The sequence below is a fragment of the Coturnix japonica genome, chromosome 6, assembly GCF_054131305.1.
Source record: "Coturnix japonica strain WE chromosome 6, WE-NBRP24, whole genome shotgun sequence".
Taxonomy (NCBI): domain Eukaryota; kingdom Metazoa; phylum Chordata; class Aves; order Galliformes; family Phasianidae; genus Coturnix; species Coturnix japonica.
The window spans coordinates 34,076,146-34,148,234 of NC_140668.1; the positions used below are offsets into that span (position 1 = coordinate 34,076,146).

Below are 72,089 nucleotides of genomic sequence, written 5' to 3' on the forward strand. Positions count from 1 at the left end.
CTCAAGAGATCTTACACCTCTACTTGTTTACTCCTATTTCTAATTGGAAGAATCTTTCTGCATAACTTACATCGCTAGAAAATATGGTTAACTTACCTATTATATCATTAAAAATGCTTTTCCTCTGCGTAATGAAAGTAGTGTTATTTTTTTCTAAGTTCATTTTTGCAGTGCACAGTGGATTATTCATGTTGGCTCTACATGTGATTTTAAAGTATTTCTCATCTGTCGGGGTTTTCCAGGTGTTTTTTGTAGAGCAATGTGTTTTTCTTTTGAAGACAGGAAGTTAATTTTTAAAGAAGTTTGTCTCTTGCAGTACTTTGAGAAACTGCCATTGTCTCTGCACTTTTGTGGATATTACCAGGAATATAAATCATAAACATCCTGGCTATTCCTTACTGTATTTAATGGCTGCTGAAAGAAATGTTCTAGTGTCATTAAAGTAGCAAGAAAACTGAACTCAGTTTCTGGGTGTTCTCAAGAGAGGACAAATCCCATCCCAGAAGTACTGGTGAGAATGACTGACATCACCGAGCATAAGAACGGACAGGCTGTCAGGGCCTGGGAGAGTGCAGTAGCTGCTGTGAGTGGGAAGAGGTGTTGGAAGCAGTTTTTATTACCTAGTTCCACCTTATCACTATCCTCACAGCCCACATGATGCAGGTCTCTGGAGTTGCAGCATGAATGGGCAGTACCTTTCATCTTCTACGCAGACTGAAATTTTCAAAAGCTGGAATAGAAACCAGAGTAAAAAATCAGAGAAATAATTTGGTACCCAGTAGCTTAGCGTGTCACAATATACAATAATTAGTGGTTCAGAATTACTGTGGTAACCACAGTGTAGTCTTCTGCAGAATAAATTCTTGTTAAAGAATGCATAAGTGATGATGGTCATTGTGGCTTGGGAGTGAGTGAAGACTAGAGTAGGGAGAGTAGTTCATTAGTGGATGTTGGTGCAAATGAGCACAACTGCGCGTAGAAGAGATGAAGGATTAAAGAAAGTTTCATTGCTGAAAGTAGTTCAGAATAGCCCATGGCTTTCATCAGCATCCATCAGAGTAACATACTTGGAACAAATTTCCAAAGTACTTTGCACACTGGGGCTTCTGGTTTCAGAAATCATCCATTTCAAAAGTTCTGGAGAAATATAGAACTATAACTCTAGAAAGAAAATAGTGGTGGTGGTATGTTTTTAAATATTTCCCAACTGTTGTAATCGAGTTGTGTAATTCTTGTGTATTTGTAGCAGTTATGAGACCTGCACAATCAAATGTTTCTATGTCCACAGTGCAGACATCATTGTTCTTTTGAGAAATTGTAGCTCTAATAACAAATGTTACCTTTGCTTTATCTACAGTTAAATCAGGCTTTATTTCTGTTCCTTAGATTACACTGAGCACACAGGGCTGAGGTTTATGGTATCTTAAAACCACAGGTTTTCTTGAAAATGATTCATGATGACATTTTGCTTTGTAACTTACTATTTACATTTTCCTGTCTAGCTAATTCCAAGATTTGCTGTTGGTGTGTACGGTGCTATGTCAGAGATTTGCTGAGATTTGGCCTTAAAATCTGAGATTTCCAATTCTTTTTAAGGATTTGCCCCTTTCAGCTTGAATGATTTAAGTTAAATAAACAACTTTGTACTTCAATGTGTTTCTTCACTATTCTTAGACTTTTAGGCGTAACACTATAAGAAGTGGTCTCACCCGTTCATACCATTGCCACAATTGGTTTTCTTATGAGATTCTTTTCATAATTTGGTTTATGCCTTTTGTATATAACAGTTTATTTTGTCCTTATACTGTTTCTATATAGTTTAACTATGCAGCAATTTAGAGATCATTTCAAGGCACTCACATTAGCTGTGTTGTGCAATTAGTGCCTTGCTTGTGCCAGCGCCATAGTTGTCCACATGCTCCTGTTTCTTTTTGACTTTGTTTTGATCACAGTTTTATCCGAAGGATGAAATTTCCCTCTGAGATCTGTGACTTGAAGCTGAACTGTAATAAGCAGCTCTCACTTTGAGTGGTTCACCCAGTGAGATCAATAGAACTTCTGCATACAGCATAAGAAGAGTGCATTAGAGGTGTGCTCTGCTCTTTAGGTTTCAGAGAACAGTTCTGTCCTAAGTATAAAATAATAAGTGTTGAATTTTTTTAAATTATTTTATTTTATGAAAGTGGTCTGTATACTTACATGTATTTTCTACATTTGGTGCTAGAGTTTGGTGGAAGATTATTCCTAGTTTCTCTGCGATAACAAAAAATGAACAAACATATAGATTGAACAATAGGCCACATGTTTATTTGAACTGGTGAATTTTGCCAGGTATCATTCATTAAGTAGGCACATGGGAATGTAGCTAATGTGCTTAGAGAATGTGAAGGGGAGTAAAATGAGGAGACAAAAATCTGTCTAAGTCTTTGGGTCTCTGAATCTGTAGTAACCATACAGTAAAGATTTTTGGAGTTGACTATTCCCACTTTAAAATGCAATTGTAATCACAATGGAGTTACAAATTCTCTTTTAACCATCTATTGAACAATTTTAATATCCTCCAAAGTAAGCACAAAGGACAGTGTTTTTGTAATTCATTATTGTGATATAAACATCAATACAAAACAAGTTTTCTGCCGTAAGTTGATGTATGTTGGAATCTTAATGGAATCTGTATGGATTTCACTTTTTGGAGATTTCACGTGATGCTACCTGCCTGTAATGCTGTAAATTGCTTAATGAATTGTCAGATGAAAATTACCAGGTGGTCTCATACGCTTACTGTGCTAAAGCTGTACTATTATGACTTTGTGAGATTTAGTGGGGATTCATTCTTAGCTGTCATCTCTGCTATAACAACAGGAACGGAACTGAAGAAGAATCTCTTCCGGATGTTTCAGTTGTCATTGAACTTACTAATTAAGTCATTGCTGTAATGTATAACTTCTAAAAAGAAACAAAAATACAAGTTGTTGGTAACTGGAACAGAACTCAATACTGGATAAATTCTTCAGCTAATTTTAATGTTCAGCTCTTTTCTTTTTTGTGTTCTTTGGTTCTTTCAATCTAAATATTTTAACTTTTTTTTTTTTTTTTTCTCAAGGCAGTATGAGGTCCACAGGAGGAAGTCTATAGCTTTCATCTTGATTTATAGAGACGATGATAAAAGTTTAGTCTCACAGCTTGTTGCCCATTTCTCTGCTAGATTGCTGCCTACAGCATATGTTCAAAGACAGGTTGCCCATAGTTGAATGTAGCTTTATTTCGGTAAACATAGCCTACAGTAGAAACATATTGAATTTAGGCTAAACTTGCAGAGAGTTTGGAGTAAAAATGCTATGTATAGTGTTGGGTTGCAGTTAATTCTTTTCTAACATTTATAAGCCTGTTTGACTATGCTGGAGGGATAAATGTAGATGGGGTTTCATCCCTGTTTCAGATGTCTGCAGTAGTCATGGTTTGTGGTTCAGGGTATACAAAAACAAGATATTGTCCGTAATGTTCTATGAATGTGCCTTCTTGTGAATCACTTTAATGTGTCTTAGAAATGTGTAGCTCACACTTATCACAAAGAATCATTTCTGCGCAAGCTTACTGTGCTGTAGAGAAGAAACTATGTGGAAGCTGCAGAAGAGTAAGAGGAGAATTATTCATAACCAAGTGAAAAGGAAGAGTGCTTCTTTGTTTCCTTAGAAATCTAAGAAGTCATATGATAACAGTATCATCACTTTGAAATGCCCTTCACTCATATGCATGAATGTCATCTATATAGTGAGTTACACATATATTTATAATACTATTTGTAGTCTTATGTTTGTAATAGCAATGCAAGTCTTTTTTATTGATCAATACCACCAACGTGAATTAGATTAATGTTAATTCAGTAATAGTATTAATATAGTTTGGATGTTAATGATGCATTATTATAGGAAGATATGTAGTTTTATGGCTTTCCTGAAGTTAGCATTCATTGGCCGTTAAACAAAAGGTTTTCTCACTGGACAAATACATATTAAAGTAAGAGGATGCATACCCTCCTTTTTAGTATTCCCTGCCTATTTACAAACTAGAGCAGTGAATTGAGACATACATCTGCAGTTTCAAGGGCACTGCTGTCTGTGGTGTCATTTTGGCATGTTGCAGTACCTGATCGATAGTGTTCCTTTTGCTCAGGTGAGCCTTTGTATAACTTTAAACTGAATTACTAATATTATGCAGTCCACCTCTACATGTTTGGCAAGGGGGAGGGAGATTTCTGCTTCACAGCTCCCTTGATGTCTTTCCATTGTCACCTCAGTCCCACTTTTATCTGTGTTCTCCCCCATGGAATGACCTCCCACTCTTCATTCATCATGTACCCTTATTGCTGTTTGAGTAACATATGTATTTTGTTTTTCTTAGCTGACTTCCACTCCTCAGTTATCAGTCCTCTTAGCTGACTACTCTTTGCTCCCAACATTGACCTTTGCAGCCTCGTTAAAGGGATTTGACCTTTAACATCACACCCCACTCCTTTCCTATCTCTTTGTTGTCTGGAGTTACTGCAGTACAGCTCTTACACAACTGAAGGATGATTCTTGGCACAACTCTGTTCATAAGAGGAAACCTACTCCTGTCAAAATCTTTGCAATGCAGTAATTAAAAACTACAGTTCTCTTTTAGCATTATGTCTTTGTTAATGAAGGAACAGTGTTCTTATTTTTTCCTTCTGTTGATGATGTAGGGCAATATAAATTGTTATAAAAAGTTTCATTTGTGTTGCTAAAAATTGTAATAGCTATCATTGACTTTCAGGAGATGAAATAAATTTGCACTAAAAGATGAGAAACATTCAATTTAAATGCATCAGACAGATTAGAAATTTTTAGTTAAGTTGGTTTAAACAGAATAGAAATGAAGGATGTTACTAGGACTACATAGTGAAATAGCAGTTCATTAAGATCATCATCCATAACCTGCCTGTCGCACACCCCTTGTTGAGACCAGATTGTCTGGTGTAGGAAAGTTCAGATTAATCTATCCCTTATGTTGTCATACTTGCTGGAGTGGCAGATTAAGATTCTATTTTTGGTGCCTAATTTCTAAATTAGCAGTTTTCATCAAACCATGTTTACTGCTGTCACAGAAGAACAAGCTGGGTTGTGCACAGTCTCACTGAATGATGTATAATTATAAAAGGCTGAGGATGTGCCCTTGTGCTGGCTAAATGAGATGGTAGCAGTTTTCTTCCTCTCAGAATATACTGATGAGCTCCTTTTTTTTTGTATGTTTAATTGACATGTTCTTTAATAGTTAAAATATTCAGAGCTTTTTTTTCCCTCTTACTGGCTGGTAATTGGTCAAATTTAAAGTAGGGTTTTTTTGTGGTTTTTTTTTTTTTTGTTTTTTTTTTTTCTGTAGTCTTATCATTAGTTATTGAAAAGTAGACGCCTTTCTCAGCTCATTTAAAAAGAAAAGTTAATATTTTGTGAGGTTGAAATATATCAGTCTCTGATTTATCCCATCCAATCATGCAGAAGGCTGTAGGTTCAAGGATCCTAGTTACATTCATTCCAAGAGAAGTTCTAATAACTCCATCAGAGTGGAGTGAATTATATCATTTTGCTTCCAGAAGTTATGCTATTTGCAGATATGCACTCTCAATTCTCTAGTGACTGGATTTGGATCAACTCCCATACCTAAAATTAGCCTTTGTGAAAATTGGCATCCTTCATATAAATTGGAAACAATCCACCAAAGTTGTTGTTTGGTTGTTTTTTTTTTAAGATTTTAAAAGAAGTTAGATTTCTCAGGTAAAAGTCTCGTATCTGCTGGGAAGTAACAGTCATGGGGAATGAAAGATAAACATGGGGACACAGACACTTACATAGGATTAGCTTTTGGCTGTGAGGAGGGATTTCTGAAGAGGAAACGAATGCAGGAGGGAGGATATAATGAATGTGGGAGGAAGAAGTCAAGATGTTGGCAGGGTAGGTAAACTATAGAGTTTCTTTCATAATCTCGGCATTGTTTTAAACCCAAACTAAGACAGTAATTTCTATCACAGCTTTTCACTAACGGAAGAATGATGAAAATAAATATTCAGTGGGTTTTGTTTTTTATATTTTTAAGTTAAAAAAACCAAATTCCTATATGCCTAAGTAGTAAACTTCATCTGGTTTTGAAGTGCTTATTTGACTGTCACACAGTAATTGATTGGAGGAACAGAGTAATTGTCATTCAGTAAATAGCCAGGTTTCTGGTTCTTGGAGAGGCATATAATAGGATTAATTTCTCATCTTTTTGTTTATATAAGTGCAACTTATGAGTGTAAATAATACACATGAACAGTCACTGGTGAAAATGTAAGTGCTCCTGAAAACATAAATATTTTGAAAGAATCTACTAATTGCTGTGAAAGTTCTGTTTGTTAAATTAATTAGAAACATTTTCTTGCTTTCAATTTCTATGCTAGATTAGAGAAGTAGAAAGTGTTATGGATGATAGCACTCAATATATTAACTATGAAAATGTACTGGAGGATCTCTGATAAGTAAAGTAAAAAAGTAAATCCAGTTTAAGTACTACTTAACATAAAAATAACAATCTGTTTATTAACAGATAACCTATAGCTCTTAGAGATGTACACGTTGAGTATTATTTAAGTATTTAGTAATAACTATATATTTGAATTTGAAAACTTGCAGTAGAGAAGTATAAATATAAATATTTTTGTTTCACATTTCTCCATATATACCTGGAGAATGAAGGAATGTTTGTGTTTCTTAAAAATATGAGATAGCTAAATATCTTAGCAGACCTACTGTATTTTTAAATACTAATTACATGTGGAAATAGCACAGATTGTACAGAATTATTTTTAACTTTGTCTTTTATCCCTCATTCCCTTTCATTTCCTTATCAGGAAGGTCACTCAGGATAAGCAACTGACTCTCCATGTAGCCTTCAGTTGTGTTTTTTTTTTTTTTTGAAGAAGGGTCTAGCAGTCTTGAAAAGGACTCATAATCGCTCCTTTGGATTTCTTTAGATTTGCTTGCTGAACTCCTCAGGGAGTCTTTGATATCTTGACACTTCATGTTAGTGTAGTGTGTTTGCCAAAAGAATTCTCTGTCAAAGAGGTTGCAGAGCCTTTTTTTTCTGTTTGCCTCCTGAAGCTGCATAGCATACAGTTGCCTAGTGAGAAAATAAGACAAAGGAAATGCTGTAAATGTAATTATATAATCTACTTGGAGAACAGCTTGAAAAGATTTCTCATGGAAAAAGTGGAGGAGCAGTGTTTAATTCTGAGTAAGATGGTAAACATCAAGTTAATTGTCAGGCTTCCTAAAAACACCAAGAATCCATGATATGGACTTCCATCAAGGAACTCCAATCAGAGATGTTTCAGGTACTTCTGTGAAGTTTAAGTTACATCAGGTGGGGTTACTCACTGAGTTTTCAGTCAGCAGTATCTGTGAGACTTGCTTTCAGTCACCGTGGTACACTATCTCTGGATAACAGGAGGTCTCAGAACAGTTTTTCAGTCCTGAAAATGCTAATAGATTCATGTTGTTATTTCTTTTTCTTTTCTTTATTTTTTATTTTTTTAATAAAGAATACCTACATGTAACTCCTGAAAATATGGACACAACAGAGAACAGTACTAGAATAAATCAGAAAGTTTTAATTCAAGTCTACCGTAGTAACTCTCAAGAAACAGGTTTTTAGTCATTCTTAGAACTAGATAAACTAGCTTTTATCCTAGCTCAGTAATTTATCCTAATTTTTGTTGTTTTTAAAAGTAAACATACAATATTATGCAAAATAGGAATAGAATTCCCTCAGCAAATGTTATTCCTGTTGTAGTGACTTGACCGTGCAAGAATAAAAACAGAAAACTTGATGAAATCTAAAGTATATAATGAGGTAAATGGATAAATTAAGGTTTCTGAACAACTTGTTTAGTAACTGAAGTGGCAGTGAAAAAAACTGAGCCTTCAGGTTGAATGTAGTGGTGGTACATCAGTACTGGTGAACTAGCTCCTCAAGTGTATTCATTGAAAGAAGGGGAAGGTAAGAATGTGGAAGTGATTTTGGCAGAAGTATTCAAAATCAATTTAAATTGCCTTTGGAGCTCTATAGGTGAAGGCTGTTGAGAAACCGTACTAAATCAAATGAAAAGGAAGGAGCAGTTATGTAGAGCCTCCAAGGTGATGGCAAGAAGACTGAATTTTAAATTAAATCCTTACTTTTCAGAGAAAATTTAATTTTAAAAAATCTGTACTAATAAATGGAAATAAATCTTCAGGTCTGCAAAGAAAGAAACATCAGAGGAACTGGAGCTGAATGTCTACCAAATCCAAATACAGCTTGAGCTTAAAATAGTCTCTGTTTCTAATTCTATGTTATAAGCCATAGGCTTCAAAGAATTTGCCTTTGGTTGTCTTTATAGCCTTTTATAACTGTCGTAATACCTTCTTTCTGAGAGGCTTCTTGTACATGCTATACTCAGAAGATCAGTATTGTGTTCTTAGTCAGATTTGGGTCTGGGAAATCATTCTTCCAGAACCAGGTTGATGGAGTTATGGATCACAAGTAAGGAACACTTAAATATAATTTCACTGTTTGATTTGTGCAAATTTTATTAGCAGAGTTTAGGTCAAATACACCTTTTATGTTAACCATTTAGTGAAGTCTCTGCCATCTGAGAGCTGTGGAAGTCTATGTACTGTAATTGTAAATATGGAGTTGTGAATAATTCTTTGTAAGCATTGTGGTTGGGTGTTAGACAAGAAAACTGTTCTTCCTGTTGTCATTTTCTTCAATGTCAGATAGACTCCACTGGGTGCTTTCAGCTGCTTTCAGATCTCTTTCTCTAGATTAAAGAAAAAAGAACAGATGGTCCAAGTTCTGTCTGGTTCTGTAGTAGTCCACAGGTAACAGGTTATCCCTTATTTGACTGCATTTTGCACTGAGTAAGTTGGCAGTGGGAGGGAGACAGAGGGAATAGGGATGCTTCACAGGGTCTCTATATAATGCAGTACTTGGGGGAACTCAGTGTTCCAGCTTCTCTTACCAACAGACACTTAAAAAGGTATTAAGTAAAGCATCGTAGGGTTGTAAAAGACCATGCACTACCATGCTGAACAATTTAGGCTTAGTTTATTTTCATTACAAGTATGTATTTGATTTGTTTGGGTTATCGTTTTATCCTGATTTTAATTCTTAAAATTAGGTAATTTTATGTTATATTACTGTCTTGAAACATCAACTTTAAAGCATCTACATTCAGAGTCATCATTCATATCATACTGAATTAGAATACAGCTTGAAAGTTGGAAAGACCCCTAATTTAAATCAATTAAAAAGGTAGCTATCAGTGGCATTTTCAGTGCTCATCTATATCTTTGCAGTGAGGGAGTGGAATAGAATTTGTCTTATTCAATCAAGCCACTCCTCAGATACTTCCTCAGAATTCAGGAAGTAAAGCTGGAAATTATGAACAGACAATTCTGCAAGGAGAGCTGCAGTGCAAGTGTGGGTCATTAGCTGAGATCATTACCCAATAAGCTCTTTCACAGCATCAAATTAGAAAATCTTAAGTATCTTTGTTAAATCAGATACCGGTTTGTTTGCTTTGATTTCTTCCTTGGGTTGTGTTTGTAACTGAATTTGGACTGTCAGTCAGGTAAATGTTTCAGTGTTGGCAGTTTCATCTTCTGGATGACTTTGTGTTGAAGTACACAGTTACATGTTGCAATTATGGGGAAAAGGAAATGCATTTTAAATGTGTGGTAAGCACCATTACAAGAACTTTGCTGTATATGTATAAAATTATGAATTGCCTTCTGTGCTCAGATAAGCTTTATCAACATCTTTTGAAAACCCCTTTCTGTCCCGAGTGCTTACTGTACTTTCATTAAGATGCAGTTATGTTCAATTCTGCACTAGCATTTTGAGACTACTTATAGGTTTCTGAAGTCAGTATTATCCAAAGAATCAGTTCATTCAAAATGTATTGTTTTTGCTTTTGCCCAATTCTACTAAACACACGAAAAATGTTTTCAACATGACATGACTGTGTTTTGCACCATTTAGGAGAGTCACTTAAAAGCATAAAAGAAAAATGCTTTGCTTCCTCACCTTCAGTCCTTCAGTGAGATCAGCTGAGCTGTACTGTAGCTGGTGGCAGTAAGCATGGCCCCTTTTCTTGTCTACTGTGGCTATGAGTGCAAACCAGGACTTTTTTGGACAAGTTCATGTGATTGCCATTTTTTCAATGTGCGGTTTGGAATGTAATTTTGAGAAAAACTGATTATAGAATAGCTGGTTCAAATTTTAATAATTATTACTTTTGCAGAATTTAACATTTGTTTTCTGTCCTGCATGAAGGAGATGTACTTCTTTCAGTGTTAGTCTGCTCTTATAGCAATCCTTACGAGTGATACAGATTAATAGAATATGGCATTTCAAGATCTAGAATAAAATATGAACTAAAAAATGACTATTTGAGGAAATATTAGTCATATGCAGAGGGACCTATTAAAATTGACTCACATACGAAGCCTTTGTTCTGAGCATGTGTGACTGGAAGTGCAAGGCTGTGCTGTCAGATTTTGTTTAGTTAATGATTCTACTTGTTAAAATTTTAACCATGGCTCCTTTTGTTGTGCTTCAAAGGTTTCATAACATGCTTTATATTAATTTGTCTTATACTCTTGGAAATATCATTTTAGTTATTATTTGTACAGTGATTTGATTGTTCTGGCAAATATTTATACGTAACTTTGATTTTTGAACATGGAGTTCTGAGTAAAAAAGAAACTCATAGCTCATATGCAAGGGTTGTGTTATCCACTAAGAAAGAGGTACAAATCAAGTGTAAGGAAAGCTTGAAGCTAGACTGAAAGAAGTGAATGCTAAAATCTGTCTCAGTTTGTGCTGTCAGAGAAATCTGCATTTAAATATTCTTGGTCATGTGTAATAATAGACTAAAAGACAAATAGCATGCTTGCACACAAAACTTTTAGAACACTTCTGTCTGAGAATACCTTGAAGGCAGTCCTGAAAGAACAATATGTGAAGAAATCCACACTGATTTTGTTTCAGTGTGACACTGCCAGGTCCGTTATCTTTATTCTCTCTACCTGGCGAACAGTAAGAGGAAAGGATTTAGCGTTCTGTATTAATCTTTAGGTTACCAAAATGTAATGGGGACCCTTTAGTGTAGGTTAAAAGTGATTTCTAATACTTCCTTGTTTCTGATTATATCTGGTACCATTTTGTTTGTGATTCAGTCCCTGACTAGTAACTATCAGTCCTTGTCTTCCAAACAGTACTAAGTACTTCCTAATATGTCAGGAATAACATATAGAATAGTATGCCACAGAACATGCCCCATCAAAAAACCTTGTGTTCTTGTAATTCCTACTTGATTTTTCCAGAGCCAAAGATTGGTTGTCATTGTCAAACAGCAACCTTCTGAGCCAGCTTCCGTTCTTTACGGGGTTACATCTTTGTTTCTCCTCAGGTGTGAAGTTTGATATTTTGCTCCCTTTCTGTCTCCTTATAGCTGAGATTTTTGTCATGGCAGTTGCAAGTGAGCATGTGGAAGCAACAGCCTTATGGACATCAGAAGCTGCACCAACAGAACAAACCACATTAGTAGACTAGATGAAGAATGCTTGTTGGTTAATAAATACCAAGTGCTCTATCCACATGAAAATGTGTGTAGTTTTCTATGCAAAACTGAGGAGAATCATAACTCTCTGCCCAGATAGGAAGTGTGCACTCAAGTATGTGGCTGGCCTAAGATGCTTCAGCATATTTTTGGATTTCTTTTTGATTAATATCATACTTCAGTGCATCCATCTGTTCATGTACTAACTTCAAGTTTCAAAGGAAGGTAAGTGATATACATCAATAGATAATGCAGGCAAAGTTTAGGATGTCAGCAAATTTTGGTAACTTTGATAGTAAAGTGTTGCCAGATTGAAATAGTAAGAAGTTTATATAATTTTCAAAATAAGTTAAATCCATTTCATAAAGGTGATTAATTGAAAAATATGACCAAAAATAAAGAAAAAACACTTCTATCTCTTCCTGCTTCATGCAATCGGGAAAACACAGGAGAGAGACAGAGGAGATTGTATTGCCATATCATCCTCAGAAGGACTTGGTTGGGTAACTGCAGTAATTTCCCAGACACTAAACAAATAATTTCAGAGAAATTTGGCAGGTCTGAAGTTCACAAAACAACAACTATGTATTTTACCACAGATGCTTTTTAACCTACCTGGGAAACTCTGCTTCAGAACAGAAGCTTTTTGCTTTCCTAAAGCTGCACTTTCAAATTCATTTTGAGTCATGGATGCATGGACTGTGTTGGACTTGGAAATACAAGCTATTAGCCTAGAAGTTACTGAGTGAAATGATAAAAAACATAAAGCCTGTAAGAAACGTAAACCGTGCAGTTTAGCAATCACTAAACCAGCTAACAAACAGAAGATTTAAATTGCTTCACAATGCCAGTTGCTTGCAGAATACCTGCTATTCTCTTGATAGGCTAAAAAATAATCTGCTTGCAGCTCTAAGGTTGAAGAATGCAATGAATTTAGTAAGCTCAAGCCTCACTGCACTTGTCTTTCATGCTACCAAATGTGTCCCTTTAAGATATTATACTGTTTCACACCTGATTGAATAAAGAATTTAAGTAGATCCTTTCTCACAGTATATCTTTTATTAAGTCTCTTATCATTTCTTAATGTTGAACCATATATGCCTCAATACCTATGAGGCAGCTGGAAAATATTTATGAAAATTGTACTGGTCAAAGCTTTTAAATCTTTATTTGGGTATCTGAGGAAGATTTGGGCTTTATACTTCACAGAAAAAAAAAAAAAGAATCTAGACTGTTTATCTGCCAACAAGTACTGTATACCATAGTGCACTCCTTTGAAAATAATGGTTAATGACATAAAAAAGATCAGTAAATTACAACCTTGGGGCAATAGACTTGCTCTGACTGAATTTGTCACTGGTGTGACTCCATTACAGTTAATCAAATTACAGTTTAAATAATTTGGCCCAATAAGTTTTCAGGTAATTTCTTCTGAAACCAAGGCTGAAGCACATATGGGCACTGTGTATTTAACAGTGATGCTCTGTGACAAGATTCTGAGTTCTAATCTACATAGTGTGAAATCAAATGGACCTTACAATGGCAGATGTACAACATGCTTATACATCTTGGTCTTTCTTAAAGACCATACATTGCTAAATACCTAAATTATATCAATATTATTTTCTTATGTAGTTCATTCTATCTTCAGTTTATAAATTCATTAAAGCAATCTAGCTGTGGTGCATTCAGCCAAATTTCAGTTCAAACATATGCTTACAAAAGCACCAAAATAAATGTATACCTGTATATACGGACATAGATATTGCAGATTTGGCAAGCATTTGTAACGTTTTTGCTTTCTAAATAATTCAGTGTGTTTAGAGGTATTTGAAACAAAAACTGCCTTGGGATATCAGTAGGTCATACATTCAGTGAGAATCGGCTTCTCCATTAACTAGCACTGGCACTGAATCAATATTGTGTGAGTTATGCTGGCAGTTTGTTCAGTTCAGCTTCATAAAAATGTGAAATAAATATCCAAATTTCACAATGGCTTATCTAAAGCAGAAAGGATGTCAGTGACTAATTTTGCATATGAAATTGATGAAGGGATGATGAAAAGAACAGAACTTAGCACCTTGGACAATACTTCAGGGATAGGATTTGGTGTTTAATAATAAAGTAGCAGGCATTACACTTTTCATTGTTGTTTTGTTGTGTTGTTTATATATATATATATATGTATATTTAATCAGAGTTGATTTCTTTCCTGCTTCCTTGTGTTTTGCTGTTCTTGTGGAATTAATATCTGTACATTAGGAGCCCAAGGTTGCAGAATTGACTGAAGTTCTGTAAACTACTGTGGTGTCAAAGGATATGCACAGTAGGGAGTGAAAATTTCTGCTTTACAAGCTGGTTTCTGCCCAAGTGTCACAAAGAGGAGGCTAAATTAAATTATATTAATGATGTGTGTCTGAGGTTGCAGAATCTCTCACACCAGATCAACTGTTCTGTACTTCAATGTTTCTGTTAGTTAATGCGTGTGCAAACGATTCCATACCCTGGTCAGATCAAAAGTGCTTAGCATCAGGATGTGTTATGTTCTTTTCCACTTATAAACTGTCTTCTACAACACACTGACCTTTCTCTGAATAGGTCAACAGCTTACAGAGCACAGGGACCACCATCTGACCTATGCTACACTGATGAATTTCTGGAGTATCTTCAGTTATGTCAGTACAGCAACTGCAGTATGTATTGGTGTGAGAGCAGAAATTTCCCTGGGAGTTGCCTTCAAGTATCTACGTAAATAGTTTAGAAAGTATAATACAATTTACTTTTTTTGCAGAGGTAATTAACTAAACAAAGGGTTTAAATGTAGCACTTAAACTAAAATAGAAAAAGTTAATGGCCAGGATAGTGGAGATTGACTTGTAGGTGAAGTCTTCTAACCTTTAACCTTAAATACTGCAATTTGAGTTTGTGTTGGAGACAGTTGTCTGCTGGGACTGCTATCAAAATCATTTTCTAAGGCTGTATGATTGTGTGGATAGAGAGAGTCACCTGTTTTGTATTTATTTTACTGTCTGTTTAGCAGAAAATATCGGTGGAAGTTCTATTTTTTTTAAGTCAAATAAAATGAGCATACGTTGAATTAAGAATAGATATTACTGACAAACTGCATTACAGATGATTGGTGCAAAATTGACGCTACATGTTACTTGACAATTTTTCTCTCATTGAAATTAAAGAAATTTAGGATGCTTTCAAACAAAGCTGTGTCTAATTTTCTAGAAGTGCACTCATCTGCCTTGAGGGACCTTCATAAAAGTCTATTTATGATAAACCCCTTCAAGCATAAAGTTTTCAGACACGTAGAATGTTTGCAACTATAAAGAAAAAGCATGTCTGTTTAATTCAGATCATTTCCCAATTTACATAAATGAAAGGTTTGCTTTTTTCTTTCCCTCTCAAGATTCCAATTTTCAGTGTTTTACTGCACAAAAGCAAGCAAAGAGAAATGAATGTATTTACTTAGATATGTATTTTATACCAAGCTCAGGGCAGTTGGCCTAATCTTGCAAAATGTGCTAAGCTTGTTTTTGCATAACATAGCCATTCCAAAGCAAGTCCCTCAGGTAGTTAAATTCAGTCCAGCTTTAGATCCCAGGTAACGTATGTTAGTTCACATGCATTTAGGACTGCTCCTTTGTGTTAATTTAGCCCTTCTGCTAGCCTGATGGTTGATTTGAGAGCAATGAGGAGCATTGGTTATGTGGGAGATATGCATATCTTTTGATATCTTTTGACCCGAACTTTATTGTCAATATTATCCTTTTGAAGAGTTTTTTATGCAAGTATGGTGATCTGCATGTGAATGTTGGGCTCGGTTGCTGTATTGTGGTACTTAAAAGTCACAATATTCAAAAAATGTGTGCAAAAGATTCTAGTTCCTTTCCTTTTTTTATTTAAACCCCAATATACAGTATGTAAGACAGCTGTAAAAAAGAAACCAAGTATCAGTATCTGTTTTATGTAGTGTTGCACAAAGTGATTGTGCCCTGCTGTTCAGCCACCTAGTGGATATTTGGGCTTGCTTATATGACACAGCGCTGCTCTGGGCTGTTTCATCATCTTGCAGTATAGGTCAAAGACTATGAACCTTGCAACTAGTGTCCTTGTAGATACCCTTCTAATAATTAATGTGATTATTATGCACTAATTAAAAGCTTAGCAATGCCATCAAAATTTTACTAACATGCTAAAATACTTGGGAAAGTTTCAGAGAGTCAGAAACAGTGGCTCTTTTTTTGGTACATGTGCACCTGAATCTCTTCACTGATCCTCAGCAACCCAACATGATCTAGATGGTAGTGCTTCTTGAAATCTCTTTAAGTATACAGCTATTCTTAATCTTTGTGGATATTGTACTTGTTATGTATACTGGTTTAGTTTATTTGCTTTATTCAGGCAAGAATGTATAGATAGTTATCATTAAATAGAAATATTTTCTACCTTCTGCAGTATTACAAAAATAATTTTTTAACTTTATCTCTAGAGAACAACCAAGCAGAGAAACATATTGTTATCATCTTTTTAATACCAGCAATCTGGAAAGGTAGATATTGTGCTCTGCTACTGCACTTTTTGTACACAAACATGATACCGGCCTTATTAATGTTTACATTATAAACTCTAATTTACCTACATGCAATTACTGTGGCAGTTTTTGAAGACAGTCAACTGAAATACAGGGTTTGTGTTCTTTCTTCAAATATTACTAACTTGTCTCTGGAGGAAAAAAAACAAAACAAGACAGGATTGCTTGTAAGCCTCTTTGTTAATATTTTAATTGTACATTATCAACTGTACACTGGTCAGTCTGCTTACTTATTAAATAAGCGTTATTAAGGAACGCTTGAGAGATTAAGGTAACTGGGGAGAAAATAAATTGGTAGGGTACACTGTATAGAGGTAAGGAGTTCTGGTAAAGGCTACCTTGTAACAATAGCCAGTGAACAGCAATGGAACATTGAGGAGTGTATGTATAAACAAATATGTATGTTTATAAATTTACATACATTTATAAATTTAGCATATACAAGTGCTGTAGGTAAACACAGTGCTTTATAAAGTAACTTCTAGTAAAGGGGAGAGTTTCCTTACTAGTGCAGGTCCAAAACTAGGCTGTAGTTACTATCAACACATGGACTTCAAGGGGTGAAGTTGAATCAAAATCTGAACTTTTAGCCTGTGCTTTGTCTGACAGTCACTGATATCTGTGAGCTTGTTCCTGTTTGTTTTCCTTGGATAACAGGACCATGCATCTTACCTGCTCCAGAAGGAAAACATTTGTCAGAGATAACTAAGTGGTGAAATACAGATATTACTCCCCACCATAAAATGACTTTTTAAGAAGTGAATACTTTGGTGCTATAGTTTCTATTGATTTCTACTAGTGTCTTTTTATCCTTTGTAGCATGAAAGCTCTGTGGAATTTAGTCCTATAAATCATGCAGTCTAATGATTCCCACTTAATAAAGGCAAAACTTCTGCTTTTGCTGTTTTTTGTATAGCTAAACAAAATGCACGGAGGAATTAGATTTTGTTAGCTGTGTTTATGTAATCTGTGTTTCAAACATAAATTTGAGAAGATTCTGTTTCATAATTAGTTTCCTACAGATACGATCTGATAAGCTGCAGCAGTGACTGAAATGAACAGTAGAGATTAAAAATGAGAAACAATAATTATAACAACGAAACGATGAAAAATAAACTCAGGAAAACAAACAGGCAAAAACAACTTAAAGCCTGAGCATTGTGAAATATGAGCTTGGCAAGCAAATGTGTTCATATGTATTTCAGTTACAATAGTGTTTTATCATTTGACTTATGAAAAGCGACTTCTTCTCTTAGGCCACCTTTATGTGATGAAAGAATTGTTGCAGTCTCCAGTGTGTAGCCTCCAGGCTGATAAATTCAGTGGCTCAATGAGTGGGTGACAGAAAGGTCATCCAGCTGACAAACTGTCCTGTATATATTTACAGATATGTAACACACTGATTGACTGCTGAGATACATATTAGTTGTGATATAAACCGTATGTCATCTTTCTTACTCCAGGCTATGGATTTGTCAGGTACAGGTGATGTATGTAGTTATCTGTGGTGTTGCAAGCCCAGACATGAAGTGACTGAGTGAAGAAAGGCTTCATTTGGAAAGCTGGGTATGTACCAAAAGTTTCAGCAATTCATTCAGTTATGCACGCAATTGTAAACTCACCGAAACTAGATAAAATTCCCGGACTTGAGAAATAGGGTTGTCATCTTGAAAAACATCTGTCTTTAACATTTCTGGTTTGTTATCTCCTGACCAGGCCAGTACTCAGAAGAGATTCCCTTGGAAGACTTAGGCAGTGTTGTTTGCAACAGTTGTCCTAACAGAATGGTTGGGAGCTCATTCTTCTTATTAACTGTCTGTGAAATCCCTAGCATTTGTTTCTACTTGGTACTTGAGACAATGGGAGCTTTCTTGCAAGTTCTTTATAAAACTAAAAATCAGTGGTTAATCTGTTCTTTGATTCAAGAAAAATCTTAAATATTTTTCTGACCAAAAAGCACCGAGAGAATAGTTTTCCATTTCAGTTATCAAAGTAGTCAGCCTATGTTCTTAACCCTTCAAAGTAAGCCTTTCGCTTTCGCATACTTTTTCAGTGGAAGAGAAAGATACCAAACTCTGAGATTCACCAAACAGCTATACTTTTTTCTTATACTTTTTTTTTTTTTTTTTCCCTTTCTTTCATAAAATCTTGGCTGCCATTTGAATTTTTCCTATTAACTTGAATGAATTTACTATGAAATGTCACATAAATCTCACCGGGCTTCCGGATAAACTTGTTAAGTTAGAAATCTTGTTGTCAAGGAAAGAAAATAAAAATAAAAATTAACGTGTATCCTATTACTGTAGGTAGTGCCATAAGGAAATAATTTTAGCCATCATGCACTCTAGTTTGTTTCTTATTTTGCCTGATCTGCTTGACATACAGGCGAAATATGTTACATTTGGATTTTCAAGTACTACATGCTGAGCTGGTATCATTTCAGTATAGTATCTTTTCAAAACAGTGCTATGGTAAACGGTTGTTCTGTCTTTTCCCTCGCTCTCCAAAATTATCTGGTGCTTTTAAAAAGGACTGAGAACAAGGACACAAAATTTGGCATGTCTTTTATTTTAAATGAATTTTATATATATATTAATATATATTATTAACAATGGTCTTACAAGCTGTTCATCGTTATTACTACTGTTTTGAGATAGAAATTCTCTGAAAACAAAGGCAGAAACTCAGTGGAAACAAAGGGTAGGATTTTTCTATCTTGTAGAAAATGCCAGATTGACAGCTTTGAAAACTGAAATCCCACTGTTTATCTTCAGGCAGCAATAGTATAGTCAATGACAGCACAAACATCCTCTCAGCCTCATCAATATGCCTGAAGTGTGAGTGAAGGTAGTTCAGTCTCCATGGCCATTAAATCCTGTTGATTCCATCAATAAGGATGCCAGTTACTGAAAGATGTCATAGTGACTTTGTGATCCGAATGACTGCTCAAAAGACACTGGATTGAGACACCACATTCATCTCACATACTTCAGCGCATATATGATGGTAATGGCTTTCATTCGCAGTGAATCTGGGATGGATTCAAAAAGGCCTCTCAGATTTAAAGCTTTCTGAAATTCAATAACCATTCCCCTGAGCCATACAATCCCTTCACTTACTTGAGAAACTTGTTCATGTTTTTTAACAGGTTCCTTTTCATGTATGAGGTCTTTATTGTTTTCAGTAGTTTTCTATCAGTTGGAGATAGGATCTGTGGGGCACATGATTAAGACTACAGAAGGATTTACCTGAATGTAATAAAACTGCATGCCATCTGCTACTGCTGCATATGTTTGGTTTATGCCTGTTCTCATTCTGAGTTCTGACACTGATTTTCCCCACCGATGTGGGGTTTTGAAATCATGAAGAAGTGTGGAATGGGCTTGGGATACAGTTAGCAAAGCTGTCTTTCATCCTATCTCAGTTTTCCTTACTAGAAACTAAGGATAGTAATGCTTGGTGAGATATGATTTTAAAAAATAGAAAAAAAGTATTGTTGTTACGTAAATAAGCTATCCATTAGTAGATTAAAAGTAACAGGGAGAGCAAGATTTTTTAGTTGTGATAAGCCTTACGGACCACTGGAACACAATGTAGATGGTTTGCTGTCTTCTTTGTTCTAGACTGCTTCTTTGTTGGATAAATATCCTTAGAAAATTCAAAAGAATGAGAAAAGCAAAGTTTGCTTCAAGAAAAACCTGTGGAAAACATATGTGCGTTGTTAGTTACTGGACAGTATTTAACCAAACTAGTATGTGGAACAGATGCTGCTCACCAAAGGGTGCTTTTGTCTAACAATCATTTTGAGCTTAAAGAAAATAGTTGATACCTTACCTCATCTAATGTTTGATATTTTTTCCCTGGTATCCCATGACTTCCATAGATGAAGTGAGAGTTAATGGTATATATGCACAGTCTTTGCTGGCAAGGCTTTGTGAATAGAGTGAGAAAATGCTCCATTGACACTCCAAACTCACATGAATACTCTGGCTGAAGGAGAAATGCTTTGGAGCTTCATTTACTTTAGAAGGTAGTTGCACACATGCTTCAGGATATCCGTAGTATCTTATGGCTTGTAAGGGATACAAAGATGATCGCATCTCTGTTTCTGCTATTGATAAGAATACTGCCCATTGCCATCATTTTGATGGTGGTTGCACCATCTTTTTCCAAATCACTGTAGCGAACAATTATTTTTAAAAATTACACGTTTCCAGAACTCAAACTTATTTTATGTCAGCATCCACGTACAGGCAGTCTGTTTCATAGACAGAAGGCAAGGTTTCAAGGTCCTGCATGCTGACTGCTGCAGTTCCTAGTGCAGGTAACAGACATGAGTTGTACTTGCACCCACACAGCCACAGTGTGGGTGGGTCTCTGACACTGTTGCTCTCAGGGCAAGAAAGCTTGGAAGGGACAGAGTGCCCCAATGCCCCAAATGAAATATTCAGATTATTTCTTACATACCAGGAGTACACAGAGACTGCGGAGCAATTCTTATCTACGTTTCTCCTTTGATTCTCTTGTTTGAGGAATCCATCTTTCCTCTTAAAGCATGCAGGTAAATCACTGTTGATCCTCTTGTTGTAATTTCAGTCTTTTGTCTGTCATTAACAGTGCTCCAAAACTATTTAGGATATCTCAGAAATCTCTGTATTCTGTTGATATTCCTAATGTTTATATCTTTTCTAGCATATTTTATTCCTGCTTGTGTCTTTAGCAAGAGAGAAAACATTGCCACACGGAATATATTTTCAGTTGTTTCAAATGGCCCAATAAGCTGTGGCTGAAAAAATTGGAAATCTTTCTCTATTGACATGAATGAGATTTGTAGTTTGGAGATGGGTGAATAATTGGAAGGAAATAAAACTTGGCTTTTAGTAGTTCTTTGACATTAACTTTTGAATTAACGGTGACTCATTTGCTCGTTCGGGGGGGTACATGCAGCTGTCAGAACAAGCTGTAAGACAGGTGTGAGGATGCACAAGTGTGAAATTTGAGACAGTGCTGATCATAAACTGCTGCTGGCCACACCATCAGCTTTGGGTGTATTAAAATTCATACTTCTTATGGTAAACTGAGTTTTACCAGCATGGAATTTATTCAGGAAGAATCAAAGCCAAACTTGGCTGCTAGAATGTACAATTTTCAAACAGTGCAGTTAGTCACTGTTATTGGGAGCCTTCCATTAAGGCATCGTTGCATGTTGAATCCAAGTCCAGCAGAAGTTCTGATTGAAAGCTGTTCTCTGCCAAGTTGTGGGCTGCTTGGAAGCAAGCAACACTGATACTGTGCTAATGAATGAAGAAATTCAAACAGTTCCTTCCCCAGTTGAAACTCATTAAATTGGTTAAGCAATTAGAAAGCTCTGCTTCTGCTTATTGGTCTGGAGAACAAGTCTTTTCCTGGATATGTGCAGTGCTCACACCTTGTCCTGTGTGGCACAGCTGGAATAACCACCCCTGGCTCTATAAAGTCCAAACTGAGATGGTGTGATTTGTGCCAGCTGAAGATCCCTGACTCAAGGCTGTGTTCCCACGAGCTCAGTATTAAAAGTCTTACTGACTTTTGTGTGAGATCTGTTCTTAAATGCAACAGAGACTATAGAGAACGTTGCAGCAATGGCTTTATGTGTGGACAGCATAGCACAATGTGTTGTATAGATTTTTCTAGGGCACTAGCACTGCATTCATATATATGTGTGTATATATATAGTTCTCCCACATTCTTAACCTTAAGCCATATAAAGTTTTGTTAAACAAATGTATTGAATCTACATTAATTTCATCAGGTTTGTGCCCTAAGTAATATATTTTTATTGTGAAAATGGCACATTTAATTTATGTCCACTTATAAATAATTTATTAGTAATCAGTAAATGATTAATAGTCATCCTCCCCTTTAGTTATTTAAGGCAGTGTTGAGTAGGACAGTAAGAGCTAATGCACTTACAATGTATAAGTGCTATGAGAAAATGGATAGCATCTTCTAGTAATGTATTTTAATATTATTTATACATGTATCTCTCATACGTTATACAGTAGAGCGCCTTGCAATAATTTTTCTTGAGAAAGCAATGCCTGTACTTGTTATCCATGTGCCCAAAATTGTCATCTTAGTTTATGGTGATGCTGATGCTTCCTATTTACCTTTTTAAAACTTTAATTCTGTTTACTTAATCACTGTCTGGGTGAGTGTAATGGGGAATGAGAGCAGCTTTGAGTTAATCCTGCATACAGTACATGGGCTCGCTGCACCCATTTGGGCCCCCCAGCCCCCAATATGGTCAGTCCGATAACTGCTGTCTGCTGATGTACTTGGGACAATTGCAGATAACTTAAGTAGCACTGTGATGTTCCAGACCTGCAGTACGGGATTCAGTGATGATACATAATGATGCTTCCCTGTACTCATTTCAGATCTGTGCTATAGTTGTAACAGGAAAATATAATAATGCTTTCCAGATATGTCTCCAAATGACGCATCCTTAAACTGATACTTTTAAAATGAGCTGGCAAGGTAGCAGCACAGTGGTACTCAGGACTTTGCACTTTGAAAGGTTTATCTGTATTGTGCCACGAGGTAGACTGTTTTTAGCTTGACTAAGCACTAACAAACCTACATGACATTTTGAGTGGAAATCATTTGAATTCATACAGCTGAGAGCTGGCAGAGAGAGCTCGTGCTTGTCTATACTCTAGATTTTCAGCTTAAATCTACCAGGAAAGAAATAAGGGAAATGTGTGGGTTTCTGTAAAGTACTCTGTTTGGCTTAATTTCCCATGGACAGGTGTCCATAAATACCAGAACTGTCACATCTACTCGAACTGACACAGCAGGACAAAGAAGCAATTATGATGTATATCCTTCATTTTTAATAGCATGTATTTCATTGCAACATGTAAAGGTCATCTAGCATTTTAGATTATATTTAAAAGCTATCCTAAGAACTCTTGAGGATGAAATAATGATTTTAAGAGAGATTGCTCTGTTAGAAAAAATGTACATATTTTTTCAGTTAGTTCTTGAGCTTTTGCTTAATAAATGTTCTAACAACATAGCTTTTAAAACACTGCTTTTCAGTTCTCTGGTGTTGAGGACCATATTTCAAGTGGAAGGAGATGATTTGAGATTCTGTTGGCTTTAAGTTAGTATTCAAGGGAAGAAAAATGCAGGCCTTGAAGATTGTTGTCTATTCTTCCCTTACTGTGACTTCTTACTTTGTCTTCATTATAACCTGGTTTCCATTGTCTCTCTTTAGTGAATTGCTGGTAATTTACCCATGCCAGTTTGTTGTTTGGTAGAAGGTTTTCCCTCTTGCATTTTCTTTAGTTTCTTAATAAGAATGAAGTTTCTTCAATTTGTTCCTTTTTACTATTTCTTGAAAATTTGGACAGTGAAGAATTTTCCCAAGATGGCAGTGGGAAACCTCCACAGGCTCTGGGACAACAATAGAAACAAATGTGTTTAATCACAGCACTAGAAAACAAAGTTTGTTGGTTTTTTTTTGTTGTTTTTGGTTTGGGGTTTGTTTTTGGTGGGGTTTTTTTTGTTTTTTTGTTTTTTTTTTTTTTTTTTTTTTTTTTTTGTAGATGTGTATATAAGTAAATGAACAATTGAATAGTACTATAAATGAGCATTCTTGAAAGACATATCCACTCTATGAAATTCTAACATTTGAGATTTATAAGGCATTAGAAGATTTTAAGATTAAAACGTTTAAAGAAAGCAGATGGCTTCATACTAATTAATTTAATGAAATTTATTTAGTATGAAAAAGGGAGAAGGCTAACTGTCTCCAGCATAAAAGCTTTGTAAATGCATTTGCTCCCAAGAGGCCAGCAATCCAAATGCTGCCATTGTGCTTATTAGATGAATTAGATGTTGTCTTCCTTCATTCCTTACAAACTGTGAGATAGAATAACTTCTGAAGTTCTTCTAATGCAGAAGGATGAGCAGGCATCCATTCGTGTATTGCAGTAACATCACTATGTAGCAGTGAATGCTTGATTCAGCCCCGCCTTTCACTTCAGTGTTGTCTATCAAGGTTTTAGAATATTGTGAAGATCTGTTCTCAATTCAAATCAGTCTTCAGCAAAGATCTACTTAACTGTATAGATATCTCCTTCATGTGCATTGTGAGAAGTACTGCACAGTCTTGGAGTTGGACTGGCTTCAGAACCTGCAGAAGTAGAGAGGGTAGAGGCAGAGTCAAGGAGCATACATAATGTTTATGTGCTCATCATTATACCAGTCAGCAAGTACTTTTTCACTTGTAATTTTAGATAACAGCCTAGGGGAAGCCATTTTCCAGAGAACCATACAGCCCAGAATTACAGGTTTCTATTGCTATGGTGCTTGTTTCCTAATCTGCCTGAGATAAATTTTGCACTGTCCTGAGTGCACTCAACAGTACAAGATCCTGTGCTGTGCAGTTTTTTATCAGTTTTTACTCAAGGTAACTGTATGACTAAATCCTGTGGGGTTTTTTTTGTTTGTTTGTTTTGTTTTTTGTTTTTTTTTTTTTTCAAAAAGGTTTTTCTTATTCCTAGATTCACAAACATTAGATGAGAAGAATGCGTATGATCTTCGAATCTGAATTCATCTCTATGTGGACCATGGACAGGTAGGCATATATTTTGACATATACTATATTTTAGAGCCATTTAAGCAAGAACGAGTTTTACACCTTCCATGGTAGTCTGTTACAGTGTTTAATTATCCAGAATAATTTTGAACAAAAATTGGTGTAATTGTCCTCATTAATGTGCGGCAAAGAAGAGCTTTTTTAAAGCAACCTCCAGACATGATTTGTAAACATCAACTTCATTTTTATTTGGTACAAAGCACATTAACGGCAGCAGCAGAGAGAGAGCTAAAATTTTACAAGTAGAGAATTAATCACAGCGGGTGATGACAGGCTGGTAAAGTGTCTCATTAGTAAAAGAATAACAAGGAGTTTAATGGAGAGTCAGTGTTTTGTAAGTATAATAGCCTGGGTTTTCAAAAGGGATTGGTGATTTGGGAATGCCTCTAGTTTTGATACCAATTCGAACCAGTCAGATTTTTGAAGGCATTAAGAGCATCTTTCTGTAGCTGCTTTAAAGATTTTGGAGGGTAAGCGTGCCAAAGACAGACTGTCATTTCCATCTCAGACACGGTCCTTGACTAAAACGTTCCTAGTTTCATAGTGTTTCAGGATGGACCAGCATGCTTTTAAGAGGCAGATTTGCAGCTGATATAAAATATCTTGGACACAGACAACATGGAACAGTGGCAGATTACAGTGACTGACATACTGTCCCTATTGTGAACTTTTTTTGCAGCAGAAAAACACTGTATCATCCTAAGTGAGAGCTTCTCTTATGTGGAAACTTAAACCTCCTCCCCATTCTGCAACAATAGCACTTACACAGGGCAGCGTTGTGGAAAGGCTTTGTTCTAAACATGCAGTCTGCTTGCAACAAACATCACCAGTGCAAGTTCAGCTCTAGAAAATGGATTAAAAAATACAGCTGGCAGAAGGAGACATAACCATAAAAGACAAGAACAAGTTGTAACTTACAGTGACAACTTGGAAACTGGGAGACACAAGGAAGAAATTCTTTTAGCTGTTTTGAGGATAAGCCAGGCTCATGCGTGCTGGGTGGTTTACTCTTGTTAAGTATAGCTAATCTTTTCAAACAGATTATCTGTTTATATATATATATATATATATAGCTTTTATTGGGTTTTAGTCCCATGAGTACTTTTTCTTCAACTACGAAGCGTATCATTTATATAGGTACGTAACACAGTGTACTGCAGGGTAGGTATTGTATGACATTTTATTTATATTTTGCTGTTGATATGTGGCAGAATGATGTTTCTGCTGCTTCTGGTCTCATTCATTAGAGTGACCAGGACAATGGGCATAGCTTCCTGTAATACCATCAGGCTAAAGCATAAGGGGAATTTAAGTAATGCCTAATTCTTAGAGGCCCTCACCTGGTGTAAATTGTAGCTACAAGTTAGGAGACTAGATAGTATAGGAAGGAGCATGCAACAAAACCAGTTAATGAAATCCAATCTGTTAGTGCAAGAAAGCTGAATTTTTCTTAATATTCCCTCCCCTGCTAAGTCTATCAAAGTCAAGTAAGAATTTTGATGCCACCCCCAATCTATTGAAGTCATAGTGAAAAAAATTCAGTGTTCATTGTATACCCAAATTATTTCTAGATCTTCAATTCATAATAAATCTACTTAGAGTGCTTTGTTCTGATGAACTCATTTAAATGTGTTATATTTAAAAATTGCATTTTCAGAGGCTTCTCTAGACAATTCTTAATCGGTTGTTATGGTGATGTCACTGATTACAGTTTTCAATGTCCCATTTGAAGATTATTCACTATTTAATGATCCAAAAAGTAGGTCTAGTTTCTTTCTTTCTTTCTTCTTTTTTTTTTTTTTCTCCAAATCTTTCATGAAATGAATTACAGAGGTTAGTCATAGTAAAAAATAATGGCAAATGCAAATCACACAATGTAAAGGACAATTTCCTTAGGATATTTTATATAAAGTGCATTTTCAGTAAACATAGAAATAGTATAAAAATCACTAAAAATAGGTATATGGGTAAAGAACACCTGAAATATCCTTGTGCAAATGTTGTCTTCATCTGTCACTAAAATTACAAAATGGTAATGGTCTGCAGAGCATGTGAAATTATTTTATATTTAAAAAGAATTTGTTGTGACATATTTCTCAGTTCCTGGCTGGACTGTCACTTCAATTTAGGTAGCTTTGTAAGCTGCAGCAGAGATCTAACTGGAAATTCAGTTTCAGCTTCACCTGAGTGTGCTCCACATTTTGGGGAGAAAAAAAAAAAAGTTCTTGTTACCTTCCCATCTTTAAAGGGTAAAATGTCATGCATCCCCTCTAAAAATCTTAAAAGCATTCCTTTCATCAACAATATTTTGAATTTCAAGAGAGATTTTTGTATACTTTTGTAACCCTTATAGGTATTGCAGACTATAATGTTTCCTGCACGCACATTCTTCTTGTCTATCCAGAGAGTCTGAGCAAAGCATAAGAACCTTCTATTACAATACAAATCACTGTGTTATCCAATAAGACCAACATAACTTTTATTTAAAAATAATTTTCGTTAAGGTCCATTTCCCAAAAAATTTATTGGGAAATTTACGTGGAATACCTGTGAAGTCAAGAGAATTTTAAATGATTTAGGATGCACTTACATCAGTATTTAGAACATCAGTATTTAGATTTGGAGAAAAGAAAGTTACCGTAAAGTGTGTTTCCTGGATGTTTTTAATTGTTCTTCTTGGGCTCACACCATGTGTAAGTCTGTTGCTTATCAGGACAGTAATATTTTGCCCGCTGAGCCCTTGCTCAGTACTCCAGAGCTATTTGCCTCCTCGTATCTTACTTTCTCTTCTGCTTCCATTCTGTCTTTCGTTCATCAAATTCTGCAGCTCTTAGGCTGAAGTCAAGGAATTAGATGAGTGAACTAGTGAACTATTTGTATTAGTAAAGGAATTGTAAGAGTAGGGTATGGAATGAGAGTGGGAAAGAATAAAGAAAAACAAAGGTAAAAAAAAAAAGAAACAATAGTGAAAAGAAATACAATGAATATTTTTCATTGTTGGAGAATAAAATGAGAGAAAATAGAAACTAGTTCATTTTATTATATGCTCCGTTTTGGAAAGCTTTTGCTATATTTGAAAGATGGCCATCTTATTCTGGATGTAACTGGTCTTCAGAGGACATTCCTTTGGTCTTCCTTACAAAATGGTTTCCATTACCATAACACTGAGTCAGTCTTTAACGATTCTATTCTCAGAAGGTACAGGGGTTATATTAGCCCCATTGAACAAATGAAGAACTCTATACACAGAAGGAAAAAAAACCAAAAACACCTTGATTCCTAGAGGCTCAGTGCCTTTTCAGAGGTCAAATTCAGGAAATTGAAGCGTGAGCTTTCCTCATTAGAGTATAGTGCTCTGTGATAAATCTTAATATTCTTCCATCTTGTACAATTCTCCATGTTTTGTGAGAGGAACAGAATGATTATCATTTCTTAATGAGCTCATAGTTTCTGCTGTAAAAAGCAAAAAATAAAATAAAAATACTGTTAGGGCTTTCATAAACACCATCATCTACCTCATCAGTATGATGTCCTTCCTATCTGCCTCAGGCTGTCAAATCCTTAAAGACATCACCATGACCTCCTCATTTTTTCAGTCCTAGTGGTGATACAGTTTGCTTCCTCCTTACTAACTCCACAACTTCATACTTGCTTGCTATTCATGTGCATGCAGTCGTTGTTGTGTCTACAGGATATGTTTTGGACTAATTAACTTAAGATATGTTGGAGAGAAAATTTTAACAGGGAATACAGGGCAATTTTCATTTCATCCTTTTCTCCTTTTGAGAGAATGGTCTTTATAATTTGTAAAAGTTTTTCCTTTATTAACTTTTTTTTTTTTTTTTTTTTTTTTTTTTCAATTATTGCATTTAAATTCACAGCTTGATCAAATAGTTTCATTTTACAAAAAGCTGTTTGCCTGTCCGGACTAATCTTTCTTGTTACAAAGTTATTATTCACATGCATTTTAGCTGCTTGGAACTTACCTCTTTCTTCATGCTTACATGTGAAAAATTGTGGTTTTACCTCATCAGAGCTCTGTGACTTGCATGTTTGGCAGCATGTGTTTATGTAGTGCTCAAAGTCAACCAAGTCTCTAAATAGATAACTGTCCTAGTAACTTCCAGAACTTTTATTTGTGTTTATCCTCGATGGGTGTAAACACTATGTAAAATAAAGGAAGAATAACACCGCAAACGTCTTCTGAGAGATACTAGAAGGGTGCAGCAGAGAAAATCCTAAGGAAGTTGCATGAGCTGTGTATTATTATGCATATGCTATAACAGCGAGAACATTAAATATCTCATGCTCTACCACAGCCACAAATATTATGTTTGGCATGTAACGAGGTCTGTACAGTCTGAAGACTGTAGTAAGAGGTTTTACCTGGCAAGAGGTTTAAAGATAAAAGCCCTTCAGAGCTAAACCTAATTCTCCTTTGAGGTATGTGTTAAAGTCAGAGCTGTTCTTGATGGTGTTTATAGTTACCTTCCCAAGAAATCTTTGCTATCTAAACTAAAACCAGTTTTAAACCTCCTGCTTATACTGTTTTTACTGCTGAGAGAAATGTTTCCTCTTTATAGAACGTTACACTAATTCAAATGATAATTGCATTTTATCCTTTTGGTGGTGATTGTTGCACTGGAACTAATATGAGTCAAAATAAACTTCACACAGATGATTAAAAGGAAATAGAAATAATATAATTAAAAAAAAAAAAAAAGAATTCTTCTCATCAAGAGACCAACCTACTTAGAAAGTAGATAGTAGAACATTTATGGTTATACAGTAGCTTGTTTATGCCAAATGTAGGTCATTATGTATCTGTGAAGTACTCATTGCTTTGTGGCTTTATATACTGACCTCTCATATTATAACATTTCATACTAATTTATGCATTTTTTTCCTCTCTCTCTCTTTTTTTTTTCTTTCATCCAACCCCTAGAAATTTAATTTACTATTGTAGATAGAGTGGCATGCATTCACTCTAATGGTCAAGTGATTAGCTCTTCAGGATGGCATACATATCTTAAAACAAATATATTTATTTGTCACTGAATATTCAGAGATCATTATCTTAATTACATTTTAGTAGTAAGAGGCATGACAGAAAGTTGATTTTTTCCCTCTAAACTTGAGATTCTTTCCATACTGGCATTCAATTTGATTAATGTTTACATTAACTGCAATTTATTGGTCACTTGCTCAGCAGAAGCTTTCCAAAGAAAGATTATAAATGCTAATATGTTACTATTTACATCCCCATAAAACATCCACAGATTACAAATTGGAAAATATAGGACTAATTAACACTGATCAGCAGATGTGTATGCTGATGTGATATATTGGGAAAATCTGATTTTCAGCTTCATTTAGTCAGAATCAACATGTTGATCATTATTATGAGTGATTGAGTAGACATTAAAAGACACTGCTAAAACCCCATTCATACATGCAGTCTTGCTCTCCTATACCTCTAAATAGGTAGAAATCAAATTAAGTTTCAGATATATCTATTTTGCACTGAATTTGAAAATCAAATTCTATTTACCTAACTGTGTAAGTGAAGATACTTAGAAACTTTCTTATGTTAATATGGCAAATTGGTCCATGGAGGATACTGACAAGGCTGGTTCACACAGACACTTTCAGTGTAGAAGAAAACTGAGATTGCCCTTTTTTGTATATACTGAACTTAAATAATTTTAGCGTGATTAGAATTGGAGATATGAAATATCACAACATAACTAAATCAAGAAGGAAAAACTTTAAGAGAATTGGTATGTTCTGAGATCATTACAGGTGTAGTGCAATAGAAAAGGAAGAGCTTCCAGTTCTGGTGAACAGAATGTATCAAAGGAAAGAAAACACTTTATTCCTGTTTTGATCTAGAACTTTTAGATACAAGTGCACCATATTCTAGTAGGCAGCAGGACTAAGGTAGATGTGACGGTTTGTGAGAGGAACATACAGAAATAAGAAATTAGAATGAAGAAACTGGCTGGTGATACTCACAGCCCATAATTAGGAAGGAACATTCCTGTTGTTCCTGTTTACTCATAGGAACTGCTGGAAAATGAATAGCATTAGATGTTCGGCAACATTATTCCTTTTCTGTCTGCACAAGCTTTTAATTGTTGTGATGTCCAAAATAATTTATATAGATTTTTAAGCTATGAAATATTTTCACTCATAATATGCTTTAGCAAGTCAGCCCAATAAAGTCTTAATTGGACTATTTTGGAATGAGTTTGAGATTAAATTTTAAATTGGTGGCAACTTCCTTCATGGTGTAACAGATTAAGTTTTCACCTACTAAAAGGTATCCCAGAAAATGTGTACTTGTTTTGTCAGATACAACTTTGCTAGTGCATGCTCACTCACATACAAGGGCCTACTTTCCTGTCTACAAGAGTGATATGATTTATATATATATTTATGTATAAACATACATGTATTTAATAGTATACAAATACCTCAATTTGACATTTTTTGCTTCTCAATTGTGTTAATACAGTGAGTTGGCACTTTTAAGGTCTCACATTCCTACTAGTCTGTGCCTCCCATAAATACCAGTCCAGCCGTCAATCTCCTCACCTTCCATGAAGTTTCTTTTTCACAAGCTATAAAAGTCTTTCAGAAAGGAGAAAAATGTCATTTTTTCTCATCTGTTGTGAACAAGGTTCAGGTCATCCATGCAGTCTGTTCCTCTACCATAATTGCTTCCTTTTAACGGGTTGGGAATGCTCTGCCAGAAGATAAAAGCAAAAGAAGGACATTTGTGAACTTAAAGAGCTTTTTTTATTGCCTGGCCCAATCTCCAAGCATTTCAAATTTTATTAACCTCTCCTATTATCCAATTTATTATTCCAGTACATTGTCCCTTGGTTGGACTATCAGTTAATGGTTCTGCTATCAGAAACAAAGCAAGACTGACAGAGGAAAAGAGAGATCTGTCTTTCATTCCCAGACAGGAGAACAAAATAAGGCAAGCTGATGTGTGTCATTAGCAACTTTGCTACCAGAAATTCCTTCTAAACATTTCTGACTGCATTCCCCTGATTTTGACAAATGCTTCAGCCATGAAAGAGCTTTTAGCTTCAAAACAATTTCTACACAGTATTTTTATACGCTATTTTTAAACAGGAATAGTATTTCCTCCAATCTAACCTTCTTACAAAGAAAATATCTACAGGATTTTCAGTAAAAATGAATTTAAATTCTTCTGATCTGCAGCTTGGACATCATGCTCTTACCACAAATATTTGTCTGGAAATACTTATAATATCATCTGCTGACTTGTGGTTTTTTTTGAGTTCATATAAAAGGAAGTAACTATTCTGGAAGAATATGCAGTACAGCTATTAGATCAATCAGTTATTTATTTGTCAAATGGGAATACATAAAAGAAAATACAGCCTTTGTATTTCTACATTTAATGATTATTATTATGGAAATAATTGCATTTTCTTACAAAAGGGAAATTCTTACTCCAGTATTCATCAGTACTTTTTCTTTATTCAGCCATGTAGATGTAACTCCCTCTTCTCCTTCTGTTGTACTTGACCAACAACCAAACCAGAGTCTAAAAAACAAAAGTTAAGAAATCTTCATACCTTTGTGCTATGGAGTGTATAGGGAGTCACAACACATTCTTCTAAAGAATTGCTGCTGAAGACATAAATTCATTTCCCTAGCAGTCAGACCACTACTAAGCTGCATCTATTCTTTGCCTAGTTCTGTGCATTTTGAAGTGCTTAGCTAAAGCTGACCACTGCTAATAGTGATCCTTATCAGTTTTCTTTTATGCTAGAAGTTCCATACAGGAATGACAGAACTGTATATCCATATTAAGTGTTCATATATCTTCAGATCCGTTTGACCTATTTAATTTTATATTAAGGCTCCTGAATAGGGATAATGAGGTTTCCAAGAAACATATTTCATATAAAAATGAAAAAGATGGGCATCCATCTCCACTGAACACAGAACAGCTGCCTGCAGATCAGTAAAGACTTTCCAATGCTTGCCACTGTAGTGTTAATGGAGCATTACAGTGATATCCTTTGACAAATTTGAACATGGTTTTTTAGTTTCTAGTGCAGTAATATTTGGAAAATATACAACTGCAAAGTCTGTATGATCTGTTTGTTACTGTTGGTCAGAAAGTTTCTCTCAAACCTTGCAAAAGTATCAAATAGTATGCAAAGTGTGGTAGATACTCTAGATTTCATCTTGTCTGCAATGCGTTTTAGTACTAAGTGGAAGATTTTCCTAAGTCAAGTCTAAAGAGTGTCTCAAATTCCTGCCAGCATTCTACTTGAAACTGTTACTTTCTTCCAAGTCACCTTCTTTCTATTTTAAAAGCTGTCATTATTCAAACGTCAGTGCATTTCCATATCTTTTTATTTACAGTCACTCGTAGTTGAATGTGTACAGATAATCATGCAGCTACTTTCAGTTACATTTTGAGAGTGGTAGGTCACGGTAAGATGCAGAAATAATTGTATAACTTAAATACACAGCATTAGGTTTTCTTTATGCTTGTGTGCATACACAAATGCCCGCAAACGTAAATATACAGACACGCTATCCTGTCTCATATAGTTGTAACCAATGAAGTCTTACATCAGGTTCTGTGAGGGTTGTTTTCAGAAGAAGGTAACCATTTGCGTTTCCAAAACTGTGTCAATCTGGAAGTGGTAATTATGTTTTAAAAAATAAATCTTAGGGAAGTAAGTGAAAGGTCGAGTGTTAGGAAGAAAGAAAAGGAGCATCAATTATTTGAATTATTTGCATCAAATACAGCCTACCATTCATGTCAGCTATGAAAAATTGTCAATCATCTTATAGTTAAAAAATGAAGCATGCTAACATTTTTACAGAAAGCCTCATCCAGATCTTAATTCCCAATTATTTCTTTCATATATCGATAATTTAATTCAGTGCAACTTCTAAAAGCAGCAAACCTACAGCTGCCTGCTGTACTCTATGTGGCTTCAATACTCTTCATAATCTGATGTGTAAGTTAGTGTACCTTGAGGAATAGGGAATCTTCCAATTTATTAGCTGAAGTATCTTACATCTTTCGATGCTTGAAAAAATTTTATATTGACATATCCGGAGTTTTTATTGAAGTTATATTAGTGCTATCTATCAGGGATATGCTAGAAAATCTATAACTTCCACCAAAATGTTGCCCATGTGAGCAATTCAGTTTATGAAGTACAGTCTTCTCAGGCTGACTTAGTGCCTCCTGGTTCATTTTTCAAGCTATGTGATGTCTAATGAATTTGTCAAAATAAAAACTAATACACAGTTTCATGTCTATCATCAAATTATGCTTTCCAATATAGGGCTAAAAGTATGAAAAAAGACACCTATATGAAAGTCTGCAAATGGAAAACATCTCAGGTCTATGCTATTCTATTTCCTGTTTTGACACTTCTTTGCAGCCTCAGAGCTGTTTTACTTTGGTTGCAATTACACTGGGAGTTTGTCCAGATAAAGTAATGACACTGTTTCATTATGTGAAGCATGTAGATATTTGTCTGTGGTGCACCATCAAGCCAGTCAATATATTTGAGAAAACATAAATATAAGGAGAGGTTGAGAGGTCTTTATGACCTTCTTTAAAGCAATCTCAGATCCCATTTTCTAAACCACTAAACAGGGATTTTCAAACTCATTTGTTTTGCCGTACATATTAAGTCAGAACCTTACATCAAGTATCAGGCTGACATTTTTAAATAACAGCATAATGTTTACCCTGTTTATATATGCGGCATTGTTTTCCTCAGGTCTTAAAGATTCTTTGAATAAAACTAAGAACAGTAAGCCTTTAGGAATACTAAAAGGGAAAATGATTTCTCTGTGCCCTATTCAGCAGGCATCAGTAATATGTGCTGTTCTGGCTACCAGTTTTCATAATCATAGGCAGTTGTCAGTCATCATAAATCAGTCTCTACTGTGACCTCTGTGGGACTAAGCAGGTCACTGCAGAGTGCTTCACATGTTTTATTTTTCTCTTTTGATGGAGTGAAATAATGACACAGTGGCAAAGGAGAGTTACAAGACCGGTAACTTCAATCAGATGCCATGTATGCACTCCCAGGTACAGTCAGGGCTTTGGGACTACAAAGCTGTGCTTTCACTGCAGCTGATCCAGAGCTGACAATTCTCTGGCCTTTCTACACGAGAGTGTGATGTTCAGGAACTCTATCTAAGCTGATAAAACATATTAAAACTCACTGGGGAGGCACTGCTGATTCTGGAAAGTAAACCATAAGGCTCAGAGAGACTTCTTGTAGAGAACACGTAACCATCAGTAGGCATATTCTTGTATTTCATCATTAAAAAGTGTATTTTAAGCATTTCTTTTTTAAGCCTGTTGTGTCAGATGCTGAGCAGAAATGAAGTGGTTTTGAATTCAGTGGAATGATGCTGATTTATGTCCGCTGATATAAATCCTACACATGTGGATGCTATTAATGCCAGACATGGATCGAATAACTTTTAGATGAATTCAAGGCATTTGAACAAATAGGCTGCCTGTAAAAACATGTGCTGTTAATAGCTTACCATGATATGTACTGTGTGTTTACCTTAACAGCTGGGAGTGTAAATGCAACCTTAGATACACATGTAATTGTGTGTGGCCAGGAAAGTAACAGGGGAGCATGCTGGCACCAAACAGTAAGTGCCATCCTAAAGAAGTACACAGTGTACTGTAGAAAGTTGCCTATTTGCTGGCTGGATAGTGCCAGTCCCAAGCTAGTCTTTGGTTAGTCAGTTGAGCAGCCAGGCTCAGACAACTTTTCTGCTGTTTTAGCATTTTCCCATGCTTGTTCAGAAGGTGATACTGCTGGGATAGTCAGCAGAGCCTGCAATGCAGTAATAAAACATGATTATAGATTTTTGTTTTGTTTTGTTTTTCAGGCAAGGTTGAAGTAACTGTCAGGGAAAAAAAAATAAGTTGAAAAAGGCAGAGGACTCTGAGTGAAATGATGACTACAGACAAATGTGGGAATAAATAACAGAGTTAACACTGAAAGACAGTCTGTTAAGGTTTTAAGATTACCCCAGAGGGGTTAATTGAGCTTTTCAAAACATTTTCCAATTGTTTCAGATGGTAACATCTAACTAATGAATCAAGAATGAAGATTCCTTGAAGGAATGTTCATTAGCATAATTATGCTCATTAACATAATACGTTCATCACTTAATTCAGATCTGATTGGCTTACTTAGGATTAAAAGCCTGGAGCTGCAAAACTGAAGATGACCTTTTCTGTGAGTGAGCAGATTTTCCTGCTCAGAAGGTTTGTGATCACACAGTCCTGTAGCCCATGCTTTCACCAGTGCTTGCAGTCTGTTTTTGTTCACCACTACAGCCTCAGTAACAAAGGTTCTCAGAGTTTCTTTTCAGTGCCAGAATATTTAATATTTTCCAGTCAAATTCCTACGAGATGGTGTTCTGCATAGGAGTGTATTCTGGAAATAGTTAATATAGGCACTCTAAGATGAGTTCATTTATTCTTGATAATAACGGAACGCTAGGTTGGCATCCTAATGTCCTATTTTTCTGCTTAGTTGGAACCTGTCATGTACATGTTAACATTAACAGGAAAACTGAATATGAAACTTGACTTCGCTACCTAGAACATTAAAATTTCAGTAAGTTCAAAAAAGAAAAATGCAAACATTTGAGAGGTCATTTTGCTTGTTCATTTTTTTTTCAGTAAATTGCATAAAACTCTCATTATATCATTTATCTCTCATAATAGCTTAATTTGGACTCCTTCCAAATTAAAATGGAGACAAAGTCATTGTTTTGCTGTTTTCAAAAGAGATGCTGAATTTCATAGGAATAAGGCAGTAGAGCAAGGTCTTGAATACTAAAAAGACTACACAATTTCCTTCTGGTAGCTATGCTGGCAATTGAGTTAGTATGTTTCCCTTGCTTGAATGGCTAAAGAAAATAATGGTTTTGTCCGTTCAAATGGCACTGTTGAATCCAAGAGTTGATTTCAGCGATGGGATTCATACATCATGCTGTCTTACTCCGCATATGGGCTCTTCTTCTAGAAGAGTTCTTTGATGGATTCCTGTGTGATAAAACGCATCACTCTGCACCTTATATTGCTTCCATTGCATTCTCTACACAGCAAGGGCAGAATAAGTCAATAAACTCTGCTTATCTCCGGAACATTCTCTTTTAAAGGTAGTATATGATGTTATTACTAAAGCCATAGTTTTCAAAGATGGTGAGATGATTTTTTTTATTTTTTTTTATTTTTTATTTTTTAAAAGAAGAGTCATGAGACAGTAATATCCACCCAAGCAGTGTTTGTTGCCCCTACCTACATAAGCTTACTTGTCAGCAGATTGCATACTAATTTATTAAGGCTGATTCAGTTCATCGCTACATGTCTGTAAGCCATTCATGACAAGCCAGAACAAAAAACTGTATCTGCTCTATAACTGGCACCCATCACTTGTGAGGTGAACTCACAGGACGTTGTCATAAAACTAAGGCAGCTGTATGGCTGCGTTGCAAATTTCTGCTCTAAGCAATGTCTGAGTCCAATATCAGCTTCCGATGAAAACTCAGCTGAAGTTTTCAGTGTGTTTCAGTTATGTAGTGTTTTGCAGGGGGCTCGTAAAAGAAGCCTCAGGGTAACACCTTAGCCTTCCATGGCCATGCTTCTAGATGGTGTTCCCACCTCTTATGTATCCTTTTTCCTTCTGGGAAGATCACCAAGTTCACTTTCAATTTAACTAATTTTGACTTTGATTACAACCAGGAAACTTCACTGATGTTCCTAGGTGTGCATGAGCACAAAAATTGAGATTTGACCATACACTACTATCAAATAATATCAAGTAATAATAGAGTTTACAATTGTAGGCATTTTTTAGTAACACTGCATAATAATATGGAGCATCTAATGAAATTTAAGTAAACAAAATGGCAGTGTTTCTATTGGCAAATGTCCAGGACACAAGTACAATCTTTTGTCTTTGTAATCTTCTCCTTAACAAGTGAAAAGAGGAGATCAAAGACACCTTTAATTCTTATATTGAAGACCAGCGTGATTTGTACTATCTTTTAAATCTTAACTAGTGACTTCTCTCAGTTTTCCAGCAATGTAAGTAACAGTAGTAATAATTAATTTCAAATGCTCTTAAGTACTTTTCAAGGCATGGGTTTCAATGAACTCTGTGAAAATATGAAAGAGTTATTATTTCCCAGTTTTGCAAATAAGGAAAGTAATGTGGTTTGGGTTAGTGATTTGCCTAAAAGCACACATTGATATAATGCACTTCTAAGAATAGCGCTCACAAGTTTCTGGCTGCCGGCCAAGAGATCTCTTCACTAAAGTACTTTGCTTCTGATACCTATGTTAAAACCCATGTGACACTGATATAGATATGACTGAAAAGGAAGATCACCGTTTATTGCACTGGCTATCCTTTTCAGAACCTCAGACTTTGTTATCATAGACATCAGAGATTTCTCAATATAAACAGACCTAAGCTGTTGCTCATTTGACAAGTGGTATCATGGTCCTCAATTCTTGGATGATTTTATACAGGAACACTCTTGACATATTTTAGCATACTTTCCTCCATGTAATTTTTATTGTTACGCCCACTCTTCTTGATGAATAGTACACACAGGGTATTAAAAATTAGAAGTTTATTTCAAAGTGGAATAGAGTTAAATTCAGTGTGAGTGGTGAAATACACAGTACTGATTGTTGGATAAACTTGAGAATGGAAAGCCCTGCAAGTATTTTGCTTGTAGAGTAAGTTTGGCATCACTGGTCTTATTTGGTATGTGCCAGCATCTCTGTCTGCCCCATCATTTATTCTTGGAAATGTAGTTGCTAGATACAGCTATAATAGTTAAAAATAATGGTGTAAAGTTAATGAAAGGTAGAAAGTCACTCGTGATTTCTTGCCTTGAGTGTGGAAGAGAGCAAACAGCTTTATTAATGTCCTTAAAATAGTAAAAAATAAGAAAACAAATGCATCTGCTGATTATATATGCTTAAAGTATGCTTTCAGGTGTACCAAAGGAGCTCAAAATCTTCTTTTGTTTATTTATATATATATTTTTAACCCATTTCTGATAGCTGTTGAGGTAGCTGTGTAGTATCAAAATTACTGAGTTTTAAAAGGCTCCGTTCAGTGCTGACTAGTTCAAGGTCCAAATTTGCTGAGGCCTTTATCAACCCTACTTTCGATTTTTTTGGTGCTTAGAACACTATCAACCCAAGCTACCTGTAGGTAGTGTGAGTCTGTCCGGTGAAGGATGGGCACCCACAGCCTGTGCACCTTAAAACCTGTGTTTTAGGTGTGAACTGACTAAAAAAGGAAACTTCATTGTGATGCACAGGTTAGTTCATTTATAAATTAGGACTATAAGGACTAAATATAAGGACTAAATATAAAGACTATATAGGACTAAAAAGGGTTGACGCCTGGGAATGCATTTCAGGCATGCTGCTCACAGGAGACATGGACAAGTTCGACACAGCTGCTTCTCTTGTGCACTCTGTCTAACCCTTGCTCTCAGTCCTTGAACATCTACCTCAGAGCTGCAGGTTATGAGATGCAGTTATGCACTTAAGAGCATTGGTAAATGGTCAAGTTAGGGAGAAGTGGGGAGAAGAGACTGATGAAGTAACATACCTACTAAATACTAACTACCAGAGTCTAAAATAGTGCTTTTGAAATTAGAACACAATGTAGCCAAGAAATCAAAGGATATTAAGCTAGTCAGTAAAACGGAGTATTTGGATTTACTAAAATGCGTAAAAGAATACCAATGCTTTCCAGTACCTTGGCAATGAACAGTGTAGTAATGTTTTTTATGAGTGTTTTTAAGTTCTGGCTGCTTTGTGGCTTCCATCTTCAGGAAGCACAGCATGCTAAGTGTGTGCATATGTTATGCTTAATTAATTGGAGTTTCTAAATACACAAGCAGAAATTAATGTCTAGTTCACAAAATTGCTAAGGCTATAAGGCACTCTCCCATACTGAACCATTATGCTCTGTACATGAACCATCAAGAAGGCCATAAGGCTATCTTCTGTATTATAGATATGTTTCATATGTAGGTGGCTGTTGCTATTTCTGCTGATTTATTTATTTATTTGAGTGTTTACATCTCCTTATTTCACATTGTAGGAATCAAAGTAGGAATCTACACATCAAACGTAGCACCTAAAGCTGACACTGGCTCTCAGGAGAGAGTAACTTCCTTACTGTTCAGGGAGAAGAAATCAAGCCTCTTTGTTCTCCTGAGATATGTATTTTGTTTTGAAGATTCATTGTAAAGGCAAAGGTGTATGGAAGTACAGTCATAGCAGTATTTCTTTTCCCCAAGTACGCCCTCAGAAAGAGGTGTGTGGTTTTTGGTTTCTTTAAGTAAGAAATAAACCCAGAATTGTGAATTACTAGCTTTGCAAAGAGACTAAAGCTTAATCTAAGTTGCAAGCAAGAAATGGGAGTCTGTGTAGAAAGTGGCTGGAAAATACTGATGTAGTTTCCTTTCAAAAGTAAATTACAAGTACTGATATTCTCATAAGGCAGCACAGAAAGTGCCTGCCTTTTACCCTTCAGTTGAGCATTCATCATCATTAACTGCTGAAACCATATTTTTCAAAGTCTTAGGATAATATTTGTATTTTTTATTGTATTTATTTATTTTTTTTTAATTTGTCTTATTTGATTTTTTTCTCATCTCTAATCAAATCCTGGCATTTTCTAAAACTAGTTTAGTAGTGTTCTAAGATTCATTTCCCTCCTCAGAGCATTTCTGTATGTTTCCTGCATGGTCATTGTTATGCATTCTCTTAATATTGCATTATTCTAATTTGTTTATTTGGTATCCAGATTGGGTACTTTTTTCTTTTTTTAATTGAATCCATGCTTTTAAACATTAGATCTAATGCCAAATCATAGTGTTGCAATTAATAAAAAACAGTTTCCAATAATTTTTTGAAAGTATCATGATGTTGAATAGTCCATGAATATTGTTCACTAGTGCAGTGGGATCCTATGGTGATTCAAGGAGTTGTTACTAATTTGAGCACTGCTAAATATCCACTGAAGTCAGAAGTTTACTGAAGTTGTCTTATAATAGGAGATCCCTCCACAGTTGTCTGAGTGATGGTGTAGAGCTTCATTCTTTAGTTTACCCACCATAATTTCTACTGGTTTCTACAGGAAGGATTACTGCTAACCATTAGCAATTGTAGATCACTGTTTGCATCTGAAGTGCAGATGACACATTGCAAAACACACTTTTCATTGCCTAGGGTAAACATTTGTTCCTCAATTGGTGTAAAATGGCAAGACTGCAGGGGGTTCCACTAGTTGGGGAGTTATCCAAGAATTTTATCATGCTGTGGACTCTAGGAACATACTGTCAAATACAGTTTTACAAGAGCACTGTTAATATCACAGTAAGAGCAAATATCTGACAAGTGCAGTCTTATCCAGCATAAATGAGTATGCTTACATCAACTAAATGTCTTATCTTCAGGCTGTTGTCTGTGATTAATGTTAGTGGTAAACAGCTATAATATCAAATGCTGTTTCTATTAATTTTCATGCTGTTTTATGATACAGTAGATGTCATAGTTAGAGAGAAAGGAGGGGTAGTGTTGGGTCTCACTTCTGATTTCCCTGAATCTAAGCATGAATTTTCATGCAGGATGACTGCGTTTAGACCTACATATACAACTTTATGTTTGGTGACAGTCTGCTTGCCCTGTGGATTTGGCTGTATTTTTTTTTATTTTTTTTTTCCTGAAAGAGATTGATTAACCATGTTCTTAAAGTGAAGTATTTTTAATGAGCAATTTGAAAAGAGACAAAAGTTTTCTACTGACTGTGTTATAATTTTATTATCGTCATCTGGCTCTTGACTGAACTTCTCGGCAAGCAGCACAGCCTGCTTCACTAAATTACAGTAAGACAACATTACGTATTCTGTCTTCTATTAAGTTATCTTGCAAGCTACAGCAGATTTAGTTTACCTTGCCAAACCTCTTTTTCTCTCCTTGTCTACATTTATTAAGAAGCTGAGTTTAAGGCAGCCTTGACTGACACTGCTTAGTATATGAGCCTAAACAGTGTGCTGCTGAATTGTTTCATTACTTTCCAAGGACCAAGATGTGAACGTTCTTGTGCTTCTTTGCAATGTGTTTTCCAAGCAAAAGAATGCACTGCCAGTGGTTCTCTGTTGTTCAGGAAGTAAAAACTAGGTTAGCTTCCATGTGTTGCAGTAACTGATCTCCTCCTTGCCTCTCACTCTAAGAAATCTAAAACTATTTTTCGTCTATCTGCATAATCTCCTACAGGTGGTGTTTTTCTTCCCTGCTTAATTCAGCTGGTAAACTGCTTCTGTAAGAACTTAAGTTGGTGATCCACTTACACAAAGTAATTGCATAAATTTCTATTTAGTACATTTTTTGTTATAAACCTGTGTAGATGTTTTAGACCAGTAGGCTGAGTGTATTACTTATGAGAGTATACCACTGCATAAAAGTTTTTATTGATAACTCTTATGATATTATTATTTAAATCAAACTGTTGTGTCTAGGAAAGGTCTTGCTTTGGGTTTATTGAGTCCCTTTACCTAGGTCTTGTAGCAAAGATTTTGCTTTTCTAGTGGCACAGCACTCCCCCTCTAGGGAAGAGGGAAGCAATGAAACAGTTTTACCATGTTACCTGTCTGTACCTGGTCCTTACTGGGAAAACATTATCATGTTGTGATGACTAAATGTGAGAAGTGCTCATGTTCAGTAGTCCAGGCTCATGTGAAATTCCCCATGAATTGCAATTTATTTCACACTTTTGCAAGAGTGGGCTGCCTAAAGAACCAGGTGCACAGGTTTGGTGAGATGCAACAGCTCATATTTCCTACTTCCCAACACCGGTTGCCTCCCCAGTAATCTCACTGCTTGAATACTCCAAGGTTTACAGCCTATCCAACTATTCTAATTCCCTTTATGGTTGTTCCACCTGTTTACTGCTTGGTTAACCCCTCTTTGTTCTCCTCCTATACTTGTTTAGTTTTTACTTACTATGGTATGTTGGGATAACCTCTAATAGTTAATGGTCCCCTCTGGCTGTCATTCATACTTCACAGCTGGTTTGTTACCAGTACATCTCCTGATGTAACTCAAAAATGCAGGTCTTCTATTCTGCAGGCAAGAATTTATCTTGTGTCAGAGTTCCATGGCACCTCTTTCGACCTCTTTGGAGTTATAACATCTCATTAGGCAAAAGCAACGTTTCTTTCTCCACATTACATCAGAAAAGTGAATTCATTGAATCCCAGTCACTCAAACAATAACCAAGGAGAAAGGCTGTTCTGTTTGAAAATCCTCCTGGTATGAGTGCAACTTATAAAGTAAATGAGTGCTTTTGTCAGAATTGCTGATGCTATTTTCCTTAATGAAAGAAGCTCTGCTTTTTCTCAGTGTAACCACATCTACCCCAGGGCACCACTACTACAAAAATACCCCTTGTTGATATTGCTAATGGAAAAATGTGAATGTATAGCTTTGTTCTAAGTGTGATCCCAGAAGTGAGAGATCACACTTTAGGTTGAAATGGGGAATGGCCGTTATTGTATGTGATCATCAGTGTCACAATGGCATTATGTATTATGCATTTGGGAATTTTTCTGTAACAGTGTTGGCAGTGTAAAATGGACAGAAGAATTTGTCACATCCTCACCTAGTACCTTTTAACTTGGCCAGAATACATTTATTTAATTGTGGGTGCCTAGCATGAGTGAGCCAAATTTTAGGCTAGGTGAAACTTAGTAATTGCAGGGAGCTGAACTCTGAACTTGACTGTACGTTTTCTTGACTTATTGATGGCATGTAATAAAATGCAAATGCCTACCTTGTATCTATGACATAATTAATGATAAATACTAGCAGTTATATATTTCTTAATTGAATAAATATACATTTCAAAAAGGAACTGGTCACGTTTTACAACCTAATTAAAGAAAATATAAAAGGATTATTACATGCAGTGGTCTATGATTATTGAGAAAGACAGATAAAACCAAACTTTACTGCAGACAATTTGAAGCAAGAAATTCTATAACAGAAAAGGAAAGGAAAGCATGCACTGAATGGGCACTGCTCTGCATGCTGGCATGGCTGATCTGCACATGGAAGGAAAGCTTCATGGAGCTGTTACCATTGTTCCAGCAGTTCTAGGACAATACCGTATCACACAGCATGAAAGGAACAGCATGTATTATCAAATTCCATTACCCAGAAGCTATTCTTCAGAGTCTTTGGTACAGGTAATTATTGTGGTCCCTAATTTGGCAGCTTGCAACAAACCTTTCTGTCATAGTGCTTCAGCCAGACAATGTTCCGCTGTTGTAAAACCAGCTCATAGTTCTTTCCCTTAGTGTTGGAAGCTGCAGAGAAAAAAGATTCAGTTAAGAAATCATATTTACCTAGGAGACCTATGCTATGTGCTTTGCTACCCATTTTATTTTGCTTCTGCTAGCAATTTCTCCTCTCTTTCCCTGTTTGTTTTGTTTTGTTTTTTAAGGGAAAGTATGTCTCATATGTAAAAAACAAAGCACAAGAAAAGAAACAAAAAAAGGAACCCACAAAGCAGCAGTAAAAAGAGAAATGCTCACAAAATGTGGGGAGCCTTTAAAGACCATTGCCCTGTACAGCAATCTTCCTATGCTTCAGATTGGGCCTTTTGGTGTACCCGGTACATACTTGTATATTAGCGACAAATGTGTTAAGGTCAAAAATGTTAGATTTCTTCAGAGACATCAGTGATAAGACAAGAGTACCAGTTTGAAAATGAGTGACCATAATAAGGCTTTAAAAACGAGCTGAACTATTTCCAAACAAAAGGTTTCATACTGGAAGCTAATAAACAAAAATGTCGCATGGGACATATTAAATAGAGTTTTCGAAGTGAGGATGTATTTTCATTGTGATTTGAAAAGAAGAACATACAAATGTTATGAGCATGTAGAGTAGAATTAATATTTTGTTTTCCAGAAACTACAGGAGATTATAGGAGTCTCTTTTTCTCCTAATTACGAAATCACCAAATAGTTGATTTTAAAAGGGATCTCTGGAAATAATTTGCTCATCTCTCCCTTCTCAAAACAGGGTTAATGAGCAGCAGCAAGCTTGGCCAGTCATATTCTGACCAGCTCCAAGACACTGCAGCCCCTCTGGGCAACCTGTTCCAAGTGTTGGACCACCCTTACAGGTAAGTTTAAATGGCATTTCCTTTTTTTCAGTTTTGGCTTATTGCCTTGTCCTGTCACTTGCAACCACTGGGAAAAGTCTTGTTCCACTTTCCTTACTCTCTCCTATAATTTATTTATACACATTGGTAAGATCCCCCTAAACTCTCTGTACTCCAATCCCAACAATCCCAGCCCTGCATCTCCTTGTGTGGCAGCTGCTCTAAGATGTAAGAATAACTCATTAAAATTTGACAAATAAAGCTATAACTGTCACTATGGGAATGCATTGTAAAGCATTACTGATATCATTTACTGATGCATATGTTCACAAATACATCGACAAAATCTTTTGCGGTGATCTATGTTTCATCTTGAGTGTCAGCCAGGTAAGTGAGTATCGTTTTCTGGTTAAATTTTTACTTCTGAACTAAAACAGTAGCTGAAGAATATCAGTAGGACAGGATGAACTATTCTTTTAATTTTGAGACCACTCTTAATTTGGGGGGTGACTGAAAGAGCCTACAATATGAAAAATGGAAATAGAGAAAGGGTAGATTTTGTATATGTGCTTTATTGCAATGGGATATACATGATAATGTCCACTATTTTATAAGTAAAACTTAGGAATTTGGGAACTTTGTAGGTTGGAGTCCCTAAGAAAAATAGCTATTATAGGATCTTTCCATTTCTATCAAAATCTGGAATCCATGCTTTCAGTGATGTCAGGAAATATCTGGATTAAAAACTTCTCCTTGCTGCTGACAAGTGTGTAATAGCAGTGGTAGCATCCCACACAGTCTTTGACAACTGAAGCAGGACTCTGTACCATGTTGTCTTGGCTGCACCACAAAAACTAAAGTCACAATTGTTGCAGACTTGTTTTATCTTCTCACTGTCTCATGACATAATGGAAAAACAGGAAAAAGGAGAGAACATCTCACACTATTCCTGTCAGATAAGAAATTCTGAATGCCATCCTTTTCGTCCTTCTCTGGCCCAGACTACTTGACCCCTTGTGGTTTTGACAGACAGTGAATTTTCTGTGTCTGGAAGATCCCCAGTACATCATAGGAGATGAACAAATTCATCTCCTATCATCTCTGGCTTCAGCAGTTTTCCTTATGCAGACATCAGTGTCCTACTCAGCTGACTGTGACGGCTGTAAGCTCATGCTGCCTACAGTGCTGCTGCCAGTGCCTCTGGTGGCCTGGAGAAGATTTAAAACCTGGTAAACGGGCATGTTTTCACTTCTTGTGAGTGGTATTTGTATGGCATGAATGTAAGATTTGTCCCATTTTTAACAGTAATGTCCTCAGCCTTCAGTTGTAGCAGTGAGTGCACACCTAATTTTGGCAATACCTTTTGCATCTTTATGTATGGAGAGAAAATGCTGCCTTCCCTGGAAAGAGAAGTATCTGACAGTCCTTTGAAACATTTTCCATATGTAAACAGATGATTAGTATTCTGCAGTAAATATTTACTTCCAATTCTAAAGCTCTCAGCAGAAGACTGGTATTCTGATACTGCATTTTTAAAATCCTTCAGGATGCAGTACAGTCTCCTTTAGTGCTAATTTGTATGTGAATTTTATTATAAAACAGCAATATTTTTATTCATATTAAATATTGATGATGCATCGTTTCACAGTTGCATGAAAAATTTGACTTGCAGTAATAACCTCCTCCTGGTCATGTAAAAAAATCTCCCCCAGGCCTCTTCCTAAAATTTGACAATTGTCTAAATCTGGATGAAAATAATGCTTTTTTCCATTACAGATAGCATAAAGGCTGTGATTTGCAGGCTGGAAGTTACAGGGAAAAAAATTAGTTGCAGTCCTTATATCCGTTGTCTAGGTGTGTTTTTTCAGCAGGCCCTTCAGCAAGTCCAAACGTTGCTAAATTTCCTCATGCCTGAACCACAATGCTGACATTTTTTGAGTGACTGGGTCGAGATAATATGAAAGCTAAAATGTATTACTATTCTACACAACAGCCATCTAGTTCATTCAACTCCAATCAGGACAAGTTCTCCCAGGATCTAAAGGAAATAATTCAAAGCCCTACATAATACAGAGGAATGCCACAAGTAGTGCAGCCACTTAAGATATGAAACCATCAGTTGTTGTGAATAGCATTTTGTCTGGGCTAAAATAATCCTGAGAGGAGCAGTCTGTGTTTACAAAATTGAATTAAATACATAGCAGAGATCTTTAGCTTAATAGTTATGTTGCTGGTGTCTCTCAAGTTTTCTGCTGACATGCCAGTGAAATTCAGCAGTACTCCAACATATTGAAGTGTGACTTTGCTTGCTTTAGATGTGAGTTAAGTGTGCTCTAAGAATAATGCAAACCATCCACAAAGGTTTGTTATGCCTGCAGCGTTATTGAGCTATCTTAGACCATGAGTATGGAACTGGAATTTTGTAACTGACCTCAAGTTTTGGTATAACAGATGAGACACATCGTTTGAGGCAGTTCCTTGCTGTTAATGTTTCTGCTTATGCTATGGTATGTCAGAAAAACAATGAACCAAAACTAAACAATAGAACAAACAAAACCCAACAACCACAAACACACCTGGACATGCCCTCAGACTTTTCTACCCTTCCTTTAATTTTTATGTCTTTTTATGACCGCTTTTTGTAAAAAACATGATTTTATATTGAAAGTCTGTTACTGCTTTTTGCATGCCACAAAGCATTTAAAACATGACATTTGCAAAACTAGTCTAATGGAGCATTTCTGAGTTGTTGGGTTGTTTGTTTTTGTTTTTGTTTTTTTTTCCATCTGATATACAGCACAGAGTTATTTGTGGTTTGTCTCTTGGTGAGAAAGGCTGCTCTCACAGTTCAGACAGGCTGCTCTGTTGCTCTGGTGTCCATGTTTTGCTGACAAATACCATGCAGTGGGGAAGACTAAAGTTCAAGATATGGAGGTGACATTACCGGTGGCTCTTTTCTCTCTGAAATTCCCCCAAACCATCTGCCATCAACTGATAAGACAGCGTAAGTTGAAAAATGTAAGCAGCAGAGCTCCTACTTTCATTGTCTGTATGACCGCAGGAGAGATGAAAAAAAAAAATGACAGCACAGTTCTGCCAGGAGGTACGAGCATCAGGGGAGAAACCTTATTAAACTAACATAATAGATGCAGTGTACAGAAGAGTCACTTTAAGAAAGCCTTGAATGAATGAGAACAAATTCTTTATAAAGGTACGTAGGTATTATACCCTGTGAGAGTGGAGACAAGAAACAGTTCTGTAAAATCCACACTTGTGGCCTTTAGGTCTAATATTTATGACAGACTGAGCTTTGATTGACCACCTAGTGTATAATCATTCTGTAAATATCCAGAGCATGCTATGCAGTGGCACTGACCCAGTGGGTGCAGTTTTATTGGAGTCTTCATGCCTGCCTTCACATTATTATGCTGCTGTGGCCTTTTGAGCATAACATTTAAAATGAATGGACTCCACACTGGGTAGGATTTACCTATAAACTGTCATTTCTGTTTATGCAAACAGTCATGACTCTTAATGAGAATTGACTCAATTGCTGGTGGAATACTGCTGCCTCTTCAGCCAGAAATCAGGAGCTTATAAGTCTAATTCTAGGAATCCAACAATTTTTTAAAGATAGATTAAAAGAGATTGAATTTTGACACATGAAACCAGATTTTCAAAAGGCCTACATATTTGACATATCAGTCAAGATACACAGTTCCTATTACGTGTATTTTTTATGCATTTCACGCATTGCACAGGCTGTTGAGAATCTGCCACCTGGGGCTTTAATTTTCATAATACAAGCATTTCCCCATGCAAGTGCATGCATGAAAATCATCTCATGTAGGTCTGTGGCTGCAGGTCTAACACAAAACAGTTTTGTGCATGAATTTTGATAACATGAAAACTAAAAAGTGAGTAGAGTCAATTTTCATCATATATTCTGAAATCCTCAGTTTAAGCCATACTGTGCTATCAGAAGTGGCATTTGTATCAGAGACAGTGTGGAGCAACAGCAGCCAGTGGGGCACTGGCAGAGGCAGAAGCACTCTTTACTGTGCATGGGGGGAAAGGTGGGCCACAGACTTCTCCTATAGCAGATGCTGTGGTTGGGTTCTTGCTTTCTGTAACCAGATGGATCCTTGTCTCTCTCTTGGAAAATGATGTATTAACCGAGATTGGAAGTAAACCATTCTTAAATCAGTTAGGTTCAGAAGATAAAGGGAAAAGAAAGAATGAAACATGAAACATCTTTGTGCCCTTTTCTGGCTGTGTGTATTCTCCAGTTAGATGTAACTGGCTTTCAAATACGCTGATTTGGCTATTATCTTTCTTTTAATTATTTTTTGCTTGTAGCATAGCTTGTACAGTCTCGCAGCATCTTCCAGCAGCTTTTATTCATTGGCCTGAAAACCCTCTGCTCACTGGACATGTGGTTTTCAATTTTAAAAGGCCTTCATTGTTCCTTAAATACTAGTATTGGCCTCTAGGAGGATGATAATAATTCCCCATTGGCCTGTTGATTGCTGAGTGTTTTTTTTCCCCTTTTTCATGCTTCAGTAATTCTATGAATGCAAGTAATGAATGAGCCATGGCCAGTTTGTGCTTTTCTTTCTCCCAGTGCAGTATTACTCTAAATATAAAATGAGTTGGACCTATTTTAGGAATTATTAGGATTGACTCCTTTCACCGGTCTTTAAGCCTTTGTGATTTAGCAAGCCAAAATTACAGGCTTCATTCACTGTGCAGCCAATTATACTTACTTTGCATGTGATAATTCGAGTTCTTTGTGCAGTGCTGGAGGTCTTCTGTTTGTTTTGCAAACTCTGAATTATAAAACCCTTTTGTTTTCGCTCATGTAAGCTTATCCATTCCAGACTGGGCTTTCATGTGGTGTAAATCAGTATCATTTCACCAGGCTCAGTGAAGCTCTGCTGTTTTCTACAAGCTGACAATCTTAGACATGGATTTACAGATGACAGAGCTCCCAGAATCAACAGTATTTTTCCCTGATTTTTATTTGGTTTCCATGCAAAGCTGAAACTCGATCAGAGCTCCATTGATAGGTGAACCTGTCCTAAGTGTTGGAGTTAGAGCAGAAATAGGAGCCAGTCAGTTCTCTAGATATAGTGAATTTTTACCAGTGAATTTTCATGTGGTTATATTGAGGAGGTGTGTACTTGCTGAGCATATTCAGCATATTTCTTCTCAGGACATACGGGGATATGAAAACAGATGTTTAGCTGCTAATTATTCTGAGCATTCCACATGTTTTAAAGTAAGAAAAGTCACATTGCCTTCTTGGGCAAATGAACTTTGCACAAAGGCAGATGCACTGAGACAGAGCTCCTTGTTTTATGGCAGTCTGCAGGTTTCATAGGGGCAGTTTTGCCATGTCAGAAAGGGAGGGAGAATAATTTTCCTTTTTTTCCCTGGCTTTGTAAATGTCTTTGTGTTTTTCACCGAGGAAAAGCTACTGTTAGCAGTGCTGGGATGGCAGGTCATGGCAGTCTGTGTAAGGGGAATTTCTTCAGAAAGCCTCATCGCAGCAAGAATGGGTTAATAAGTTACTAGCTCAAAGCACTTTCATGCCATAATTTAAAAGTGGCACTCGAGAGATGCTAAGAGCTTAATTAGTCAAGATTTCTAGATCTTCTCATTCACATATATTCTAATTGTAACCCTCATCATTTAGCTCCCTCCCGCAGTCCCCTGCCTTTTTGTGCTTGGGTAGCATTCAGCAGCCCAGTAATAATCTGCCTGGAGGCTGCGACCCTCTGCCCCTGTACATCAGCAGAATTGCAATGACTTTCTTCTTATATGGGTTTTGTTAGATTGGAACATGCAGCTCAGAAGCAATTGCTGAACTCCTACCATCCTGGCTTTAATTTTGGAAACCTGCTCATTCACTTTGCCAGCAGTTATGTTCTGAGTTACAAAACGTCTCTACTTTTTTTTTTTTTTGCTAGTAGTCAGATTTCAGTGTGGGGTACATTAGGACTTTTGGTCCCTTTTATGGTCATTAAATGGATTGACCTGAAACCTCCTGAAAACAACAAAAGTCACATCATTAACTTCAGCAGCCTTTGGATCAAGCCGTTTCAGGCTGCATATGATGGCTCTGAAATATATCTACTGAGTTGCTTTTTTTTTTCTTCCTTGGAAAATGTTAACAGCTTTTTGTCAACTTGTTGCATCAGTAAGAGTGCTGAAAGAAATAGTTTCAAGCTGCTGCTGTGTCAATATTTTCTAAGTGAAAACAAAATATATTTCATTTCAAAATATGAATAATATATTGGTGAAATATTTTAGAAACCAAACCAATCCAATTGAAAAAATGTTTCTGTTTTTCACATCAGACATAGTCAAGACTTTCGGGGAGCCCGATTTTGCCTTTTAGTCCTAGTTTTGGGTAAGAATGTTTCACACAAGAAGACTGCCTGTGAATGCGTGATGGCTGTTTTGCATACTTCCTGCTAAATGAGATCAACTCTTCAGAAGTTTTGCTGCTGTACTGAGGGAGGCATTATTTAATGTGATAATAAGAGGAGTGAGAAAAGCAAGGTAGGAAAAATGACTGAGAGCCGTAATTCTAATTCCTAAATCTCTTCCAATCTGAAGAGAATTTGTCATCTTTATTTTTATCAGGCTGAGTATGCATAACTTTTTTCACTGCTCCTTCACGTTTTAAATCTTTGAAGTTTGGCATCCATTAAGTTACTCTGTTCTACATTCCTTCAAGAGAAATTATATCTTATCTAAGAACGAATGACAAATGCTAGATATACTACTCCACGTGAAGCCTAACCATTGCTTTGCAAAGCAATAATGCTGCCTGCTTTGATTCACATTGTATTCCCTCAGCTCACCTCCCACCAGCCTGTTTATCTTATTCACTAGCAGCCAAATATAAGGCTGAGAAAGCTTTTGAGATTTGTTTCTGTAACAAGTGCCAGATTTTCTATTCTGATCACACTGTTTACTATCTCTTGTTTGTTTGCACTTCCTCATGCACTCTTTCTTTTGCTCTCTGGGGCTTATTGTTTTAAATGCTCCTTGATTGTGCCACATTTCTCTGTCCATTTATCTGGGCCCAGGTACACTAATAATGTAATGAAAAAGGATTTCTTCCCTATAGGAGCTGTTAAAAAAAAGTGATGTAAAGAGCTGCAAGGAGGAAGCCATTTGCAGTTCACAATAAGAATGAGTTTTATTGGTCAATAAATCCCAGAACTATAACTGTTGGCCCCTTATTTATTAACTAGCAATTCCAAAAATACAAAGTGCTTCTGCAGAGACCTTACTGGTACCAGGAAAGGCAGTTTGCTCTTCTTGCCATGCCAACATTTAACACCCCCTAGTGCTAATGACGCAGTTTAGGTAGCTCCTCACAGACTCATCTTGTGAAGTCTTTGTTCAGCATCCATCCATGTCTTTAGAAAAACAGTGCCCCTGGCCCTCATTTAAGCATTATAATAACATTCTCAGGGGTGTTGGATGTTGCAGTGTTCTTCATTGAAACTGCTAATTCCCTGCCATATGCTTTCAGTACACATCTGCAGTGTGTTTGTTGCTGTTGGCTTTGACACTGAAAACATGGCAAGCAGTCATTGGTCTGTCACTGACTGGGAATTTTTCAGTAAAACCAGAAAAAGAGAGAAACAAAAGAAGTCATCAAAATCAGAGCATGATCTGAGGAACAGTGGATCTTAACAGATTCCCTGTTTAAAAAGCAAAATGGAAATTTTCAGATCTCAGATTTCAAAACGCTACTGCTATAATGCATTATTTTTATTGATCTGATGAAAATTGGTGAAGCAGTGAGTCTCCACACTTCTTATCCATCATCTACATTTGTAGATTTATATTGCCACACACATGGTAAGTCTGATGTAATTTCACTGAAACCCTAGGCAAAATTTAGATATAAATCCACACTGTATTGCTGTGGTACTGTTCCTAGAATATTTAATTAAATTAATGTTTCAGAAATAAACCATTAAACCAATCCTGGAGTCATTATTTAAGTAGAATACCAAATGATAGAAAGGTTGTGAGGATCAAGTCCTACAGCATAACTAGTGTTATTTATCATGAAATACTAGGTAGCATTAATATGATACAGTTCCGCTGTTTGTTTTTTATTTGTTTTCCTATTCTTGCCCATCCAACTTCAGTGAAAGCTGGCTTTTTATTAGGAAGTAATATATTTAATTCTATCAGCATCCCTCTTACTTCTCAGCTGGCATCTGTCCTTTGTGCCTTTGCTGTCACCTGTGGTATGACTGATACATGAGTAATGAGATAAATAACCCTTGCCACATTGTGAGCTCCCCACATTCTTCAGGTGTGTTTGTCTTTCCCAGAAAGGAGATAAATTCTGACTTACTTTAGGGTGACATTTACCTTTTCTGAAAAGGATGGAACATCTGGAATGACAGCAAACGGTGGTGGAAAAGATAAAGGAATATCACCTTGGGCTTTTTAATTCATCCAGCTCAGACAAAATTACTGCAGGTGAAACAGGAGGTTGCTTATAGGAGCCAATTTGTTTTTGTCCCCCAGTATGTTCCTTTTAGCATCTGATCAGCCATTAAAAAAAGACATTCATTAGCACACGGAAGGTTTAAAATGCAGATCAAAGTGGCTCTGCCAGATCTGTCATGAGAAAAGTGAAAGGAGGCATGGAAAAGAGAATGTCAAAAAGAACAGATGCTGCTAATGAAACACACACTCTGTGCTGGCATTGCTTGGGGAAGCTGAGTCATCTCACAAAATACCTTTAGTTTTTCACACTTGCATTGCATATTGTGTTATAGGGATGATGGTACTTAACTCTTATTAACAAACACTTCTAGCTGAAGTGTTAGAGTAACACTGAATATTAGATGGATGAAGACTGTTAGCAACTTATTCTGCTTTGTCAGCCCACAGGTCTCAGAGCACGTGCTGATTTCTGAGTGGTCAAAATGTTTCCTAGTTTACTTAAATTCCCTGTTGAGCAATAGTTTGGGCTTGCAACAGATCCATTGCTCAGAGAGGTAAAGCACTAACTCGGTATCTGTCCTGATCTGTGATAGCAGGTGAAAAGCCTCTCCCTGTCTGACAGTGACTGTGTTGAATTCTGTGGGGGGTCCCAGTTTGACTGCTGAAATGCAGAAGCTTCCTTGTTCTGTAGTGAGATTTCGTGACTATGCATATGTTTGAAGAGTTTTGTTTTTGTGAAAATGAACATGCTTGAATATAAACAAGTTTCAAGATCTCAGAGGTTGCCACAAAATGGAGTTGTTATCTTCTGATCAGCCTTACTCACAACTGTTTCCCACTACCTGTTATTTAGATACTTTGGAACAAATTATTCAGAAAGAGAAGATGAGATTTAATTGCTATTTTGCAATTTTAATGAATAAATGCCATTTCTGTTCATCTTCTATTTACTCTCACAATGTAGGGCAGAGTTTTAATGCCAAGAATGAATTTCATTACCAGCAGGAAAAAAAAGCCACTTCATTAATACTGAATTGTTATTGCTGGCATATGCGCTGGCTGGCAAATGTCTGTGATTATCAATAGAAATACAGCATTTCAGAGGCATGAGAAAGCCTACCATTTCACAAGTAACTAATTCTCATCACTGCTTCAGCTTCTGGGAGTTTGATGCAGGCACTGGAAGAAAAGCTTGGGATTTTCCATAATTCTGATCTTCACTAAGGACCAGAAACTAAGCCCAGGGCTGCTTGCAATTACTTGTCATCTTCACTACTATCCACACAAGAACAGGCTGAGGACCAAAGCACTTGGAGTATATTTACCTTAAGGACAGTACATCCAAAATCCAATGTAACTGAAACATTGGAATAAAATGAAAGATTCTGTAACATAATACCAGAAGGTGGTCACACTTCTATTTGAAATACTTGGAACAGTAAAACTTACATGGAAGAGCTTATCTTTGCCTTGAACATTTGGAGATAAATTCTGCATGTAAATGCACAAAAACACAATAAGGAAAATGCTAGGGAATATTTTCGTGTTTCTTTTTGTAACTTGGAAATGTAATAAAATGCTTGAAGATCAAAATCATTTGGTAGCTAATAGAAGTTCACAACGAATTTTAGACATGTTTCTCTCTTTTTTTTTTTTTTCAGGCTGTTTTTATCAAAAGCTCAAAATACAGAAGAGTATATCAAAATTAACATATCTTCTACAATAAAGATTCTACGTAATAACATATATATATGTACACACACACAGATCTGCATTTAAGTATGCACTGACTTGCCTGCATGAATTGCGTGTCTGTAATCTCTCTGTAAATGTTTCTAGACCCATTTATACCATCTTAGCAAAACCTGACAATGATCTGATAAAAGATAAACAATTAAATCTGACAGAGTTTTCATAGGGATTTGCAAAGAAGTTCATGCTTGTGCTGTTTTTAATTAAAAACAGCTAGTAAATGGGTAAGTTATTTTTGTGGTTTTCAAACTTGAAGTGTATACAAATTGACTCTTGTACAGCAACCTTCTCCATTGTTAACTCAGTGATAAATAAATGCAGCAGCATTCAGGCCCCAGTTCTGAGACCACTGTATGGATGATTATATCCCTCATTTTCTTTTTCTTGAGAAATACTGAATTAGATCTGAATTGGGATTTAATTTATTTAGCCTTCTGTATTCAGTAGAAGGTTTTATTATGGTGCCTAAGTGTGCTTGTAATGACAGCTCCTGCCCTAAAATCCTGAGCAGCCATCTCTGATTTAAAGTTCTGATAGAGATGTAGTCTAAGTTTCAATTCCTTGCTGTAAAACTTAGCCCTCTGCATTATACAATCATGACTAATTTTCCTTGACCTTTTTTCCCATCATATTTTCCTACTGTGTGCAAATGTTTTATACAGTTCTTTCAGCTCTTGCTGTGGATGTCGGACGCTGCTTGGCTTTGTGATGCTATTCTTCCTAATAATTTTATCTATGTGGTTGCTCTTAGAAAAATCATGTATCCACAGATCTATGTTTGCAGTTTATATACGCTGTCTCTTATTTTTCTGACAACTAATAATCACACTAGTTTCAGGTTTATTAACATCTCACATGAGTGAGTCATTACCAACTGCCCTTTAACTGTCATTTACCTCTCTACAATAGTTATCCTAATAGCTGATTCCAGCCAATTTTCTTAAATTCCTTGAATGTCAGGCATTTTAAGAATAAAATGTCCCTATTCTTGTGTTGTGTCATTTGAAAGTAGCTCAGGTATCTTTCTGATCTGACTGTGTAAGGTTAAACTGATAATATACATATAGTTATTCCAGTCCTCATTCTGGTTAGTGTATAGCTACGTAACAGAATCTTTAGTACTTGTCCTCAGTTACCCAGACAATATCCTTTTCTCTTGTTTCCAGATTTAAGTATCATGAACTATCCACATGCATCTCCCTCCCAGTTCTCTACACTCTTCTAGGTGGTTCCCAGCCATCTCAAATGTCTGCTTTGTCCATCAGGTAAGTGTGGGGAATTTGGTGTATTTATTTCCTTTGCATTAGTATTTTTTTTCCATACATTTTTATCTGTAATTGGTTAAATATTACTGCCTTACTTTATGGATTTATTTAAAATACTTTTAGGCTCCTTGTCTCTATTATCCCTAATAGGGATTCTAGGAAGCTTCAAACGGTGATGATGCAAATGAGAGCAGAGCGTAACTCCTTATGCTCTCTGACTTTCAGGAAAAACATCTCAATGAATAAAAAACAGTGAAAAGATAAAGTCCAGAAACTAATCACTGAAGAAGTATTTACTAGTAGTAGGTAGTCAGTTAACAAAGGGAAAGGAAAAAGAATATGCACCCTTAGTGAACTAAGCAGCTCAGCTCAGCCATTTTATGATTTGACAGCATTACACTTTTATTGAAGTGAAGGCAGTGAAGACCATCAGTTATTCTCAGATTCTTTAAATAGCTTCAATGCGTGGTGTTTTTCTTCTGGTCACATCCACACTGAAGCACATTAGTGTAACAGGATAAAAGAAATCTTGAGCAGAGCCACTGATGTCTTATGACAGCAAAACCTAGTCTGCTTTCGTCTAAGAGCAGAAAAATGTGTTTGGCGCAATTTAGAAGTGTGTTAATTTCAGCAGTGTTTATCAGAAATTAAGAGAAGTTTGTGTATGGGAGGAACTCTTCAACACCAAGAATTCCTCACGCTTTTCAGGAACCAGGATACTGAATTGTGTACAGTGGTGACCTTTATATTATTACACCAAAATGCACAGTCCTGTTGAGACTGAGAGGGGAACTGAAGACGGTGGTATATGTGATTTTCAGCACTGACAAAAATACTGGACATTGGTATTTTATGCAGCACTTAGCTTTAATGTACAACAGCATGGAACAAGCCTGTCTTGGCCCTGATATATTTTTCCGCATTAATATTTCAAGAAGAATCTCTTTTCTCCCATAGAAATCATCAAAGCAATAAACAAGTGTTTTACATATGCTGTGCAATTCCAAATCAGTGAAAAATATACTTGGCTTTTCCATGTAGATATTTTGTAACAAGGTCAGACCTTCAACTAGAGTAAATCCCTACTGATCCCGTAAGGGATTTATATCACTTTGGAGCTATGGACTTACTTTGCCCTATATTTTCATATATGTAACTTGCTGAGAACTCAAAAAACATGTAGAGACATTGCTATGCATGAGCAAGATAAGAAAAAAATATTAAAACAAGCTAAATGACATTACTTAATATTCATAATGGGAGGTAAAGCTGCAGCCTGTGACGCAGCAAGGTGTATGGGGCTGTCATTGGCTGCAGGTCTTCTGTGAGATCCCATGTGTGATAAGCTCTTGGCTGAATCAGGGCCCAGTGCTAAATGCTATTGTAAACTGCTGTCAGAACAGGATTGCTATTAAAGCTTCTGCCTAGGGGCCAACAGGCATAACTTGCTACACTAAGAGCTTACCATGCAATACAACTTACTTTTAATTGAAAAGCCTAGGTCACATTTTCTACTCAAAGTTGTTCTTTTACCTGCTTTATTTTCCCATGGAGAAAGCATATGTAATTGTAAGTGCACAGCAGGCTGCAGCTCACCTCATTGGATTGTACCCAGCCTCCTTTGAGAAATCACAGCACCCTGATGCCAAGCTTATAAAATACTTTCCTAGCTATAGCATCTGCCTTCAGATTGATCAGGCAGTTGTGTCTGAGTCAGTTATGTGGTTAAGGAGATAATGGACTGTCTGCGCTGGATGGCCTGCCTGAATGCCAATTTCTTTTGCCTTGCATTTCACAGTAATTTATGCATCTTTACCAATTGTTAGAAGGTTTTGCTGCAGTCCACCTTGTAGCAGTTCAGTATGCAGCAGCAAACAGGCTCCGAACCCATCTTGTTCCTGACTGAGGACTGTCTATACTAAGAATACGGCTGACTGGATTTTTGCTAGACTCCCTGCTTAAACAACAGTAGCACCAATTGTCTGCTGTGCTGTTGTACCAGTCCTTTTATAATTATGCTGTCAGACATTTTCTTATGATTCCAAGCCACAGCAATATAGTAACCTTTCTATTATGAATATTTCAGTGTTTGTAGCTCTGAATAAAGACTGGAACAAAACAAAAACCACTTTCTCACTCTCTGCCCCTCCCATCCTCCCTTCCCAGATCCTCTTTATCTTTTGAGCTATAGAAAGAATGGGAACTAACAGAATTAGAATCTGAGATATTTTTCCCTCTAAGTCACAGTTATTGGGAATAAATAAATATGATGAATTTATTGCATGTGAGGTAAGCATTCTATTTTTTATCTTCTCTCAGCAGGAAACCAGCCTGCTCTGAAGGGACATTTGAAATGAAGAAATAGAGGACAAATATAAATATGGATGGAGGTTAAAACTCCCAGTATAGGTGTGAAGTCATAAACCATTTGACCGAAAATAATTCATTATGTTGTTTGTGTTGCCAGCTTGCTGAACTCATGGAACAAAAATTCCTGGGAGGTAAAAGAAACTGTAGGGTAAACAGTGAAAGAAAAAAAATGAAAAGAAAAAGGAAAAAAAAAAAAAAAAGTATAAGTCATGCTAATTTTATTGCATTATTTTGTAGTAAAGTCACTCTTCATTGCTTTTATTTCCCCCCCCCCCCAGATTTATGGATTTTCAAACAAAGAAGAATTCTGTGAGAGCGCATGTTGTACTTCTGATTGCAGCAGATGCACACAGGTATGTGTGTTTAAGGAGCACATCGGCATAATAGTAACAAAACCTGAGGGGCTTTTAGAGTGCACATCCTATTTATTCTGAGGTTAAGCATTTTCCTGTCAAACTGCAGATAATAGTTAATATACTGTAATATGTGTGATCTCATACATTCCTGTGATTTCGGTTATTTAAGATGCTGATATTTTCTATTATTTTTTAAATATGCAGGGATTGAATGTAAATCACTGTACGCATCTGAACAGTTTTTTTTTATATTAGTTACTGAACATTTCTTAATTTTATTACATGTAGTTTAATAACATTCCATGCTAGAAAGAGAAAAAAAAAACAACACAGATAAAGAAGTCTGGAGTTATACTATCTCTGGATGTGAGAGGCATCCACTTGTTCACACACAGATAACCTTCTGTACATAGCGCAGATTTTGTACATCATAAAAAATATAATTTATATTGATTACTGTTGAACCAGGAACTGACAACACAGTTTGGAAGAATAGTGTGTGAATTTGTGTCTGAGAGAGACTGATGTGTAGAAACAGTGACACATTGACTAGAGAACCAAGAAGGAAACCAGAATGTGCACATCTATGGAAACACGAAAGTAGGAGAGCAGGAAGAAAAGAGCATGGTGTCTCAGCTTGTCTGGAACTTGAAGTAAATTGAAAGAGTGTGAAAAGGATGCAGTATCTCATGGGTAAGTACAGTTCTGCAAACAGTCCCCCTCCTCGGAGCACCTAGCATCTTTTGCATGCAGAAGTGATTCTTTGTATATATTCTGGAATGCTATTTAAGGGAAGTCATGCTGATTATCATAAACCATACCAGCCTCCTATACTGATGAAGAGAAAAGATTCATTGCTAATAGAAATATCTGAAATGACTGGACTGCAGAAGGTTAGGCACTTGACTAAGAACAGGCCCATGTTTTTTTTTAAGGGTTCACATAGGATCAGCCAAAATAAATTCCATATGAAATGTAAAAAGACATGGGCATCTGCAAATAGGTGTAGGATCAGCATCTAATAGACTTAAGTTGTTATGGGTTCCTCCTATCCTGGAGGATATAATTTGTGATTTATATCTTGTTATAGAAATGTAATTTTATGTCCCTTCTGCCAGACTCATATCATATGTGCATTGACTGCCACACAGATGGTACTATTCAAATCTCCCTTAAATGACATTTTTTGTCTTCTTCTCAGTTTCCCTTCATTCTTCTTTAAATCTTACCTATTTCTCTTGTGATTACTATTGACTGGGTGAGAAACGAAATAATATTTATGCATTTTTTCTCCGTGAGTCTATTCCAAAAATCTGACTGAAGCCAATGAAATTAGTTATCTGACTGAAATACAACATATTCTTAATAGCTTTTATGAGTGATGACCTGTCTGTGCCACCCTTCCCTTTTATTATATGCTCATCTTCTTTTTCACAGCTAGCTCTTCAGGAGATGTGTTTGTGCTTGATAGTAATTGCAGAAGTAGTCAGAACAGCAGATGTGATATTCTAGGTTCTTCGTTTTATGCTCATTGAAATTGGCATTTCTATTTTAAAAATGTCTGCAAATGACTCTGAAAAGCTGTACTGAGAGAGTCTTTACACAAGAAAGTTACTTGTCACAAAAAAACAAGCAATCAGGACCATCACAGCATTCTAAGTGAGTGCAGTGTCAGTCCTCAAAAGTCTTCATCCTATTGTTGATGCCACTGATGTTTGGATAAATCCCTCTATTGAGCCTCTATAATTATGCCATAGCTGAGTTATAATTAATATGTAAATAGACACATAAAACTAGGCTTATCACATGTAGCTATCTGTGCTAGCAATCAGGTTTTACAAATCTCTCCCTTCTGAATGTCCCTCAAGCTACTTGCATCACACTTTAAATTCTCTGACTTCAGCTACCAGACTGACAGAAAAATTCCAAGCACACTGTGGCCTGTTCATAATTCTCACATATTGAAAGGCATGGCAAAATGTGATTCACTTGGCTAACTAGCAAGGCAGCATATTGCTGGCTTACTTGTACAAATATCTTTTCCTTCCACTATAGTTTATATATGTATCTCCGTTCACAGATTTCTGTAACCAAATTGTTACAGCAGCAGTCAGAAACAAAGACTTGTAAGAGAGGAAACTTTCTTTAGTCATGCTGTAGGAGTACCTGACCAGAGCTTGTAGAATGTGCCAGGTTGACTGATACTCAGTTTCATTACTCAAGCAGCTCTGTAACTGTATATCAGAAATGGTCGGCAAACAGATTTTCACAGAACAAAGAAGCAACCACAAAATAACCCCTCCTCTCCAAAGCCAGAATTTTCTCTGAGCAACCACAACCCACATAAATCCTTAAAACTGCAAATCTGTTCTTCACCCATCTGGAAATTACAATATTTATATGCTACAGAGATCATGGTGTGCATGGTTAGAACCAGTGAAGAGAGTAAATGTCATTCTTAATTAATAATGGTGACAAGCACTTTCTAGCATTGAAAGGCAAACTGCATCCAAAAACTGCATATTTCCAGCCCTACTGAGCACTGACTCTGAAAGTCAAATGAGCAGCTTTATCTGATTGTTGTTGTTATTAGGGATGCAGTGAAAGCAATGAAATGTAGGAGTCAAAGTGAGAATTTAAATACACGTCCCTATGAAAGCTTCTTTCATCTGCAGATGGAAAACTCCTAAAAGAATGAGTATGGGGATAGCTGGGATATACAGGAAATTTAAGCGTTATTTATTTAATTACCTGTTGTAGTGATACACTCAGCTGAGCTGGTTTGTCTCAACTTGGCACTGGTCTGAGTCAGCCTGACTTGGAGTCTGTTTAAACATTTTTCTTCCCCATTCATAGCCCCTGGAATACGGAGCTGCATTTGCAGCCCAGAATCAGGGTCCTTCCCTCTCCACTTAAATTGCATTTTAAAAAGAGCGTGGCTGGCCAGCCGGTCTAGGGAGGTTCTTCTCCCAGTCTACTGTGTCCTGATGAGGCTGTGTCCAGTTCTGGGCTCCCCAGCTTAAGAAATGCTGGGAACTTCTTGAGAGAGTCCATTGGTGGAGATGTTCAAACCCATTGATCACTTTCCTATGCAACATGCTGTTGGGAACCAGCATTAGCAGGGGGTTGGTGTCTAGATGATCTCCAGAGGTCTTTTCCAACCCTATGATTCTGTGATTGTGTGAGATGCATGTCTTGTGACACAGCTTAACTCTGACATGTACGTGTTTAAACAGTGGTATCAATGAGAATTAAAGCATGTTTAATAATTTGAAGTAATGTATGCAGAAAAGTTTGAAAACTTAAATTTTTCAAATGTTTTTGAATATACACGTTTCCATCCATCTTTAGCACCTTTTGGACTATGCAGTTGTCATTTGGGTGGTCAATTTGCTTTAGTTTAACTATGAAAGATAAAAACAAATAGTCTTGAAAATCTAGTTCCAGTGATGTCTTTGTCACTCCAGCTTGAATAGTTGACATGAGTAGTTGCAGTCAGTCTACAGATGCAGTCAGTTCCCCCTAAAAAGTCCTTGTATATCCAGGCCACATCCAGTAGCACAAAAGGAAACCTTGCCAAGCCACAGAGCTATTTGTTTCTACTGGATATGCAGCAAGCAGTGCTGTGCATAAGGGTACATTAGGCAGGTGTCTGGACAGCTGTAGTGTCAAAGGTAACATCGGGCCCTTGGGTTTTAAACCTGGAGAACTACTCCAGTAATGATTACATGAATTGAGCTTTTATGCCTAAGCTGTTAAGTTATGAACTTGTTTCTAGCCTGTAGCCTGATAGATCATAAGGGCTGAGGTGTTCTACTAACTACGTAGATTCTATCAGTAATTTTCAAAATTTATTACATTTGGAAGGAATCTATTAAAAATACAGATAAAATCATTCATATCATTGCCTTTTCATATCGCTACCCTCCCTTCTTTTTGCTAGATTAGAAGAACTGATCATTTTTGTGACAAAATGCAAAGCTAAACTGTTGTGTTTTTCACGGCAAGAATGGCAGCAGGCTTGATGTGCTGGATTCGAAATATTTATTTTACTGCCAGATCAATCCAAGACCAAACAGTTTTACAGACAACTATGCCCAGTAATTATATGCAAAAGACATCAATTTCTCCTCCAGTAATACTATACACATATGGATCTTCTGTTAAGAACAATCAAGATTACACACATACGTTAAGGAAAAACAGAGCAACATGCTCCCCTCCTCTCCTCCCTTAAAAACTGGACCACTTCCTTTGCAGAGCAAGCTGTTAAAAATTAAAGCACTTCTCTGAAACTGTAACACTTTCTATAACATATGTAAGAATGCAGAAAGCAGTTTGGAAGAGACAGAAACCTAGAGGGGCTGGAAGAGAGCCAAAATGATAAAGAACAATGAGTGGGCTCACTGGTCTGTTGATCTTGGATTCTCCCCAAGTATCATTTATTTCTGTGAGCTGCCGTTTCTTGTCCTTTATTTTTTGTCTCCCTCACACCCTATTTCTTCCTTACAAGACAAGGACAAGAGAAAAAGAATAAGGCAGTGCAGTGATTTTAAGAGGATAACTGGGAATGGGAAAAAAATTAGGTGTTTATTAGTACAGGAAATTGGTTTACAGATTTGTAAATTTAAAACAGGCATATCATATTGCACAGATTATAAAGTGTTAGACTGCTCTACTCAGAGAACCGGACAACCTGCTTTGCAATGCAAAATGTACAAGTTCTGTGTACTAGACAGTTAGAGACTACTTAAATAAGCTACAGAGTCAGAGACAAGCTGAGGTTGAAGGGAGCCTCTGGAGATCTGGTGTGGCCTCCCCCTGCTCAAGGTCAGGTCAACCACAGCAGGCTGCTCAGGGTCTCGTCCACTAGTTTTAAATGTCTCCAAGTCCATGTTGCTAAATGAGATGCACCCAAAGATGCTGAGAGAACTACCTGATGCCATGGGAAGGATGCAGTCATCTTTGAAAAGTCGTGACAGTCAGGGACTAGAAAAGGCAAATGTCATGCCCATTTTAAAACAGATGAGGAACTGCTGGCTGTAAAGCCTCAATTCAGTCTCTAGAAAGAACTCCTTCCAGGTACATATAGAAACAAAAGAAGGATTCATAGCAGTCTTCAAAAACCTAAAGGGGAGCTACAGATATTTAGATCCAGATTCCTGTAATATTTTACAGTGAAAGGGCAAGAAGCAACAGACACCAGTTGTACCAAATGAAAACCCATAGATACAAGGAACATTTTTCCATAATGCAGGTGGTTAAAACGCTGGACCACATTGTCAAGAGATGTTGTAAAATAATTATACTTGACAGTACTCAGATCTGACTTGACAAAGCTCTGATCTGTGTTTCAGGTGACTCTGCTCCAACGCATCATACAAGTATTACTGTCTGGCACACTAGCTGTCTCCCTTGTCATTTTGAAGGTAAGTTACAAAATGGTTCTCAGAATGGGCTTCTTCACAAAAGGAATATCTCCTAATCTCAGCTGCGTTTGTAGTCCAATTCTACATACTTAAGTAATTCAGTAACAGCAGTTTTTCCATCTGTCTTCACTCGACAAAGAACTCACATTTTTCAGGCAGAAAAATGGTCCGAGAAAATTTTAGGTGTCAAGAATTAAAAACTGAATCACTTGCAGATGAGACTTCTCATATTTTATTAAGTTTTCTTCTGTTTCTAGCTGGACCAAAGTCCCAGCCAGAACTGTACACAATCTAGTGCATGAATAATCACAGAATCATTTAGGTTGGAAAAGACCCTCAAGGTCATGAAGTCCATTGGTAAATGTAGCTACTAATAAAATTATAAAAGTATTAAGTGCAGTCTTAATCTTATTCCCATTGCAATCATAACTATTATTTGGCATACTAAAACTCTCCCTCAAAACACCATCACAGAAGCTTGAATTTGCAATGTTTAAAAAAAAAAAAAAAAAGCAATTAGCTACTTATTTTTTAGTTGATGACTATCAGTGACCTGTGAGAATTACATCCAAGATCAATATATGCAATAAGCACTGTAAATTTGAATCTTCCAGCTTGCAATAAAGGAGATGCTGCTATTTTCCATGATGAAGTATCTTCCACTTCTGAACTGCAATCAGGTATATAAACACAACATTACTGGATTTTACAATGCAAATTTAGTAATCTCTACATAGCATGTGCAGTGTAAAAGTCCTCAAATGAATAAAATGAAGCACACTGAACAAAAAATATGCACAATTTGTTACGCAGAGCATGGAAGGAGTGTTTGCTCAGACAGACTCTCAGCACCATCTGGGAGACAAGTGTTTAGTTTTGCAACAGATTGCATAATTTTCATGTAGAATCTGGAAAAGAGCTCTAAATGCTTTAATAGATAGTTGATTTAACATGCGTTTAATCTTTGTTTTGTGTTTTCTTAAAGGCTATGCATATGTTTTGAATGACAGAAGTAGTCATTAACTTATTACAGTGCTCATCCCTTTGCACAATTTGCTTTCTTTTCATTTCATTGTGTGTGTCTGTATGCATGCAATAGTTCACCTTACAGAGTTGGTTTTCACAGCACATGGTAATTAATCTTAGTAAAAGCCAAGCATCTACTGCATATGCATGGCATTTGATTGATTAGATAAAAAATTTAATGTTACAGTTCATACATTAGCAATACTTCAATATAACGGATACCAAGGACTCTACTATCAATAATAAGAATACTTCAAGAACAACACAAATTAACACCTGAAGCATAAAGAGTGACCTTGAGAAAATGAAATGCTTTACCTAAAACACACTGCCTATAACACAGTTAAATTGAGCACTGTGTTTATGTGCTAGAAAGAAGCTGTAGAAAACACTGCACGGTAGAACAAGAAAACTTCAGATAAAGAATTTCCCAGTTGGAGCAATTTGAAACTGATGCAATGTCTAGAAACAATGCACTCCCTTTTAGTTGTTTTAGTAGTGTCAGCTAAATATATCTGCTACACAATACTAAAAAGCTATGCTAGGACTCTCTTCAGTGTTCTTTTTGCATAAAATCATTGGGATTCACTTTATTAGACCAAGAAAGTTAGAGAAAAAAATGCAATGAAAATGAGACTATACATATTGAATAAAAAAGTGTTATGTGACATTGTTATGATAAAATGAAATACCATCCTTCACTTGGATATCTCCTCTTCTGTATCCGAAAGCAAAATCACATCAAAATACTTCTGTGGAGATTGACTTGTAATGCAGTACACGGCAGCATCTTTGAACCTTAAGCAATGATAATGCTTTCAAACCTGCTATAAACTGGGTCAACTGTACGAAGAAATTGTAAAAAATGATGCAGTAATTCAATTTAGCACTGTGTGAAAACTGCACAATAGCAGGATTAAAGGGTCTGAAAATGAAGACAAGTTGTACATTATTAACTCCTTCTATGTTGTTCCTTCTGCTTTTTCTAGAATGTCATTTATTTCTAGCTTAGAATTGTAATTTCTGTGTCATGATAGAGTGAATACATTCTGTATTGCCTCTCTATATGAGTACACTGAAGTTTCCTCAAAGGCTTAATAAAGTTTATTAAATAAGTCAGCATTCTCTATTAATTTTATCCACATGTAACAAAATAGATCAGGGAAAAAATATATATACAATAATGTAAAAGCTGTAGTATGTGTAAAATACAGTCACCTAAAGAATTAAAATAGGAGAAAGAATGTAGCAGCTGTATAAATAGGTAAACCACAAGAAAAAAATATGTAATGCTAGAACTGTGAATTAAAAGTGCTTGCATGCAAAGGAGATGCCCTTGCTTTTCCCCTGTAGAATCCAGTCATTTAAACAGCTGGCCTATTTTGTTACATGATGATTTTATAAACATAATTTCTTCATGTGACTAATGAGGTTTTTTCTTATCCTGGGCTACAGTGTGTTGTATATGCATGTGAAATGTTTTGGATCACTGTGTGTAAATGCCATGGCCATTCTTTCAGCAGGAAGCCCACCTCTGGCATCACAATAGCACTCCATGCTGATCATCGTCAAAGTCCGGTGTTCAATTCAGAGGCAATGTCAAAACGAGCAAGGGAAGAGAAAGAAAGAGAAAGTGAAGAGAAACCAGCCTGGATTGATTTAAAGAGCAGGTAAGCCTAAAGATTAATAAATAAATAAATAAATCTGCTCCAGGGGAGCAATTGTACTTCTGTGCATGAATCTATAAAAATCCTCCTCTGAATTCCTTAAATTGAAAGCTTAGGTATGTTCTATTAAATTCATTCTGGACCTCCAAAAAGAAAGCTGCTAACAGATAGAAATGTTGTCTTCTACTACAGAGAACAGCCTTTCTTCCAAACTCTAGTATGTTTGATCTCACTCTATTTATGTAATTTAATATTCTTAATTGGCAGAGGACTGATTCAAAATCCTACTTGGTACTTAGCACTTGTCCTAACAAATGTCTGCCCACCGAGATCAGCCCAAGGCTTTCAGGCCATAGCAACATGCCCTGGGTGTCATTTCATGAGGGAGAATGTAGAGCCATGGTTGACTGAAAGGCAGTCTTAGTCCCCCACTTTAGGTGTAGTCATGGCATTTTTCACATCTAGATGTAAAACTGTTTGGCTCTCCTGGAAATTGATACGAGTGACAAATCGTAACAATCCAAACTAAAACAACTACTCGAGTCATGATCAGCACAGATATTATTACTAATCAAGCAGTCTCAAGCTTAAACTTAGTGACCCAGCTGCAACTTAACATTCTGTGTTTTAAAGAATGTGCAAAGTGTTAAGGCAGCATTTGATGAAAGAGTAGCTGAGCAGATAGAAACGCACTCATACAAAGCGTAGATGGATATCATAAGCAGAAAGTATTTAAAAAATACATGACAGAAAAGTTTGTTTGGAGAAGTAATAAGACAAAATACAATTTTCTAACTGTAAAATATCACTAAGCAATTAACACTAAATAATTTAAAAATAAACACTAAATAATTTATGTTTTCTTATAGTCAAACTCATGTTTAAGTTACTGGAATTTGCAACTACAGGCTTAATACTCTGTCAACATCTTTGGAAAGTGGTTGGCAGCTGCTTTTGGTAGGTGTAAATGAAAGGACAGAAGAGCTGTTTTCTGTGGGAAAAAACAAACAAACAAACTTGTATTTTCTATGGGGCTCAACAGCAAAAAACCAGATTCTTTAAAATGACATTTTTGTTGTAGCACCCACTAAGTTCCTGTGTATGGATATCACTGGTATAGCCAGCCTAAGAAGTCATCATTTGGATGAATCACTTGGCCAAGTGCTCATGTGAATAGAAAAGACAGTTTGCTGCCTTGGAATGAAGTGGGATAGACATAAAGGACATGTAGGTGAGAGATATCAGCAAACCATTAACATACAGAGGATTAAAGCATGAGGTGGCAAAGAATAAATGTGGACTACAAAATTTCTTTGGTAAGCTAGACATGCAATTAGAGAAAGCAGAAATTTAAGAGTCAGTGAAACCTAAAGAGAAGGCAGGCCTGTCTGCTGTGATGTTAGTCATTTAGGACTACAACAGGTGTTACTACAGTAATTAGAATATACTGAGTCATCTGATTGGAATTTTTGCATGATGAGAGCATTGCCAAATGCTTTTGATATTGGCTGATGGCAACAGTAACAGGCCAAAAACACCTGTTTTAAAATCTTTTTACCAGCAAGAGGGAAAGATGCTTTTCAGTGGTTTTATTTTTCAGCTCTCCCCCTTTTTCTTCTAACCTCCTAAGTCTTTTGTAAACACATTAACAGTAATGATATTTTAAAGGGTGAGTTGTGCCAGATGTTACTCGAGATCTCTTAAGAAGAGGTACTGTAACTAAATTCTATTTTTCATTTATGAACTTCCCTCTCATTATATTTGCAAACAATTTTTGGGTTTACTTTATAAGTCTTTAAAGCTCTGTTATTACATTCTGGTGTTTGTCATTAGCACTAGCAAAGTTTTTACTGTCCTGTCTCTCTCTACTAGAGTTTCAGCTTGCTTGAAATAAAAAAAAAAAAAAAAAAAAAAAAAAAATGATTTGCTGTAGATCAATATTCCCTTAAGATGTAAACACATCAGCTCTTAGAAGTGAAGCAAGAGTACTGGCCAGTACTCTAATGTTAGATCTCTATGGATATCTTGGGGGCAGCAGAAATTGTAATGAGGAATCAATAACTTGAACAAATCTCTCTTAGGCCTGAAGGAACCTCTTCGAGTATGCTTGCATCTTTGCAGAACTGGAGCTGGCTTTCTGTAAATGAGATGCAAAATGGAGGAATTCAGGAAATTCATGTGGCAGTTTCAGCGCTGCGCAGGACTGCAAGTTTGATCCCAGAGGTGAGATTGTGCTGTCAGTAATGATATTCTTCCTGCCTAAATTTTCACTGTGGAAAGTACTCTCCTTTACTTATCCCTCTTAGCTGATATACGTTGCTTCCTTTTGCTCTTCAAGAAGATGCTCTGTGTCACTCTTGGTATGTCTGTTTGGGTTAAAGTGCATCATTTTTATACAGTGTTGTATGGTGAAATGAGCAGTTTTAAGTCCTACAAATTATGCAGAGTATTTTGCTCTCTCCCATGGTGTCCTTGGATGTGAACAAGCTGAGCTTTCTTTTGTCCATTCAAACACCTTTTGCCTCTGAGGGCACAAGGGAATATATTATTTATATATTTGAGGGGCTATCTCTTCTGTTACCTTAAACTGAAGTGCTCTGGGATGTGTGTCAGACGTTTTGCCAGGATGGAGTTTCAGGGCAAGTTGAAAACCTCTGCAGACAAATGCTGAGCATGTGTATCTGTAAGGCAAGCAGGGATCCTTTTGTATACATTAACGATCTGAGATGTGCAGAAAGTCTGCAATTGGCTTGAATTTCATAAAATGCAAGAAAAGTTCAGATGCTGCATATTGGGATTTCTTTACAGTAAGGACCTTGTCCCTTTGTTTTGTGAATGACCTTCCCATTTATACAGTTCCTCTCCATTCACTCAAAGCTATTGTTTTTCTGTGTGTTAATTAAAACCCAGATTAAGTATATAAAAGCACACTCAAGCTTCTGTGCACGCCCAGCTGAAAACAGAGCTGTATGAACACTCTAGCAGCGATGTGAGCTTTGTCACTGGAGTAGAATGCCTGAATATGAAAGTCATTATTGGGAAGCAGAGTGACATTTAAATTATGCCTCTGTTACTCCTACTGGCTTCTGACGACATATTTTCAGAAAGAAAATCAAACGAGTTACAAGGCACTTAAGTATAATGCTTGAAAATGGTATCTTAATGTGGTTATTAAATGAAATGTTAGCCTCGTGTATCCATATGATTTTACCACGAATGTGGCTTGCAAATCTGATGGTGTACTTCTTCACGTCTTTATTGCACTAACTGGTATCTTTTCAGTGCTGGCTTTGTGCCATTTCTGTTGTACCGACACAATAGAATCAGCCATGTAGAGAGGGAAACATCTGGCTAAATAAATAAATAAATAAATGAAGCATAAACAGTCTGACTTGCATTGCCATATGTAAAAGACAGCAGTGAATCACAGACAAGTGAAAAACTATCAAGGGAAAAAAAGCCAGTGATAAAGGTGGACCAACTGTAATGTCATGGCCCTCAGTAGAAAGACATCTGCTGACGGACAGAGGAGTAGAGAAGTAACATCTTTAGGTGGGTGAAGACCAATCCTTCCTTTTGAAAAGAAAGCTTTATCCTTGTCTGAGACCCCGTTTAAAAAATATATACATATCTATGGGGTTAACTTCATCAGCTCCACTAACTGCACTCCAGTGAGAGATAAGAAGATAATTAAAATTACCACCATGCTTAATCAACTTGCCAGCATAGGGATACTCTTGAATTGGGGCACAATTAAATTAAGCTTAACTCCAAATATATGCAAGAAGTAGACATCTGGCAAAGCCTAGCTGAAAAAGCAGAGCTGCATTATGACAATCTCCAAGGACAAAGGAAATGGAAAGTGAAAGGGTATCAAAGAGCAAGACTTCTGCCAAGTCTTTTAATCTTTGTTTTGTAATGCACACTACCAACCACAAAAAATACTTAACTGGTGATTTCACTCACTTATTGCTTAATCTTTAAGCTATCGATTTTACTAGTTTACCCAGAGCATAAAAATATATATGAAAAAATATGCATCTATGCTAGTACCTTATTTTTTTGTTTTTAATTTTTCAGTTAGCATGACTTGAATTTTGAAACAATTTACAACTGCAATTATAAGGTCTGAAAATGATATAAGAGGAAGCAGAATGAGCTAATCACAGACAAAATCAAGGACCTCCTGGCCTTGAAATCTGTATTTCCATGAAAGAAAGTCTTTGAAACTTTGCTGAATCTAAGGATATTAATAAGCCGCGTTACAGTTTTATCCTACAAATGACATCAAAGAATTAATTTTTGTAATATGTCTGGAAGATAAATAGCAGAATCAGTATCACTTGTACTGAAACAAAAAGCTGAGAGGATGGTCTGAGCTAGTCTCAGAAAGATTATAAATTTCAAGTTCTTGATTCCTAATTTTGTGTCAGAGTATCTCTGAGCATCCACTAAAAGCTATCTGAAGATGAGAAGGTTTCTATTCAAATCTGGCTTGATGAAAACAGAGTGACTGGCAATTGTGCTCTCACCTTCTGATGAGTCAGAACACTTT

The 72,089-nt window shown here is 36.3% G+C and overlaps 2 long non-coding RNA genes across 2 annotated transcripts; one reads left to right on the top strand and one right to left on the bottom strand.

The window, feature by feature from the left end:
* Positions 1–27,547: 27,547 nt before the first annotated feature.
* LOC107319350 (uncharacterized) lies at positions 27,548–44,378 on the bottom strand. Its single transcript, XR_014947793.1, has 4 exons — positions 44,297–44,378; positions 32,401–32,494; positions 31,507–31,657; positions 27,548–28,362 (listed from the first exon to the last, which is right to left on the bottom strand). It is a non-coding gene; the product is annotated as an uncharacterized LOC107319350 (long non-coding RNA).
* Positions 44,379–59,331: 14,953 nt separating this feature from the next.
* Positions 59,332–67,537, top strand: LOC107319349 (uncharacterized). Its single transcript, XR_001557752.3, has 4 exons — positions 59,332–59,409; positions 59,881–60,105; positions 64,770–64,841; positions 67,388–67,537. It is a non-coding gene; the product is annotated as an uncharacterized LOC107319349 (long non-coding RNA).
* Positions 67,538–72,089: the final 4,552 nt, after the last annotated feature.